Genomic DNA, 57652 nt, shown 5'->3' on the forward strand with positions numbered 1-57652 from the left:
ATCCATTTGAAGTACAAACATTAAGATTAGAAAGGTTCCAGTGCGAAATCAAGGAGACACTACATGTAAACATGTTATATTAATCCATAACCTGTGTACATGTGTGTGATGATAATTCCTAACTTTTGGAAGTTTTTTTTTTTTTTTTTTTTTTTGTATGATACCCTTTTAATATGAAAAGATACATGCATTGGACTTTTTTCAGGAGCCTCATCAGAAAAATGCCAAGTCTGCATGATACATTTTAGGTACATCCTACTGTACTTAAATGCTCAATAAGTTTTGTGAGTATTTACACCTCTCGGTAGCACATAATGAATTTTGTTGCCCAAACTCTGGTCATCTCTTCATAAAGTCTCCATGCTACAATTAACTTTGTCAATGTACCATGGCATAACTATTGCAGGTTCATTGCAATAATGATGGAGGCAGGAAGTAGCCATCTCTTTGAAGATTCTTAATGCTCTGGTGCAAGGTAACACCCTTGGCACCAAGGGTTGTTATCCAGGAGTCATAGTTATGGAGGTGGAGATCCTTCTGCAAAGTTTGAACGATCTCCTTCTCGACATAGGGGGGAAGTATGGCAAACACGCAGCCTCCCCCTCCAGCTCCTGTTAGCTTGACGTGCAAATCGTAGGCCGACGCCGATCGGCAGACATTGTTGATGGACGGGTGTGAGACCCCAATCACCTCGAGCAGTTGCTGGTTGATGTCCACAAGACTCTCAAGGCTCTGGAAGGCCACTTCAGAGTCCATCTCCCCGCGCCCCATTGCTTCCAAGGTTCGTTCGCACTCCTGTGATATCTGCTCTATCGACTCGAGGATCGGACCATAGATCTTGGGATATCTGTCATGGCGCTCCCTAACAGATGCCACCAGTACCTTTGTGCTACGAGGGACCTTGGTGTACACCAGAAGTACAGACAGCTGGGGTACATTCTCCAAAGGCGTGATGACTTTTGCCCTGTACTGAATAGCCCCACCGTAAACACTGACTGAGTTGTCAATGCCCGAAGGGTTACCATGTATGATTCTTTCACCCTCGTACGCCCACTTGTTGATGAGATCGAGGTCCGCCTTGTCCCAACAGAAATCATTGTCACACGCAGTGGGATTTGCACTCACTGCATTCACCATGGACAGCAGTCCAGCAGCCAGGCAGACCGAGAAAGCTGCCGACGATCCCAACCCTGCTCCTGGAGGCAGTGCGGAGGACACTGTCACCTCGAAGACTGGAAGCATCCCATTCTTACCGGCTATGCACATGTACAGGTACAGAAACGCTGCCATGGCCAGGCTCTTGGTGGTCTCGGCATCCCCAAGACCGAGGAACAACCGCAACCGCTCGGTCGTCTCTGGATCTGGAGGGGAAGGGCTGGTGACGTCGCTCCTGATCAAGTTTGGGAATTTGTCCTGCAGCTCATTAACATCCCACGCCCCATCGAGGTCGATGTCCGGGAGATGCAATTGGAGCTTTCCCCGAACTTTAGGTCGCAGATGGAAGTACGTCCGGAGATTCAGTCCCGCAGCGAGGGCCCGCTTCCCATACACCACTGCGTGTTCGCCGTGAAGGATTATCTTGCCGGGAGCAGAGATGAGAATGGCCGGTCCAGCAGCAGGCGACTCACATTGCTCCTTGGCAGCCATCTCGTTTCAGAGCGCAAAATGTTATACAGAATGCTGGGAAATGAATAGAAGAAAGAAAAATCCCCTTAATAGCTTGATCACTCTTGAAGTGAATTACACTCATACATTTAAATGTGTAAGTTCTACAAAACTGGCAGAAGTCTCTTCATAGAAAACTTGGACATCTAAAGAACATTTTACACACACGGAAAAGAAGTCTGCCATTAAAAAAAAAAAAAGAAATTCAGTTCAATTTTTTCTTTTAATAATTCTAAATTTGAATGTGATTTTCATCTCTCTATTAAGGGACAGATGACTATTTTATCTTTCCTGCCACTCAGAACCTTGTGTTCACTTATTGCCTGTCATTTAAATGTCGGCAACATGATTATAAAGAAATAATTTTGTTTCAGCGAAAACAAAAATCAGTTTTAAAATCATGCACACATACATTTTAGTTTATGTATGTATACAGGAACAGTAGTGTGCATGCTGCTAGTAATTTGCACTTTATGAACTCAATATTAACTCAAACTACAAGCTGCATAATTTGCTGGACTTCTTTCCTAGGTGTTTGTCTTTGTTGAGACTACAATTAATTTTCCCCCTCTCTTTCCTCTATATTTTCCCAGCATTCCCAACATCTTACCTCTGAGCTCTGGAGATGTTTTAATTTCTCATTCACGACACTCTTGACATTCAGTATTCACATTATCAAGTTCTGGTCTTTCATCCTATTAAATAGTACTATAATGAACTTAAAAACTGTTTTCCTCTATGATTTCTTTGAATGTAGGTGCTAGTTGTAATCAAAGTTAAATTTACCGAGACGTCTATAGTGTACCAAGAATAGAAAAAAGAAAACACTGTATAATTAAACACAGTGTAAAGTTTTGGTTTTATATTTCTCTTTACAAATCTTTGTAAAAAATGATGTCAGACTTCAGCTTCGTGGGGCTGATTCGTGCATGGAGAGGTGAGAGCCGTAGAAAAAAAGCACCAAAAATTTCGAGTCTGATCAGGCCGATAGGTGAGGCAGCCCTGCATTGAGCGAACCTGCTGGTGCCTGTGTTTCGATGGGTCACTGCACATCGATTGATTAAAAGAAGAATTAAAGAAGTGAACTGGGGACCTCATCAGCAGCTCACCCCAGGCCGGGGCCTCATGAGCATGGCCAGGGTGCGCATGAGGTGGGGGGATCCTTATGAGCGGGAGCACCACTCATAAGCGGGTTTCCCGGACTGACCAGGGTCCAGGAAGAATCACTTGAACAGAGCCAATGTCACAAGTTGAAAGGTAAACATTACCTTTTAAACTGTGCAAATCCTGTGACCTAGTAGTTACATGTAGTACTAGCAAGGGCCTAAATAGACTTCTCTATTATAAATAGATTTCTACAAGCTCTTCATCTTCTTTTCTTGACTTCCTCCACTCAAGTCCTACTGGAGAACTGCAGTTGATTCGCAAAAAGAAATGTAAGGATACGCTGCCGCGTCCAAGACAGCAAAGAATAGAAAAGATAAGGAAGACATACAACTGTACAAGTTAGCATCACAATCATGTTTATTGACCATAAGATCAGTCTGTATAGTGTAGACCCTATCTGGTCGTCAGGGATATGTTCCGCAGAGACTGTGTCTGGCTTCACAGATCCCCTCTTGGTGAGCACATTATATTCTAGGCAGAAAGATCTGTCTGTCCGGAGGAGTCTTTTATTTCATATACAGCCTGTAGTTTGTTTTGTTTTTTTTGACGTTATCGCTCTCCTCTGGAGACAGACAGAAGGTTGTAGTATACCTCGTTGTAGGGAAGCTCTTAACCACTGTCTGTATGGAGAATTGGGTGAGGTACAGTTCTACCTCACCCTTCTCGATTACGTCTAATTCAAAGCCCTAGATCGGCAAATTTAAACTTGCACAGTGGACTCCCGTTCCAACGAAATCCTCGGGATTGGGAGTTTTCTCTCGTTATATCGGAATTTCGTTATAACCAAACAAATAAACAATAGAAATACATAGAGTGGATGACATTGCAGCCCAAATTTTTACTTCGTTATAACCGGAATTTCGTTATAACCGTGTTCGTTATAATGGGAGTGCACTGTATAGCAAAATCAACATTTCAAGAATGCATTGCACTCATCAAATTAATGAATTGTCCAACGATCAACATTTTGGTAGTATTTTCATGAAAAAAGATGCAACTACCAGCCTGTCGGTACGATCATAACAGCTCTTCAACATATAAATCCATTAGCCAATCACATGCGAGGTAGATTTCTATGTGTTTGTGAATATTAAAACACGTACCTCGCGTGTGATTGGCTAATGGATTCAAAATGGCGACTTACTGCTAGCGAACGGCAATGTTGCGATATGGATACAAATTTCTGCGATCTAACCTAGTTAATACTGCGAGTATTTCGATTGCACAATGTGAGAAAGTTACCGGTACCCAAAATATTGCTGCATAATGTGTCATGTCATGTCAAACTTGTTTGAATGTAAAAAAGCTGTATGAAATTGGGCTTATCATAATGTTTGGTCTGTGTGCGACCGCTGGTAGAGCATCCCTACAGGACGTTACAAAACGTTAAAAGCTACGATTTACAGGTACAGTAAATCCTCACCTCGACCAGAACTGTACACACCCGTTAAGAAAAATTGAAAAAGCTCCCTACCGTGGGAGGGCGGACACCCCCCTCCCACTCCCTCCCCACCCTCGCTTAGTCGCTTTGCTCCCTCGCTCACGCACATGCGCTGGTGCCAAGATGCCGAGTCATGAAAATCTCACTCATAAATTTTTTTTTGAACTTGGCATATGCTGTAATAGGAGGGGATCCATGACCATGATGAAGCCAGACGCAGCAGTCTCCGCGGAGCATATCCCCGACGACCACATACAGACCGATCTTTCGATCAAATTGTATTCATGAAATGTTGATTTTACTCATTTATATCAGTTCGGGAAACCCACTCACAAGGGGGGCCCCTCCTTATAAGTAGCCCGTCCCCCTTATAAGTAACCCCGTCCCCCTTATAAGTAACCCCCTGGGCACCCCTTATAAGGAGTCTCCACTCTTTTTTGCAATGCAACGCGAAAATGAAAGGACTGCGGCAATTCGTTTGATTATGTCCATAAAGCTTCACAAGTTTCCTAGTTACTCACGAAATTTGAGCAAAATCGGTTTGAGGCATCATATCTAAAATCATGGATTTAAATGCGATGTCAAACGACCCATGCGAATGCTGAAATGCGAGCGATTACTGGCGCGAGTGTCGCCAGGCGCGGCGGCGCAGCAATGCTTGAGTGCAGACGTGGCGACTGAGTACGTACTCAGTACTCAGTCGCCACGTCTGCACTCAAGCATTGCCGCGCCGCCGCGCCTGGCGACACTCGCGCCAGTAATCGCTCGCATTTCAGCATTCGCATGGGTCGTTTGACATCGCATTTAAATCCATGATTTTAGATATGATGCCTCAAACCGATTTTGCTCAAATTTCGTGAGTAACTAGGAAACTTGTGAAGCTTTATGGACATAATCAAGCGAATTGCCGCAGTCCTTTCATTTTCGCGTTGCATTGCAAAAAAGCGTGGAGACTCCTTATAAGGGGTGCCCCGGGGGTTACTTATAAGGGGTGCCCCGGGGGGTTACTTATAAGGGGGACGGGGTTACTTATAAGGGGGACGGGTTACTTATAAGGAGGGGCCCCCCTTGTGAGTGGGTTTCCCGAACTGATATATGAGTTTAAATTTGCCGATCTAGGACTGTGAATTAGACGCAAATTGCGAAGAGTGAGATAGGCCTATGTATATAGTCAGGTCTAATTATTGGTACCGGTACCTCACCCACCCACCCACCACGGGACACGGCCCACCACTAACGTTAAACCCAGGCCCAATTCTCCATAGAAAAGTGTGTCTCACTCCAGCAGTATTATGGGACTCGATTCTGTCTGTCTACCGCACACGAAGTGAAGGAGAGCCGATAAAGTATAGATTTTTACCAAGTATTTTTTTCTTTAAATGATAAAAGACTCCTCCGGACTGACGGATTTTTCTGTCTATTAAGAATAGATTATCTACTAACGTTACACTGACTAGGCTACCTACCACTCAGTTGAGTTTGCTACTTGTTGTAGCTGTTATTCTGTTAAGTGTCTAATGTTAATGGTAGTTTTATTAAACGTCAGTATGACTATGAGTAGAATTAGGCTTACAGATTGTGTGTGACTGTAATTTAAATACAACGTTAACTCACTGCAGCGTGATCGAACTGGTAGCACTCCCTGATGTCTTGAAGGCTCTCTGCAGCCATCGGGATCAGGCGAGCGAATCGGAAAGGCGTGGAATACGATTACGAGATCAGAAGTCGGGCTCTCATTCCGTCGCTTACCACTACAAGTTCAGTGAGTCGACGTGCTTACACATCGTACGATGTGGTGGGACTATACATCAAAGATTCTACACGGTGGTACAATGTAGTATGGTACGATCAAGGCCGTACTAGGCCCATTAGCTGGCCCATCCCCTTTTGGCCCACAGCGAACGTTGAGGGCAGCAAAAGGACACGGACTCAACCCGCTCTGGACACGGATACCAGTGCCGTATATTAAGAGAGTCTGGCCAACTCATAAATTGAACGCCATGTCGTTACCCAGCGTACAGTGCGCTTATGGTTTTAGCGTGTGCGCTTTGGGGTTAGCGCAGGCGTCCCAAGGGCGCAAGGCACTGTGTTGCTTGACTTTTTTTTAGAGAGAGAGAGAGAGAGAGAGAGAGAGAGAGAGAGAAAGGGTGTAGGTTGGGGAAGGGACATTCATTCATTTCATCCATGTTGAACAAAGCCAACAATCAATCATTTTTACACATTCAAATAGACGTACACAAGCACACAGGTATATAAACAATAGGGAAGCTGTTTAAAGGACATGGCATGATTCCTGAATATAAATATGATAAATTATTGCTGTATAAATAAAAGAAGAATTCACAGTATGTCGTGTCGTAAACTTTCACTAGACTGTAGGCCCCTATGCTATATTATTGTATATTTAGCAAGTTGTCCAGGGAACAAGAATATTGTATAACAAAATGATTAATGATATTTACAATTCTAGCTGTACTGTGCACAGACGATAGACGAATTTCACAGTTTTACTGTTTCGCACATAAATAACCATCAATTACCATCCTATTTAGCACCATAAACTGACATGAAGGCCTACTAGTGTAAGTAGGCCCTAATTCAAGAGGAATACATCTATGTACAATGTATATACAACATGAAGCGTCATCGGCAAGTGCATATGATGGTATATGTAAAATGATCTCAAATTGTTTAAAAATGATTTCAAAAAAAGATCTGTAATTGAACAATTGAACAAGCACAAGTACCTGAATAACATAATAATCATGAGGGATATCGTCAATGACATCCGTACCAAATATAAACTATGATCAGGACCATTGAATGGATATGAAATGACTTTTAAAAAATGAAAATGTCCAAATGGCGACCGGTATACCTCCGATATATAAGTTGTTCTTAGCAGATGTAGCGTACGCCTTAACAATGTTACACGACAGTTTCACATATTATTACTGGCAGAAAAATATGTCACAAAATTTAATGCGTCGAGTGTTTACTTTCCTTGAACTAGGTGTAAATGGATGAGTTTTATTTAAAAGAGAAGTATTAAGGAATTTGAGCATTTTTTACTCGTAAGTTGACCAATCTATTTTCATGGCAATACTTTAAGCGGTTATTTTAAAAATCTGCGAAAATTACTGTCATTTTAGTATTTTCACTTGACCTTTGACCATCATGGTAAAAATCTTTCCCTATTCGTCATTGTGTAGTAATGGTGGCATGCAAGTTTTAAGTTTGTGTATTGGGTATAATCTCCAAGGTATGAATGAACTGGGTAATAATATTTAAACAATAGATAGTAGAATTTTAACATTTACCTGACATCGATCCTTGACCTTTGCCACCTCCCATGACCCCCAACCCCAAACCCCCCTCAAAAAAAAAAAAAAAAAAATCACAAGAGAATCACGGTCGTGCAGTAAGTTTCGTCTGGAAATACATGTATTATACTCACCTTCAGAAATTGTATACAGATATGAGGGAAATGGCAGTATTTTAAGATTTTAACCATTATGATTTTGACCGTTCACTTTGAGCATGTTTACTATATGCTAGAAAAAAACTTCGTCCACTCTCACATGCACACAATCATGTCAAGTTTCATGGCCAACAGTTTCAACAAAATTGATTACGAATGAAGGACAGACAAAATGCCTCAGGCGACACTTCGTACGTTATAGCGGTGACATACAATCTTAATGTGAATCAAAACTTGGATAGTCACCGCGAGGAATCCAAAGAAAAAAAAAATAATATAGTTTTCCCGTCACACTGTAATTTCCCACTTCTTTCCTTCGTTTTGGATCTATCGGAAAGCGGTGCATCATTACACTAAGTTGAGCCAGGTCGGTTAGCGCAACGCCATGCTGCGCAGGAAAAGCATGACGAATTTTCAGTTTATCGCAGTAAGATATCAAAATATCTTTCGTATACTTCAATAAAATAGACAACGGCAAGGACACTGCACCTCGACTGATATTGGGGATGTCCCAAGGGCAAGCAATATTAACGCGTAGCTGCGCATGCTCAACAATGGGCACTGCGTATGAACTCTGCTCACGCCCGCGTGATTGACTTTGGTAACGACATGGCGCCTGTAGATCACGGGACCAGCTTTTGACCAATCACAGGCTTCAAAACACAAAAGCCGAAAACCGAGTTGGCCAGACTCTCTTAATATACGGCACTGACGGATACCACGGATACTTTATAATCTAGTATAGTAGACACGGATATTGTGTATCCCTCATTCTTGTACGAATGATAAGTTGATATCATCTTAGAAAAAAAATCGTTTTGCATTCTTTCTAAATAAATAAGCAAACAAACAAACAAGCAGATTCACGGGAAATCAAATAATTTAGACCAAACCTAAGCAACATATTAAAGCCACTTTTATGCTGTCATTTGTAAGAGTGGATGGGGATGTACTAGGTGAAATACCTAAAATGTATGGATACTCATTAAAATTATTTTTGCACAAAATCTTTTTTTTTTTGGGGGGGGGGGGGGGTAGAATGCTTATTGGTATTTGTTATCATCATCACCATCATTACAATTTTGATTGTTACGTATATTGTCACTTGTTCGTACAACTATTAGTAGTAGGCCCTAGTAATTTGGTCTGTATCGATCCATTGATCATTTTAATCTATACACCCAACGGATCCTTTTTGATATAATATGAAACTATAATTAAATTTCGTCATTGTATGAGACCCAGTATCACTGGCTGGCTGCTTTCATGGGAAAGGTGTCTTCAGATCAATTCATCAAAACTATGGTTTGTGAGCTAATACATGTAGAGTCCAGAGACGTGGCAACTATTCTGAATACATTGTAGGCAATTTTTTATAGTCCTCTTTTGATAAATGCGTGATGGATGTCTTCTTGCGACCAACATCACTTTTAGTTCGGCGAAAACATGAAAGACAAAAAGCACAGGCCATCTATCCGCACTTTCGCATTACGATTTTGATAAAACTAGTTATTTGATTCACTGCTCATCTGACTTTCTATTAAAATAAATTGCCAATTCGATTTACATGACTGTGCATTGGCCTACACATGGTACTGTCACGGTTTTGGAACCATGCTATGCGGGCCCCTGGGGCCCGTTGCATAAAAGTTACAAGTATGGTAACTTTGCCATCCAATGGTAACTACCATGGCAACAATACTCAACAGCCAATCAAAATCAAGAATTCCATGGAAGTTACCATTGGATGGCAAAGTTACCGTAATAGTAACTTTTATGCTACGGGCCCCAGACCTCTCAGTGAAATCTGAAGCTGTTAAAACTTTTATGGTCTCGACGATTAGTTATACACCATTCAGCAATATGTGACGAGTTATAATTAATTTGGAAGGAGTTCTATATACTTAAATTGTAATTCCCATTCTTGAGAAATTACCATGCAAAACTTATAGCTGCTCCAAAGTTAAACTGTACAGAAGTCAATTTTGTAAAGATAAAATGCGCGTATGAAGGATACGATAACTTTTTTTTTTTAATTTACAGGGATTGCGCAATATTACGCTTTGATACCTGATACCAAACGGCAGGGGCTGCGGAACGTTTTTTTTTTTTTTTTTTTGGGGGGGGGGGTAACGTTGTCAAGGTCATTAAAACGGATTTGAAGTTTACGGTGATTATAGACTAGGTCATAACTATTATTTACCAAAACAAAGAGAAAGAGAACACACTTCATGTCATCTCCAAGATAGCATTTTGATGGTATTCCATTTTTTTTAAATTCATAAACGTAAAGCGTACATGATTTAACTTCCGAATACACGTATTTCTACCATATTCAGATCTATACGATGTCTGTGATGTGACCTTACTTGTAAGTTGTATTTTTCATCCTGCTAGTCAAGGGCGCGCAAGGATGACACAATTTTTCTTAAATGAAAAGTCAGTGTTTGGACTTGTGATTATTGAACTATGTTTAATGAACTAAACTATGTTTAGGGCAGGCCCATTTCCCCCTGCTTTCTAAAAGGAGGTAAGAGTCCGTGGTTGGTGCTCTCTCCTTCTCTCTCATTATGCATAAAAAGTGAAAATAATTCATGTTAAGTTTATTTATATAACCGTCATATCTCATCCAGCGAGGCGGCACTGAAACGGATATAGGCCTAATTGAGTTTCATTCTCCTTTGTTGTAATTTTGGTCCAAAATAAGACTGAATCATTTGTTTTCATTTTCCGATGGAAGAACATATTTGTGTAGATGACAGGAAACGAAAGGGGCTACTGTCAAAGGGAAACAAATTATATGACATTTTCAGGGCAACCAGTACCTAAAACAGCAAACGGAAACAAGTGCGAACAAAATCATTGATGTTAACTGATATGGCAAGCCATAGGAGAAAAAACAAAATATATTCGATGTTCACAAAAAATATATGCGCAATTAAAATATATTCGATGTTCACGAAAAATTTATGCGCAATACAAATATATTCGATGTTCACAAAAAATATATGCGCAATTAAAATATATTTGATGTTTACAAAAATACATATGGGCTGAAAAACAAAGAGCATCAATAAATGTATGCATTGTGAACAAAGAAATATATGCGTTGTGAAAAATATATGAGCATAGATAAATATATTCGTTGTGCAACAAATATGTGAGCATAGTATAATATACACGTAATATGTTAAAATATATGCGCAAAAAATTGTGAGCATAGATAAATATATGCTGTAAAAAAAAGGAATGAGCATAAATAAACATATGCACATTTGAAATATATGTGTAAAATATATATTATACAAGAAAGCGATATATGCATGTGTAATCTAACGTTTCCTTCATTTAAACTTCATTTTAACTAGAAATTAGCACTTTTTTGATTCTAGTATCGTTTGGCTTTGTGATATGTGCGCGGGGAGGTTTTGTTCGTACGAGAATTATGTTTGAACGTCTTACAAATCGTGTGCAAGAAAAAAAATTATTCGTTCCGGGCCTCCCCCCCCCCCCCCAAAAAAAAAAAAAAAAAAAAAAAAAAAAAAATATGTGCGCAAGGAAAAATATATGCGCTCCCTAGATATAGTCTTTAAATAGGCCTTATTCAGACCCTATAGATCAAGTCCGAGACAGAATCATGCCGCGACGTAAGTCAGATCAGAATGCATGCTGGCGCGGCAAGTGCAATCGAGCTCTGCAAGATCAGACTATAATAGACGTATTCGGGGGCGCTGATGAGAATATATTTTAATTGCGCATATATTTTTTGTGAACATCGAATATATTTTAATTGCTCATATATTTTTTTTGTGAACATCGAATATATTTTGTTTTTTCTCCTATGGCTTGCCATAATATGAGAAGCCAATAATTTGCAATATTCATAAAGAAATGTGAATAATATAAGGAAAGCAGCTCGTACCAAAATAAGTGTTATACATTGCCTAACTAGCAGTTCCTGTGCAAAACAGATTGTGTAAGATTTATGTAGGTCCTATATACGAGTATGTTTAAACCTATCTCAGCTATACATTATGCTTAATATTTGCTGGATCATTTCCCATTTTGCGTTCGACAAATCTACAGTGAAATTATATAATGATAATGATAATAATAATAATGATAATAATAATAAATACTCGGATCACCTAATGAAACATGATAGAGCGAATAATGTTGCAGCATGAATTTTTACTTCTCTGTAACTTGAATTTCGTTATAACTGCGTTCGTTATAACGGGAGTGCATTGTATCAGAAATACTGGTATAGCTACTTGTAGGCCCCCTTTTCATTCAGTTGGAAACATTTTTATTTGCCCATAGTAGGCCTATACATATGATTTTGATGTAATTAAGAAGACGAAGAAGAAGAAGAAGAAGAAGAAGAAGGAGGAGGAGAAGAATATTCAAATGGAAAGCCCATGTTGTATTATTACCGCAATTTTGGAGATCCTGAACAGACCTTATTGGCCGTTTCGAAGGTCAAAAGTCGAGGTCAAATTCATAAGATTTCACTATTTCCCCCATATTGAAAGGCTGAAGGTGTTTTTTGTTTTTTTTTGTTTTTTGGAAACTTATCATTATGCATGTAGGCCTACTAACAGACAAATATTGTCTCGGAAAAGTTTTGGCAACAGGGTCAAATGTCACATCAAAATGCTAAAACTTCACTGTTTTCACATCTTGAAAATGGCTAAAGATATTCTCATCAATTAGTATACAGAGTCGCCATGGAGGCATTTCTAGTTTATATTATTTTTCTAGCCATCAGCCCGGTTCGGTATCAGTGAATGGTCCCCTTTCAGCCTAGCCATGGGTAAATTCTGATGGAATTATGTTGGATATTGATGTCGACATTCACTATCCAAGATCATTCAAGTCTTTCACCCTGTAGCCTTGCGTATAAAGGTCTTTTGAAATTCACTAACTATACAGTATGTCCCCCCAAAAAATTACAATCGCATTTTTCCATTGATAACTTCCAATATGATTAAACTGTCTGAATGCTATTTCAGGGCCTAGAAATATAACATGTTAGCTAGGGCCGGCGGAGCGTTTTTTAAAGTGTGGGGGCCCACTTCCGGGTTTCATGAGCTAACAAGCAAGCAAAAAACCAAAAAAAAAAAAAAAAAAAAAAGAAGAAGAAAAAAAAAAGAAAGGTCTTCAGTGGAAAAACATAAGCTTACCGCGCTCACACTCAAGATCTCTATCTATTTCTTTTTAGTGTCACTTACGTACTTCCGGGTTAAAAAAAAAGTGTGGGGGCCCAAAATGATGACACTTTATGTATTCCTTTGTATGGTGCACAAAAAGTGTGGGGGCCCAAGCCCCCAACGGTTCCGCCGGCCATGTTATCTATATTCTGCAGAAAACCCCACTCAATTTGGTTACGTACATAATATGTAGTAAGTGGTCACAGAGAAATGTGAACGATTGTGAAACATGTAGTGGATGTGATTCTTCAAAGTTTAGCACTTGAATGCTCTTGGAACTGCATATTAATGTGTAAACACAATAGAAAGAACTTGGAGGGAAGAGATTCCTGACATCCTCTACAAAATTCCTCATATCTCTCTGACTACTGAAGCAAATCAAATGGGGCTTTCTGTAAGATGTGGGCAGTGAGTTATAGTTTCATACCCTGAAATTGTATTTGGATGATTCATTATCTTTAAAGGTATCATTGCGGAGGGTCCCGTTGTAATTTTTTTTTTTTTTGGGGGGGGGGGGGGGGGGGACATACGGTAGTAGACTCTTGGATGAGCTCTAGACACTGTGGGATCTTGGTTAGGAAACTATATTGACACAGGTAATATAATAATATGTAACAAAATTCTTTTCTTCTGTTCCAGAGGGGAAAATGTTTACTTGTTTTTGTCTTTGACAAACGATACAATATCCGACACGATATGGGAATAAAAAACCAGTGCACTCCCGTTGTAATGAACACACAGTTATAACGAAATTCTGGTGTACAGCGAAATAGAAATGCAGGCCTCAGCATTATAGACTCTATATTTGTTATTATTTCTTTGCTTGGTTATAACGAAATTTCGATATAACGAAAGAAAAGTGCTAGTCCCGAGGACTTTGTTAGAACGGGAGTCAACTGTATGTTTCCCCTCCAGAGGGTTGTGCACAAAACCGTCACTCCAGCAGTTCCGTCCTTTTACACCTCATGACACAAACACACACACAACATTGACACAGCAAGTTGATGAAAAGACGAGCAAGGGTTGCACACAACCTTTATTTTTGCAATCTCATGAAAAATATAAAACAAGCACCTGTTGTATATACTGTACTGAGGAACAAGGTGGTTATTTCTTTGGCAAGTACATTCTTATTACTTGGCAAGCATGGTTACAAACATAAATGATATATAAAAAACAGGAAGGATAATGTAATAACTGTTTCAAAAATTCAGTAATAATGACTTACGCCAAAAGTCATATCTCTGTATTTTTTGGCAAATCACACTTTTAAAGGCAGGGATTAATGGTATGCAACACAGTGGGATACACAAAGTTCATTGTACAAGTACAATGTAGTATGAAATAACACCATTGGTGTATACCCAAGAATTATCAAAATACATACAAAATAGTATCCTTTACAAGAATATGAAGGTCAATACAACCTTAGTATACACAAACAATTAATCATCTTTTTTTATCAAGTTCTTCGCACAGGGCACTGCTAGGTAAGATTAAGCACTTGAATAGATCCTAAATATGAAAGTCTCAGTTCTCAATAAACACTTTTCAAGGAGGTGTACTATCTTTCCATTATTCAGTGTTTAATAGGAAAGTCCTTTTGTACAGAGTTATTATGTCATTTTAAAGGGCCTTATGGCCTGCTCTTTCAGAATCTGCCCTCAACTAAAAATCTGTGTCTGGCCATTCTTTGGTGGTTTTGTGAGGCAAGGTCTCATAATATATACAGGCACAGTCCTTGGTAGTATGCAGAGATAAATATGCATGCTTCACATCAGAAATCATTGCCTTTCTTGAACAATGTATCATTCAACAAATCAAGAAGATACACTTCTATGAAACCAACAAGTCACATTGTCATCCAGAAAATCATACACATGCCATATTATCTCGGTGATAAAATCTTGACAGCAAATCGGGCAAATGTTTTAATTCATGTGAAAAACTGGCCTGCCAGTGTAAAGATCAAATTCAGCCCTCGAGCACAAGGCACAATCGAATGAGAATTCATTCCGATAATCTCAATTATTGGAAGGGAATCAACAGAATGAAATTAATTTTCATCAGAATTTGAAAGATTCAAGTGAAGAGATGTAAGTTTATTGATCTAGCCATGGAGGCTGCTAAGTTCATTGCGAGTCGTGCTCAGACAAGAACAAAATTCATCAACACACTACTGTAAAAGTTGACAGTTTAGCGCGAGTAATTTTTCATGCTCTGCCGAGTAGAATGAATTTCGCGTGTCTTTCAAGTTCAAGTTCATTTTATTTCATTTCAAACAAATTAATTCTGTGGTACCAAGACATTATATAGTAATGGTAGATTAAAGCAAAAGTATTTTGCATGCTTTCATTTTTGCTCTAGTTTCTGGTAGCGCGAAATGCATGAAAATTTCCACTTTTACAGTTCTTGCAAATAGATGACATAACTAGACACTCAAAATCTTTCATTATAATGAATTTCATGACATTATGTTTGTAAAGAAGAACCTACATGCGTGTGAACACAGCCTACTCTAAATTCTGTCATTTCTTCCATGGAAAGATGCAGTGTATAATCATGCACTGAATACATAACACACATCACATATCAAACTGTAAAATATATCCATAAGAATAGATATGTAATCAGTATGTACAAATTCTTTGGCTAAATCTAATCCTAATATAGTCAAGACTAGACAAAAAGGAGTGCTCAAAAAGTTTCCTATTACATCTAATCACTGAAAATAGATGCAAAAGTGAATGTAAATACAGGCATGGGAAACACAATCTAAGGGATTCCACATAATACATATCAATGTAAAGGGCATACTATAATGGGCCAGATGAGGTTACATATATTTTCACAATAGCACTGGATGGCAGTGATGGCTAAACAGACATCTCATACTGTCTGAATGTAGTCATTCTGATGATATGAAATGGTTTCTTGCCAAGGCGAGGAGCTGTGTGGAAAGAGAAAATGCGGAATAGTTCTGCTGGGAGCACACCATGTAGCATGCAACTATCATTATTGCCTAGATTCCGGAATCTTTTTAAGATATCTTTTATTTGAGCTGCTGAACTTGTATGCATCAAGTCAAAGGATGACACAATCCCAGTAACTGGAGTAAAAAAAAAAAGACCAGACAAACTGCTCTCTGCTGGCAACAGATGTCAGAAGTTCGCGCACTTGTAATTTACACATACACTCTCTCCAAAGTCCCAGGGAAAAACATTAGCATCTAAAGAGTAGTTGCTCTGGACTCTATTTTCTGTGGTTTCCAAGAGCGTGCCATCACTCAACTTGATGCTTACAGGTTTGACTAGCAGCTTGAATAATGAAACAATAGAAAAAAGTCCAGAATCTGGACTATTATCCTCACAAACATTGCCCAGGTACTTCAAGGCAAAGTGACTGCCAATATTTATGTCTGCATGCTACACCTGTTCTGGCAATGTATTGGCAATCAAAGGCCATTCCCTTGATGAACTTGTCAATGGCAAGGAACAGCATTTTCCAAGACATCTCATGTAATGGCAAGGGATACACTCCAGAAAAGGCTAAACTATAGATAGGATACACAGTTTTTCCATCTCTACCTCTCATATGTAATGTACAGAACATAAAACACGACAGAAATTGCCTGTTAATATCAGGTATTATCCATAGCTGGTACTTTGTGGTATTTTACTGATGGGCAATAGTACCTTCAATAATAGCCATACAATGTACATGATACATTGACTGATATCGAACAATATTAGCAGACATCAGTTTGCCCACTTTCTGCAGTACTGTCATGACTTGTGATACACATGAAATATCACGCTTTGTAAAAAGGGTTGGAATGAGAAATTATCAGACCTTCGAATCCCATAATATGCTGCCTGCTGGGACAATTTATTCTGATGTCTGCTGAGTGAACCAAAGCTGCCCAACTTCCCACAGGGGTTGGTCTGAATGTGGTATTTTGGCATTGGTGCAAGGTTTGCCGAATCTCTTCTGACGCTCATCAAGAGCATTAGCGTGGGGACATCATCATGCGATGGGAAGCCGAAACAGAAGCATCTGAATTTCTACGGCTGCTTCCTACATCAACTACGTTTTGCCTTGACCCTTGGTATCTGGTGTTCTATTCTTTTTTCCGCTGGCACATCAATTTTTTATGGACTGGCCAAAACAAAATATCAATGAACAGCGATTATTATAAGTACCACTGATATGCTGTTGTACCACACTGCAAGTCCTCATATGGCACCACGGCACACTGGCAACACATGAGTGGGGTTGTCTTTAATTCTAACTGTACAGAAAGGTGTTTCTGGTGAACAGTTACAGATTGATGATGAAGGAGTTTGGCAAGTCACAATAAAAGAGTGTATTACAACTTCACTGACAGAGATCTCATTCTGACCACGAATTGGCAATAAAAAATGAGTTTTTCCTCAAAAGATGAGCCAAACTACAGCAGATGCACAAGAAAGACAAAGAAAGGGTATATGAGGGAATAATACTCTGTACCAGTAATAAACATGAAATACAGTTAGAGAAGAGATTCTACCAATCTATTTTCATATCTTGACACATGTACTACAGACTAAACAGAACAACAATATAGCATTCACAGGATTAAGACTATTCATAAAGAGATTGATTTTCAGCTTTTTTTTTCTTAAGGTGATTTTCGAGTTGTCCTATTAAAACTGGCATATCACCTCAACTTTGGAAGCAGAGTAAACAAAGCAATGCTATACAAACAAAGAAAATGCATTGATGTTCATCGCAGTATGAATACTGGGGAACCTTCTTATAACACGAGACCTAACACCATGACAATTATCAAGTTAAACGAACAGGTTTCTCACCTTATCAAAGCACAATAACAAAGAAATATAAACAGTTGGGACCTGCAATGGGATTCATTATATCTGATTTAGGCATAACGAAGTTCCACTGTATCAGAATTACACAATACATGTATGTCAGGTCCGGAGTAAGATGGGTAAGCCTCATGTTCTGATATCTACACAACAAAGGTTCTAAAAAGAGGTCGGATTTAGCCACATCATCATAAGAGACGAACCATGAGCAAAGATGGTGGAATGGAATTTGCGGTGGAGGATACAACGGGCTTATCAGCGGAGATGTATCATACATTAGTAGCCAGTCTTTCTTTGGAGTCGTAGGACACCTCGGACAGCTTTTCCGAGTCACGGTCGTAACCATAGCGATCATCGTAGTCGTCGCTGCGCCTGGCTTCATAACGGTCGTACGGGTCTATGTTGCGGAACTTGCCGGCGTCCACGTAGTCGCCGTGGTCGCTGCGTCGGCTGGCTCGGCTGACCTGGCTGTGGATGCTGCGACCCCGGTAGATAGGTTCGGGGTCGTCCATGTCGTAATTGGAGTACCGCTCTCGCTTCCGGTACGGGTCGTTGTCATCCACATCTTCGTACGGCTCCTCGTGATCGCTGTATCCCGCATTCCACGGAGGAGAGGGGCGCTGCTAGATCAAAGAAAGATGGTAAGTACTACAAATTAGTGGCGTTTTCCTACAGTGGTCTTGCACGGATTCGATAACTGCAGAGAGTGACTGGTCAATAACCAATTAAAAAGATAAAACTCTTAAGATTTCCATTCAAAGAATTTGAAAAGAAATACCACAACAAATACAAAAAAAAAATCCCACAGCTCCAAATACAGTAAAACAATATGAGAAAATAACTGGAAGAGATACAGTTATCAGCCATATGCAATACAAAATAGTGAACACATACATTTTCCATCAACTGAAAAATTGGAACAGGAAGTGACAATGCTCCTTCATCATTCACTTCCAGTCCTTGACCCATAATATGCCAGGATTAAGAACTACAATGTAGATGTGACCCTGTATCACAAAACCTATAAAAAATCACGAGTTGATTTTCCAGACTGCCTATAATAGCATATCACATCAATTTGGCTGATTTGGGAATTTGGTCTTTTTTGACATGGTTACCTTTCTCTCTCAATAAATGTTGAAGTTTGGACCCACAAAAATATTTATTAGTGCTTTTTAACTGTTTTTGTGGAATGATTTTTGTGTATACATGTATGTAGATATCCCTACTTGCATACAAATGCCAACAGAAAGAATATATATTGTTTATTTCCTATATGGACAATAAAATGAAATCTGAATTTTAATCTGAATCTGAAATTTGAATGTATTTGAAACTGGTGGCATACGCACCCTATCAAAGTGATGCGGTTCCGAGTACTCGTTGGCCTGTCCTCTTCGGTAGTGGGGGTCGTCCCAAGAGTTGCGGCGAACAAACTCGTGGGGCATGGCGTAGCGATGACGGGAACTCGAGCTATGCGGAGATCCGTCTGGATCATCTGCGCCACCGCGAGGTGACTTCTTGCCTTTAGCGAGGGCATCCTTCAACGACATCACCTGGGGGATGATTTCTACCGGGATTGCCTCCTTGCCGACATTTTCGGTTTGTACTTTTTCTGGAATGTGAAAAAAAAGGCACTTTATACCAACTTGAGACGCTTGGCAATGAAAGAAAATGCTTGGAGTGCCTAAATTTTGTACTTCTTAATCTCAGGTTTAAAGGCTATATATATAAGACTTATACTGTATACGCTATATATTTCGCGTGGGTTTTATTTTCGCGAATTTCGCGAGTCGGGAGTCATTCGCGAAATTAACAACGCGCGAAAATATTACCTTCCAAAATGAATCCCTTGCCTTGATGATACGAACATTTCAGTACTAGTATACCATGTCAAGGCTTACCGAACAGACCATACTGGCTAAGCTTGTTTACGTACATATATTGCGCCACAACCTTACAAACGCGCGGCGTGTCACCCTTGGATTACATGTACCGTATTAGCACTAGCTCTTGCGTTTGCATGCCGCTACATTCACATGTCAACTTTAGGGGCCGGGGCTTCGTATGCTCCAGCTGGTTGCCGTTGAATTTTACTCGTACCCCTCGTACCACTCGTCAGAAATCTAGCGCGATGGACTTAACCACTTCAAAAATGTTGAATTCTAACTTACTAGTTCGCAGAGTTTGGTATGTTTTTTTCATGCAGTGTATAAGTAGTATCATTCTTATTTGCTAGTAAGTTGAAAATTCACACTTTCTTTGCCACTTCATATTTTCTCTGGTCCCCCAATCGCGAATTTAACCACTCGCGAAAATGTGTGACAGCAGCAATTCGCGAAAATTTATGTACGCGAAAATTATAGCATATACAGTAATCATGACAGCATAATAAACATGTTATTATGTAAAGCATCAATTTTGCAAGGGTTATTTGTTTAATTCTTCTAACCCTGAGCTCTCCTATGATGCAGATTTCACCCTGCTATGTTTCCAAAAATATTCATCAGAACCATTGAGAAAGATGTCAATGAAATACAGCTCTGAAAAAAAAAATGGCTTTGAAATAAATGCGCAGTCAAGAGCACAGGACAGCATGCATCAAATACAATACTGTAAAACATGATATATTCACAGCATGAAATTTTCGCGAATTGGAGCCGACGGCCTTTTTCCTGGCATGAAATTTTCACGAATACTGGTGTTCAATACATAGAGTATGGACAAGAACTTTCACATGCATTTTAATTTGGCAAAATTAACATGCACATTAACATTCCTCGTTTTACAGTAATACAAATTCAAAACACGATAGAAATATGCTTCAGGAAAGGCAAAAAACCTTAACCCTAAAAAGACTGGGGGGGGGGGGGGGCGCCTAAAAGGCCCCCCCCCCCCTCAACATTTCGCGAGATTACTCTGCAACACGCAATGCTCTCGCCGCGATGCTCTATGACTTTTTTCTTTCGAGTTTCCTGCACATTTTGACACCAAATTTGTGACGCCCGGGGTACGGTTCTGAAGTTACATAACTTTTTGTACATGCAAGTGAGACCGAAAATGGCTCAAAAATGTGATTTTGTGTACAAAGTCAATGCAAATTGAGTTTTTTCACATGGTTCACATGATATGCTTATTTTTACTCTCAATGGCTAAAATTAATTTGTTTTAGGAGTATTATGCTTCAAAAAGTGTCTGCCACAAATTTTGTTAAAAAAACAACAAAAACAAAAGGTAAAAAAAACAAAGAAATACATAAGAAATTCATAAAATAAAATAAATAAGAAATTAATTTCGATACGCAATTTTTTTTTAAGTACCGGTACATTTGCTAAGAATGCCACAAAGAATACTTAGACCAAAAATGAGCACTTTTGGAGCGTCAATTACTGATTTAGATCAAAGAGTCTGATTTCTCGCATAAATTAGCATAATTAATCAAAATAAAATAAAGAAACACTATTTTGGAAAATTTAAATATACAATCTTGTAGATCACATCGCACACTACCATTGTGCAAATTTCCGCGGCGATCGCGTGATCCACGACCGAGATCTTAAGGGGTGACCCTTTAGGCCCCCCCGAGCTACCAAAATAGCCCAGTCTTTTTCAATAGGGTTAAAAGTGATGTAGTCACAGATTATGAAATTTGGAAGGGGGTTCATTTACCAAATCAAACTCCAGATCCGCTCAGGAAATGTGAAATTTCTTGATATGCAGCCAACTCACTCTCACTTTACTTGGCAGTTTTCTTGTCTTTCATACATAAAATTTGCAAGTTAATTTGGGCAATGTGGTGACATATCATATTTGTGACCACCTACAGGCATGTAGCTCTAAACCAATAAAAAGTCACAGATTAGTTTGTCTCACTTGGGATAGCAATCTTTTCTGTATATTTGTATGACCGTGTACGCATACAGCACATATTTCAGTGATTCCATATGCACCACATTACAGTTGTATGTGAGTCAACTGATAGAGACATATTAACATTTTACCACCTCTCGTGCCAAAAAAAAAAATACGATGTATGCAGTCGTCAAGGTGCAAAGTTGCTCACTTCACTTCTTCAAATGGGAAAATACCTATCTCTAATATCCTCACTGTGGTTCTATGCTAAGAATCTAACCACTAACCAAACTGTCGTAGAATCTGCAAAATGTTTGCAAAAGATATACTGTATAAGCTGTTATTTTTGCATACAGATTTTTTTTTTTGTTACAATGAGGTCATGGACATTTTCGCGAGATGTTGTTTTTGCATATTGACACGGAAGATTTCGTAAGTGCACTATTTTAGCAGCGCAGTTATGAGTGACATTTTCATGTGTTGTTAAATTTGTGGTCCAACAGTGATTCGCAAAATTTGCGAAAATTAAACGCTCGCAAAAATAACAGCATATACAGTATATGTGTATAGAACACAAGGTATCTCTGACTCACTCTTTCTGCATCGGCGCCGGCAGTACACCAAGGTGACAATGGTCATGATGAACACGAAGAACGACGCAGCCACGACACCGATGATGATGTAGATGATGAGATCAAGTCCTAGAGGTCAGAGGTCAGAGAGATATTGATGAGAAATATGCCTTAACCTTTTGTCTCCATGACATTATAATCAGCAGGAGATTAATGTGAGTGTGCAACTACAGTAAGATGTCTGGCTCCAGAAAATAGCACATTTCTATTAACCCATTGAGGACAGACTGATTTTGCTACAACACGCATTTCCCATAGACACCTGCCCGAGTATACTCGGGACTCGTCCTCAATGGGTTAATAGTTATCAATGCGTTTCAATCATTTCATCGTTTCCCCGCCCCCATTCCTTGCTATCTGCCCATGATCTTGAAGCAGTATATATATCACAAATATTGCTTTGCTTGGTTTTTTTTTCCACCTAACCACCATATTTCGATCCTAACATACACATTGACACCATGCTGAAACTAAAGCACTTCGACTGTTGCACAGCTGCTTGGGATGCCTCCACCTTCCACACAACCACTTAATCTGTAAAAAGCACATGGCCCTTCATTTTCATTTTGCTGGAGTTAATTAATCTTGACTAATGACTAAGGGTTGACCTTTAACCTTTCCTGCTCAAAGGAGGCCTCTACTAATTTTTTTCTGTATTCAATGCATATGATAACTGGACCTATCAAGTGAAATTGATGGTTAGAAACTTGTATTCTAACTGAAGTTTGGTGACCTTTCATCTTGACCTTTGACCTCTCACCCCAGTCATTAAAGGCAATGCTTTTTCAGTTACTTCTATCCCTCTCACCAGATGAATATTGTACCACTGGATATTCCTTGCTGAAGTTCTAGCTAGAAAATTACCTTTAACCAAATTATAGTGACCTTTTACCGTTCACAATCATTATGCTCATGAATGCAAATAATTTTCAATAAAATTCTACCCTGTCTACCAAATTACATATATCTCTGGACACTCCTAGCTGCAGCAAAATCAGAGAAGGACTATTTTTCCTGCAAAAGTATGGTAACCTTTGAACTTTCACCCTAATCATTTCGTGGAAGTAATTGTTCATTCATCTTTTTCCTTTCCTACCAAATCATATTTACAATAAACAGACATTCCTAGATAAAGTAATGGGTGAAATATGTTTTTACCAAGTTATAGTTCAGTGACCATGACCTTTGACCTCCAGGAATTTTGCTCAAAATACAAGCCGTATACTACATCTACATTTCGTGTTGCAAACATGGCCTAAAGTACCACGAAAATTCATAGAGTGGTTTTGCTTGTATCACAATAATGAGATGTACCATTAGATTATCATTTACATTGTATCTCTTTGGAATCCTTTCTACATTTGATGAGCGACGACGACGATGACGACAACAACAACATCACCACCACCAACTACAACACAAACAAAAACAAATCCTCAAAGTCAAGATTCTAAAATATAATCTTGTTTTTCACTTTTATGCCCTCAAATATGCAGACATGTTGACATAATTCAATTCAATTCAATTCAAATTAATTTTGCCCCCCCCCCCCCCAACACACATGTTTATTGTTGATACAGATTCAAAGAAGACACATCAGTGCTTAGCCGCACCAATGGAGCCTAGAGTGGAGTGTGATTCTCTGGTGGGATGCTGGTTCAAGCCTCACCTTGCTGCTCCAGGACAATGACCACAGACTGGGTACCCATGCTGTTGGACATGGTGCAGTTGAACTCCCCAAAGTCCTCCTTCCGCACCTTCTCAATCCTCAGGTAGCTGGTGACGCCCCCCAGGTCGGTATCGCTGAGCTCTGCCCGGTATCGCCCCTCCGAGTTCCCTGGAGCATCACGTTCAAACAGTTTCAGAAAATGCGGGTCTCACAACATGGGATTTGTTTAATTGCTCAAAAAACATTGTCACATGCATGAAGGATTTGCTTGTTTAGATTATGTTTATAAGCACTAAAAACCTATCTGCATTTATTTACGCATGACTCTGATTTACAGAAATTTGTTATCAGAACTTTATGGCAAAAGTCACATCCAATCAGCAGAGCACAAAGCAAAGAATCTTTATCAAGCACGAAGAATTCACAATGATGGCCTATGGATAGACAAATCTAGTATTAAATTCCATTGGTCAAATGGACAAGCGTAATTATTTCAATTGGCTCAACTATTCAGTATCATAAAGAGTGGTGCCTCTGTTGAGCATTCTTCCTGCTCATAAACAACATAACCACATTTGCAGATCACCAAAGGCCCTTGAGGTATCGTGATCTGCTTCAGCAAACTTCGTAGCAAATGTCAGTGCACTAAAACAGCATGTAAATAGAAAAAGGCTAGTCCTGACCTGCACCTTTCACAAAAATAAATTCCATGACTTTTCCGGCAAAATTTTTGAAATTCAGGATCCTCTTTTGAACAGTAAATTCATGAACACCTACATAAGATGTATCAGGGGTTTGTGTCAAATAAATGGAAATTCCCACGAGATAAAATGGTGTCCATGTAAAAGTGTCAGTGTGCATACCACATCAACACTGTCTGTGGTGGATATGTTGGTCAGATTTTTTTATTTTCTTTGATATTTTTTTTATTAAGAAGATCACTTAAAGGCAAAAAATTATTATTCTTTTAAAATTTCCATGACTTTTCCTCTAACATGGTAAATTTATAATTTCTCATTTTCCACGACTTTTCAAAATTCCATGACTTTTCCAGATTTTCCATGATCGCAAGAACCCTACTGACCTGTCTCCAGTTCCATATCCTGCCAGCTCCAGACAACGGTGTCCGGGTCAGGCTTGCTGTCCGTCTGACATTCCAGCACCCCTGTACCTCCCTTCTTGGCCAGCTGCACCGGGGCACTGGTGATCACTGGAATGGCTACGGGTGAGACAGAGAGAATTGGAACTATCATAAAACACTTTATATCTGGATAACTCGACTGGTGTAAAAAAAGAATACTTTCATATGCTTTTTTACTCATGCATATACAACCTGTATATGAAGAGTTTAGATGCCAAAAACAGAGAAAACAAAAACAAAAACAATACATGCCATTTTCAATTTCTTTTTTTTTAAGCAAGATCATCATCAAACAGAGAAAAATAAAATCTTTTCATTGATTCCCCACTTCGTTACACATAGGAAGAGATATTTGAAGATATCGTTATGATTAATTATTACATAAATTTCAATTAACTCTTTGTTTTTAAGCAGATTCGAAATCTCAAATATCTCAAATTGATAAAAATTGATATATCGGCCTTTGCATCTAAAACTTCTCCTTACAATCTCAGTGGGAAAAGGCTGCACAATAAATTTATGATTCGGGTATAAAACTGCTGCCCTCATAGTTCAGGCAAGACAATGCCATACTCACAATTAAGGTCAAGTCTCCCAATTGTGGTGATAGACTCAAAACCTGGAACGGTGATAGTGCAGATGTAGACACCGGTATCCGACTCGCGCACGCTGTCAAACTGCAGCCGCTGCATGGTGCTGAGGGTGGCCCGCGAACCGAATCGAGTCCACTTGGTGGTAGGGGTGGGGTTGCCATCGCCTATGCACTGCATCTGGGCGGGCTCTCCCTCGTCGACGGAGACGCTAACTGGTGGTTCCACCAGTCTAGGACCATCTGTGGAACGGTTGGATCGGTTCAAGGTTTCTGTATTTGTAACCCCTTTTCAAAGTGATTTAACTATGAAAAAGTTGGCAATCCCTAGGCCCTACACAGTTAAATGGAGTCACATTTCAAAATTTGTTACGGAATTAAAGTTTCAGTTTCGTCATTTATATTGAGTGCTTTTTATCTGCTCATGGATCTTTCTAAAAATCAAATTGCATTTGGATGATTTTAAAGGCATTGCTTACCCTTTGCAGTGAAACAAAAACCACCCTTTGGTGCTTTAAAATAGTTCTGAAGTGTGATTTAGGGATAGAAACAACCAGTGTTAAAAATCAGTATAATCAATGTTAAGTATTGTTAAATACACAAAACGTGAACAACAGTTATAATAAAATTGTTTCTAGACTAAACCATCTACAGTTATGGTTTAGTGAGAAAAATAGTAATATCTCCTTACATTTCAGGCTTTATTGCAAAATTTTTATTTGGTAGGATGTTTTGTAATACAACAGACCTACACATATGCATCAAATGTGATATCTAGAACATTTTTTTTTAAATCCAATTCAATTCAACTCAAAGCCTGCATGGTAAAAGTTTTGATATAATTTGTTTTGCTTTGTTGAACCCGTTGAAGAAAGTTTGATTTTGCTACAACATGTATTTCCCATCTTGACAATTGACCAAGTATACTCGGGACTCGTCCTCAACAGGTTAATGCCCTTTTTAATTGGGGGGGGGGGGGGGTGGGGGGAGGGGGAATGGAGATAAGAACTTACAGAGGACATTGAGCTCCAAACTCCCCTCACCAGTCCCGATGGTATTAGTGACTGAACAGGAGATGGTTGCCCCGTGGTCTTCCTTGGTAACCAGCAATTCCATATCGTTGTTAATCTCACCTGAAAAAAAAAAAACAGTAAAAAAGAGTCACATGGTACAAAATGAAGACAGAAATCCATCCAAGAGACAGTGTAAGTTTGAATGGTTTCAGCAGGAGTATAAGATACATGTCATCGGAAATTTGAATAGAGTCAGACTTGAAGTATTTAGCAAAAAAGTATAGTGTAACTTGCCATTTTGACAATCATCATGCCATCTATTAAACCACAGCATCCTCGTGGACAGTTACATAGAAAAGAAAGAAAGAATAGTATGTAAATCTGTGATAGTCAACATCACCACAACAACTCTGGCATACAAACTGTATCTGTTCTTAATCCTGAGGATATCTGATTGTTAGGAGACATCTCACAAACATTCCAAAGTTCTAGAAAAAGCAAGAGGTCTGTCTATACCCGATCACTTCCAATCCTTGCCATCATATGCGACCCGCCACAACAAATGGATCCGAAAGTCGCTGACGGCTTAGACGAGAAAATCGTGTTTGAAGTCAGATCATCAAAATCGGTCAAAACCATTGAATTTCTGTTGTTGCCATAATGTTTTAATCTAATGTTTTGTCTATCTACCAATATTTTGCAGCTAAATGATCAAAGGAAAGGCAAGAAATTAGCGCTCTTCTGGGCCAGGATTTTCCGACTGTCAAAGGTACAGAGATGTGTCCGAAGATTTAGATTTAATGCTGCAGATAGACTCCGCCCCTAGCAACGAGGGAGTGATCTTATTGGTCAGTGCGTGGCACCCACGTTTCTACTGATTGGTCGTGTGTAGACCGCTGGTGCTGCGCTTGAATGAACACCGCGGAGGTTGCTATGAGCGGACCTTCTCTTGTCAAGAGGTGAAAAATGGAATACCTCTCCTCGATCACAACTGCTGCATCGGAAAGAAAACTTTGAAGGTGGTTTTCTCGAAACTGATTTCCTGGATCACTCAACATGGTCTTATAAAATCACCAATATCTCTGCAACCGAGTACTTTAATGAGTCATGTCAAATATGAAATTAAAGCGGAAGAGTAAAGAAATAATGTTGTGTCATTTTCAGAAAATTGACCTCCCTCGACTTTCAGATCCTTTTGTTGTAGCAGGTTACATACTGTATAACAACATCCAACAACGCATAAAGTCTGTCTGGAATTTTTTTCACTGTATGGAACTGAAGGCAAAGGCAGTAGATTTTATTCTTTATACCTGTAAGTGTTTCCCCATTTTTGCTCCAGACATAGCTCACGCTCCTCGGGTTGGCATCCACCACGCACCGACACAGTGCTGTCGTTTCCTCCCGAATCTCTGCCGGTATGGTTTCCATGGCAACGACCGGTGCATCTGCAGAGCAAATCACATTTCTCCTGTAGTGACTACCACGTAACACATTTTAAATCATGCCTCCTACCGTGTCCAGTCCCTTCCAATCATGTAGTTTTTTCCCCCCCTGAACTGCCAGTGACCAACCTCTCAAGGAAATCAGTGAACTGATTGTACAATAGTACACGGGAGATGGTGCCCCCATGCGTTGCTATGCATGATAATGTGTGCATTTCATTAACTGTTTTACATCATCCTTGATCTTTTCTACTCTGTACTCTGATCTCTTGATAATACTCAAGCTTTCAGTCTGTCTAAACCCATGCAAAAATACAGTAGATATCATTTACTTCTTCCTTCACAAAGCACAAGTTGACATTGCCAGACACCTGTACAGACTGGAGACTGAGGTGATAGAGGAGTACAGTGATCTTTTTCCATCATATGATGTCCAGTATAATCGGGTGGGCAGGGGGTAGTTTGCAGGCACACATCCTTGTTGATCGTAAAGGAGTCTGCTCCAAGACTACTATCATGCACCGCTGGCACTATCCCATTTAAGCCTTGTACTGTAGCCTCTCCAAACAAGGGAGCACCTACAATGGCGGGAATACAAAGAGATGCTTTGGTACAGACTCCTTTACAACCAACGTACAAAGGTAGCTAGGGTTTGTGCCTGCAAACTAGGCGGGGGGCGGGTGAGGGGTTTATATAGCCTCATAGATTAATTACGGTCCAAGTCGTAGACCCAGTTCAGGGCAGCATCACTTGGTTTGGCAACTTCTTCAAGCCCTTCTGGGAACTTCCACAGGTGGGAGTCCTCCATGACGAGAGATGCAGGGTTTGGTCAGCATGGCCGCAGTCACATGCTAGGCTATAGACTCTAAAGAACGCCCATTAATGTAGACGGTGGCCTAGCTATCCGTGCATGGAGGTATTGGATGCGGTTCAGGGTGAGCCAGTGTTTCCGAGGAAGGTTGAAGACCTCTGGTTTTGCTGTCCGGTCAGTGTTGGTGTCGCAAGTAACTTGAGTGGATATTACAAATGTATGCTAATCTACAGTACTACATTTAGGTTAGCATACACTGCTGCAAGACAGGTCTTCCTGTACAGAATAATACCATGCCTGGCACAGATAAATAGGACCCATGCAGGGAGTGTCTTTAACTTGTTGCTGAAATTTCCTTACAATGCAAATTCCCACAGACCCTGTAGCTTCCTTATCATATTCATAGGGTTATTAAACTACTGACATCTTCACATCTACTTAAGATTACATCTCCACTCAAAGAAAGAGCAGAAGAGAATAATTCACACTACAGTGACTACCAGGTAGGTAGCAATGTTCCATGGTCAAACATACAACAGTATTGTACAAATACTACAATGTATCTGCCAAATCTGCATAATTTTTTTCCACAAGAATCACCTAAGAGCACTTAAATGACCAGTAAATAAACTACATAAAGCTGAACACTGCACGGTAGTTACTTTGAAGTGCAGCAAACTACAACTGTACACTGTAGCTGTATATTAAAGCCATATTACAGTCACGCCATCATATTGTATCTTGTTGACAACCTATTGGTCAAAGTTCCTGCAATAGGATGGGGGAATCCACAGTCTGTGCACATGAAGAATCACCAGTTTGTTTCAGATTTATCGTCAGGAGCAACAGCTGCACATTACTCATGAATGTCTCCATCTTCATGTTGGCCTACACGTCAGTACGAATTGTACATTGACTATGTAGACATTGTCATTGATCTCTGTGTAACCACATTTTGATAACTGCTTACCCCCAGACATGTCATTCAAATTACAGTTTATCAATATCTGGGTGGCATTTCATGAAGCGTTTTGGTCAGATATTTTTTTCTGGCAAACTGTTACAAGCTACTGAAATCCTTGCATCTGATTGGCTTAGAGCAAATTGGTCCGACAACTTTGTTGGACAAAATGCTTCATGAAATGCCCCCCAGATGCTCTTACCAAATAACACAACTGTATTTCCTCTAGAATTTTGTAACTGAGGACCAGCCTACAGAAAAAAGATTAACAGCTTCTATTAAAGTGCATTGACCTTTGAGGCTTTCATTGCAAACTTCCACGGGTCAATACCATTGTCAGCAAGTATAGGACCTAACCTTTACTTCTGTTCTCACTTCTACCAAATGATCTACAATATATTACATTTGCATGGACTTTACAGTCATAGCTGGAAATTGACACATAAATGTAACCAAAGTTTAGTGACCTTTGACCTTGAGGAATTCTGTTCAAAACTCATTGAGAAATCTATGTGAACACATGCACTGGTACATTACATTTGCAGCATATTGTAATTGCATAATTTTCAGAGAAAACCAAGCAAAGCTTGATTCGTATTTTCATTTTATCTAATTCTTTTTTCTTCAAATCTAAAATCACACATATTCTAGCACACACCACTGAAAAAAAAAATGACTGCTTCATGAATTTATTTATTCATTTATTTATTTATTTTTTATTTTTTTATTTATTTATTCATTTATTTATTTATTTATCTATTTTTTTTTTTTTTTGGGGGGGGGTATAACAAAACAATCCAATAAATTAATATATTAGAACAACATCAAAGGAACTATCAAAATTGTGGTACATGCTGACAGACAAAAGGAGAACGAAAAGGATAATTTTTTTAAATGCTTGAGAGTGTATCACTACCTAAACAAGCCAAGCTAATAAACAGGTTTCGACGGGCTACTCTGCCACCTGATGGACAAAGCCCCCTTCACTTGCCCAATCTACAAGTGCAAAATTTTCCCACTAAAGTACTATATTCAATAAATCTACATTGGTACTCAGCTCATTATTGTCTGCACTCATGCTAATTCACTTGTTAAAAAAACAAAAAAAAACAAAAAAAAATAAAACAAAACACACACACACAAAAACCCCCCCCAAGAGATAGCTTTTATACACAAGAAATCTAATCCTATCTTAATAGTCCATGGCTTAACATTCTTCATCCCAAAGAATCACTTTACCTTTCAAATCTTGGAGAAATTTTGCTGCAGAAATTGTGATCTTGTCATATAAAACTGACACTTACTGAAAATTCTCTACATATTCCAACTTACAATCAAAATTGGTTCTGACAGATGAAAGTTGGGAAAAGTCATAAAATCTGCACAAAGTTTGATCTTGATTGCTTGTCAACATGCAGATGTTAGATTCAGCTTTAAATTCTGATAGCAATTAAGAAACTTTTGTCAATTCTGCATCCAAAATAAGCAAGCAAGCAAACAATCAAACAAACAAAAAAATCATGTGGATTGAGGGAATGCAGCAATATCAAAGCAGAAAACATTAGTGAAATTTGGGGAAAATCTGACAATCCATTCAAAAGTTATGACTTTTTGAAGTTTCAATGCAAATATCATTACAATATGTAGATGAGAAGACTAAGGTACTGCAGTTTTTTTTAATGTCACATGCATAACATTTAAAGAAAAATTACGTATATCAAGAGCATTCCATGCAATTTCTTTTTCTTTTTCATAGTACACAATCATTTTCTCGACTTTTACTAATCTACAAATTGTGTACAATGTACATATTAACCCATTCCATACTGAATCCTGATATCCCCATAGACTTAATAAATACACAGACCACCAAGTTCCTGTATGGAACAGGTTAAGGGTATCATTTCCCTGCCTCCTGAAAGAGGCAAGTGCTCTTTCAATAAGTGAAAAAAAAAGTGATAATATGTTGAATTTTCTTTCTATTTTGTAATTATCGTCCATACATTTGACAAAGTGTAGTAGTCTTCTCATCCAGCAATGGCAGCACAAAAACTTTCTAACTTCATAGAATTTGAAGTTTTGTAGGGATTGCCCGATTCACACCACCTGAAACTTTCAGTGAAATGTGTCCAACTACAATGTAATTCTGTTACATTCACTGAATTCGCACATACACTGTAGGCCTATATCACTTGAGGTGAACTTGCCCTTTAAATCCCCTCTGGGCAATTCCGCGGTTAGTAACGTTACATTTGAACAAATTTAGATATTTGTTTTTACTGCTAAATTACCATTTATTCATTTCAAGCCAAAATTATGTCAAAAACATGTTCATCATTCCCAGGTTTATGATACAGATAAGGATGAATACAATCCAAGAAATAATAGCATTGCTATGGCAACTTAAAGGACTGGTTAGTAACGTTACGAAAAAAGGACATGACAAAAAAATCAATGTCTTGTAACAAAAAGTGTGCAAAAATTCAAGTTACTTGAAACAAAGTGTTGCATTAATTTCAATTATTGCATCATGACAAATGTTCACACAATGTTTTTTAGCAGTTCGACCAATAATTTCTTAGCTAGACCCCCAAAAGCATGGTTAGTAACGTTACGGTTAGTAACGTTACATTTGTCCGGAGTAATTCCGCAGGTCATTTCACCCTTTTGTAATTGACAAAATGTCACATGACTTCTGGAGTATTTAAATGTATTTATCTTTTACCCTTTAGCAAAACTTTGAGGAAAAAATTTCAAAGGAACCCACTGTAATTTGCATTTAAGTGAATTTCAGCATCCCCAGTCCCACATGTACATTTTAAATGATGGTTTTAGATCTCGCGAAATCAATCAATATGAAAGATAAAATCTACTGAATTTGAAAGACCTTAATGATTGGTGAACATCCATGGCATTAGTTGATACCTAGATTAAAGAGTAAGATAAAGAGGCACATTTCTTTTATCCATGTCATGTCCACCTAACTGCGGAATTGCCCCTCTACTTTTTTGATGACGGACACTGTACCAGTCCTTGTAAGTGAGTTATAATCAAGATTGTTGTTGTTGTTGTTTTTTAATTTGCCTTTGATAGTGCAATTGACGATTATAATGAATTGAGATCAGTTTCACTTTACATGTACTTCTCATGGGGATGCACAATAAATTCCACTGCTTTATTCTCACAGTACAATGTGTGTATTGCTACTTTTATTTGAACTTTTCTGACAAATTCACAACCCCTTTAACCACACCTCAATAACATCTGCTAGATGAATCAGCTAACAATCAATGAGTGACCTCAGTCAAGTGACTTTTGACCTCTCGCCCTTCTTTTCCACTGACTGGCTCCCTCTAGAGTGATAAACAAGCTGCAGTCTGCCTCAAAAACACATACCCACAGCTTTTACATTCTCTCTCAAGCACTACAATTGAATCAATGCATTCAAGAGTAATAGTGTATGCCATGCTCATCCAGCTTTGTCTATGCCATGTTTGTACTAGATGTCCTCACAATCAAAACAAATTAAACATATGTTATTAGAAAACCTAAAAAGAATGTACATATGTAGCTATCCAATTGGTCGATTGCCCATCATGTGACACACAGCAAAAATGGATAGTGCATGGCTGACATCACCAATTTCCATTGACTCCCATGTTAATAATAGAATCACGACTGACTCGAAATTTCTGTTCCATTACAAGGCTCTGATGTCCAAATAAACAAACATTTGCCACCTGCCTTGACACTTATCATGTATTGGGTAAAGTGCGCTTACAAGTGCAAACTTTTGTCACTCATTTTTGCAAACAACATCGACCGATCGGTTTTGCGTACATATGTACACAACACTGACTATGACTGTGCAGCTACTCATTCCCCTTTCACAGAAAATGGTTGTCATTTCTGTGCTAAATTCAAGAATCTGTGCGGACCCTACATTGTATCTGTTGATGTTCAAGGTCTTGTATCAAACAAATAGTGAATGGTCTTTACTCGTGCAATGGAACAAGATTTCGCACTCGGTGAAAGATGATGGTGCTCTATTTAACGAGGCGAAAATCTTGTCCCATCCCATGCTTGACCATTCATTATTTGCATAACATTGTATACTGTTTTCAGTTGTTAGCTTGATTTGTGATTTACTTCCTAGCACCATGGATGGGGTGTTTCATTTCTCCTACATTGTACTTGTACATGGACAAGCTTGGAAGAGGTATATTATAATATTGTATTTTAAAGAGAAAAACTAACATCAGCTCCATTATGATATCATATCTCACTTGAAGACATGCTTTCTCAGCATTGCTGTGCACTCAAGATTTGCTTGCAAAAAGTCACATAAAGATACTTCTACAGAGACTTGGAGTGTTGCCATTCTTCTTTGTGCATATTTAACCCATTGAGAATGAGTCCCGAGTATACTTGGGCAGGTGTCTATGGGAAATGCGAGTTGTAGCAAAATCAAACCATCCTCAACGGGTCAACATACAGTATTTGTGTGTGTTTATCATATAATTCACAACATTTATATAGCGCGTTATTACATAAAATGTCTCTAAGCGCTATGGGAAAAAGAAAACAATAGAAAGGGAAGAAGAGGAAAGTAAAGAAAGAAAGAAAGAAGAAGAACAGTTTCAGTAACGGTATAAGACATGAGACACATTATGTGTGTGTGTGTCATTCTGTTTGCCTATCTGTCTGCTTTAATACAAATGCCTGCCTACCTGCCTCCACTGAATGAATCATTAAGGATCTATGCCAGGGAATTTACTGAAACTTTGCTCACAGAAACTGGTAGTGTTCACAGGGCTACAGCTAGACTTGTCTTAGCATTTCATGTGACAAAGTACTAATTTGTAGATGGACATTCTGATTTTGAAAAACAATACACACATTGTACAAAAAATGTACGAATGCAACTCAAAAAAATTAAACATTTTACCATCTCACATTTATTGTAACACAAAATTCTTGTATTCAAATAACCTTCACTTTTTGCCATTTCAAGTTGATCCGTGCTGGTCCCCTTGCATTCAATTTAATCATCATTCATTTGCCACGTATCACAATCTTTTTCTTCCAAACTGATGTCTGTTATCAGCCCAGATAGAACTATTGCACCTGTTGATCTACTGAGGCAAAGTTGCAAAACGAACTCTGCCTAATGGTAATACCGGCCAGCAAACTGGTCCCCGCCCAATGACTCATTAGTGAATGACTTTCACAGACTAGGTATGGGTAAAACAGAAAGGAGGGCATGAATGGAGGAATTGATTCTCAAATCTTTCACCTCCGAAGGACCTCAATAGAATAACAACTGATACCAATTTGACTTGTGACATACATGTACCTGCATCACACTACCACCAAGAAGTCGCCTAAAGTTGCTTATCTTGGTGTTTGAAGACAATGATTCAGACATTGATAAATATACTTTCTTAACTTAATTCCTTATGGTATCGCCTTAAGGAGACAAAGATCATAAAGCTATGAAAGTTGTTCTCACCATTCAAAAGCATCGCATCTTGCAAAGTAAATAACAATGAAGAAGACTGTCATTGATAAATCTCTGATCATTCCTCTACTCTACTAGATGAATGGATGATGTTGAGGGTAATACATGTATCTACACATCCCTCAACTGATATCAAAGTATTTAGTATAGTCAAAGTTTGAAAACCATCCAAAGGTAGGATTAGATTTCAAATAAATCATCTTTGTTGTTTTGCTAATAGTCATGTCTAATTCAGCCTACAAAAAAAAAAATAAAAAAAAAAATCCAAAAAGGGGGGGGGGGGGCATTCAGGTTTGATACAGAAATGAAATGAACTTACGCTGGACATCAAGAGTTAGACCAGCTGTAACTGGTTCGCTAATTGCAGCATTGGAGGCTCGACATTCATACAAGATGCCGTGGTCGAGGAGAGCTGCCGTGACAGTCAAGACACTGACTGCGTCCCACAGCCGTCCCGACGGGTCGTTGACGGCGGGCTTTGACTTGTAGAGTGCACCGTCTAGGGCGACATTGTCTCGAAACCATGTGATGCTCGCCGCGGGATTGGCACCTTTGGCGGTGCACGTCAGGTTGGCTGGAACCGATACTACAACAGAGAGTGTGGTGCCTTGTACGAGGGCAACTGAGCTGGGCGCTCCTAGAAGAAAGAGAGTTCAACTATAAAAACTGTGACTACAAAGGACATTAATTACATGTACATTGTGGTCTTTGACAGTGGAAGGCATGACCAAACAAAAGGAGGTACTATGCAGGTAATTGTACCTGTAGAGACAAATCCCTAGTGTCAAGAACTGTGTTGTCAAGAAGTGTGATAGAAAAGAACTAGAAATGTCGCTACAGCGACTGGTTATACCCCCGCCAAACAACATTTCATAAGCTTTGGTCAAAACAACATTTCATAAGCTTTGGTCAAAAAACTGAGGAAGTAGTTAAATCCGCAAGATCTTTCCTTGATCTTCTGCCATTAATATGCCGTTACCATGGCAACGTACTTTCGGGTACTGTCGAAAAATGCGTCTTGCACATCTACAACCAAAGGCACACATCTGTACCAAGTTTCATGGAAATTGGGCAAAAACTGAGGAAGTAGTTTGCAACACAAAATTTTCCATCATTTTGGCTCATAATATGTGAGCTGTTACCATGGCAACATACTTTTTGTCACTGTCAAGAAATGTGTCATGCTGACCTATATCCTAAGACAAACATTCAATATGAATTCCATGAGAATTGGAAGAACACTGATGAAGCAGTTTTGCCATGAAGCATTTTGCCCTATATTTTACCAATAACATGCCGTTACCATGGCAACGCACTTTTTGCCACTGCGGAAATATGTGTCTTGCACATTAACATATGCAGATGAACATCTGTACCTAATTTCATAAAAATTGATTAAAAACTGTGGGAGGAGTTCGCGACGCAAGATTTGTACCCATTTTTGCCCATAATATGCCGTTACCATGGCAACATACTTTTGGGTACTGTCAAAAAATACGTCTTGCACATCTACAACCCAAGGCACACATTGTGCCAAGTTTTATGGGAATCGGTTGAAAACTGAAGAAGTAGTTCGCGACGCAAGATTTGCAACGGACCGACCGCCCGACCGCCCGACCGACCGCCCGACCGACCGCCCGACCGTCCGCTGATTCCTATATACCCCCTTCAAACTTCGTTTGGCGGGGGTATAAAAGAAAAGCAGGTAAGGCAGCAGACCTATGGATGCATTGAGGCAGAGCTCTGTATACAAATTCAGTAAAAGATATATGGATCACCAAGAATTTCACAATATTCAAAGAGGTACAGTCATAAATAATTTTCATGTCCATGTCTGCACAAATGCTCAACTGCCCATGGAGTTTGTGACAGAGCCGTTTTACGGATTGTCATTTTGCGATGGTCCACAAAGGAGACTCACTTCAATAGGTGCGTTCACATTTACGGTAAAATACCCTGGTACAACTGTATTATATCACATGTTCATCCACAATGATGATTACTGCAGAATTCTTATGAAACATGTTTACTGTAGGGATGGGATATTGAGCGAGTTTTGTGAGAGTTTTGATTGTACTTGGAATCACTTTTTTTTTAAAAGTCTTCACTGATTGTAGGCAACTGGATATCAGAGAAGTCTGGATAAGAGATGGCCGGACAATCCGACATCAGACTGTGAAAATGCTTCAAAATGCACACGTGACAGCAACTAAAGTCCTTTTGTTGAAGTGTGAAGCCCTTTTGGGTCTCCACATGCATGCAAAACACTCACTTTGAACGGTAAGTCGAGCAGGGGCGGATATGAGTTGTGGCTCGTTGTTGGCGAGTGTCACCTGGCACTTATATTCCCCATCGTCGTCGAGGGCAACGTTTGTGATGCGCAAGTTGTATTCGCCCCGCGACGTATCGCCCACGATGGAGAAACGAGGCCGGCCCGGGATGGACGCCTGATAGTCCCAACCCAAAACGTGGTTGTTGACCGTCCAGAAGAGCTCCCCCGCCTTGTCGGCCACCAGGCAGTGGAGAATGACCGAGTCTGTACCCATGTTGACTGCCGTGTTGGCTGGCTGCTGGATGAAACTCTGGGTGCCATGAACTGCAGAGGTAGCGGGGTTGAAGAGAGAAAATGCATGAAAGACATAACCAGCTCATTTAATAGGACAAACTCTATTTTCCCCCTATTTTTTGTGCTAATAATTAGTGTGAATCAATATTATAAATGTTTCCCTTAGTATGAAAAGCTAGAAGGAGAAAGGGTGACCATTTCTCAACATATTTTCTCTGATGGTGCTATGGTGGCCTCAACAAGACTGATGCTTTTATTTTATTCAATTTTTTTTTCTAAATTAATATTGTTTTTCTTTATATTGGTCCTAATACGAGGATGGAAATAATCAATGACTGACTTGGTGCACTATCAGATGGGAACTTTTTACAATGCAGCTTGCACGATTATGCATTACAGAAAAGATGCTAACAGAGACTCCAACCCCAAGCACCTTTTGATCTGGAGATTCTCCCGCCCGAAACCCCTAGCAAACGAGAGACTCCAAGTTGATGTGTGCGAAGTGCGACGTTCCTAGGGTTCTAGATGTTCTCTGGTGCTATCTAAGGCTTATTTTCTCAACATACAATAGCAAAAAGTAAGAAATCCTTTCCACCGGGAGACACAGAGCCAGGGCGGGAGAAATCAAATCTCAAACGGGAGAACGGGAGATTTTGCAAAAATGGGCTTTCGACGGGAAATCTCCCGTTGAAAACGGGAGAGTTGGAGTCTCTGTGCTAATTCTGCTATTTCTTTTTCATAATGATTGACAAGTACTGCACAGATTTGTTGGAAATAGTAAAGACAATGATCATAGCCACTAGTTTGACAAACACTAGTTGGTACTTTGTAGTTGTATATCACAACAAGATACTGTCTATTGAAAATTACCTACACACCAGGGTAAAGAACTGGGCCTTCTGTATAATGCTATGGTTTATGAAACCTCCTAGACACGTGGGGTATTTTGGGTGTGTTTAGGAACCATTTAAATTGGTTTTTGATGAATTGTTTACAGCTGAAACAAGGCATTCCTTCCACAACCTGTGCCCATTCATACATTGTCTCCACATCAATCATTTCTGGGTCATCTCCTTCTTGACTCTCTTCTTTGTTACCATGGCAACACTGATAGCTATGGGGTACTAGCTGGTAACCTTGTTGCGACCCCAAGTCTGACAAGGCAAGTCACCTGCATGGTTACACTAATAGGGTGGGGGAGAACTGAAATGTAGTGCCCTGTGGATAGGGTCATACAAGTTGTAGGCCCTCTCACACACAAGAGTTTTAGGCTATTTGTATCGGTTTTTAAATCGTACTGTAAAAATCTGTTATATTTGCTACCATTCACATGTGGCCCAAAAATATAATTTAGCTGCAAGTGAATGTGGTTTAAATCTTCCATCCCAACAATGACTGGGGCATACGACTTTAAATAGGCCCTATGGCTCTGTTAATACTGAAAATAATACTATGCATCTTTATGAAGTTTTAGTATTCACATAGGAATATGATGTCTACTGCACAATACTATTGCTTACGCTTATCTATACGTGTAATGTTATCATTTTAAATCACTGCACTTGTAATTTGTTGCCTTTGTGCTTTTGAAATTTTTATTCAGTTTGTATTTGATTGAATGCAGAAATAGGGCCTAAATAAAATAAAATCAAATCAGTTTTGTAATGTGACAAATGCATGATGGGAAATCGTATACAAAATGAGATTTTGCATGCCATTCAAAGAGGCCCTTAACTGCCCACGGCATACTATTGTGAGGGTCACTGAACAAATCAAGATGGACCAATTTTCACATTGGGATTCAGTTCACAAGCGTTAAAAACCTCCTGTACACGTGTCGACACATAAGAATTAACAGTTTTTACATTAGGCCCTACATTGCAAAAGTCAATTTAAATTAAAGCAATTGTCTAGTATTTGGGTATGTATGAATGGGATTGATGTATAGTATACTGAATATAATGAGCAGACATGTCTGACAAAATGCTTTCATGTTAATTTTTCACTCATAAAATGGATAGATATGGACACTAACAATTGCACTAGGTATTCAATTCATAATCACTTCTTTCTTTTTTTTCGGGGTGGGGGGGGGGGGTCTGAGAAAAATCCCTTCATTTCCCACTTTGTTTTGTACTTTTTATGGATTCTTCCAAGCTTTATTTTAAGATACTTCTAGGGCGAGTTTGATCAAGCTTTATGATTGCTGAGGAAAATCTTTAGCTATGCGGTTGTGTATCAAAGTATAAGGTTTTGTATGGCACTCTCATTTCTTAACAGTTCTACATGTCAAAGAAAGAAAAAAAAAAACGTATGTAAAAAGTTACATCACAAAACAAAAACCCAACGAGTTTAAATAGACAAAGTATGAAACACAAACTATCCAGATATTTGCTGATCTTGCTTAAATAACACTGAAATGGAATGATCCGTCTGTGCTCTCCAAATGAGTCCAACTTCCACAAAGCACCAGGGCCCTGTTTTATGAAGAGTTAAAATTGATTATTTGATTTCAGCTATATAAGTCTATGGCAGCCTGTGTGGTAAAGAAAATTTAAAATCGATTTTATCTTTTGATAAAACGGGACCCTGATAGTGATACTGTAGATCTTTGTTGCATTCTTTTTTTTTTGGGGGGGGGGGGGGGGGAGGGCGGTTCCAAGTTCATGTACATTGACAGGACAACATGTGTAGCTAATCCAGATCACACTGAATAACTACCTGGCCCACACATTTAAAACAAAATATTATAAATCTCAATGCTCTCCCCCTTCTCCTTAATCGAAACCTGCTCCCATGTACAGACTGTCAGTTTGAGTGCTGCTTACAGTCCATGTCAATTATTTCTCGTCATGAATCAAACTCAGCAGGTTTACAAATAGGCACTTGTGCTCTCAGCAGGACTGGGACGCAACAGATTGGAAAAGAAAGAGGGGAGCGAGGGAAGGGGGGGGGGGGATGACAGAGACATGCACACGCACATTCACAAAGGAAAGCGCAGCAGAGATAAAACAGAGAATGGGGCAGAGGAAGGAGGGGGAGTAACCATCAGGGATGGGCAGAAGGGCTGAAAGATGAACAGGATACTGAGATACTGAAGGGACAGAAACATAATGCTCATGTTTTTGTTTTCTTGATTTTCCAATTGACAGGAGTAGTGAGAGGTACTGTGGCAAGGCTGATGTATCATGAGAAAAAAAAAGACAGAAGAACAGCAATATTCAAGAACCTGGTAGGATATACCTATAGAAGTATCAGATATAAAATAAACAATTGAATGTAGATCCAATGAATGCAGAATACTAGTGAGGCTAGCTCTCACTGAAACCCTAGAAAACATGAGTTATTCACAAGAGTTTTTGTTTTTGTTTTCATAATTTAATCAACTGTAGACTTCTCCCAGTAGATTCCAACCAACAAAGGAAAAATATATACAACAGAAAACAAAAGGCAAGAGCAGAGATAAGAATGGAACTATCAGGCCTTCATGAAAGAAAGTGTTAATTGCTTTTCATTAAATAGTGCATTCATTGTTTTGAAAATTCCTTTCCTGTGACCCAAGTGCCTTCACACGCCTCTCTCTGGATAAAAAGACAACAAACCTCACAAACAAGGAATATGAAGGGGTGAATGGGGTTAGCCATCTCTCACCAAAACATTGAGGTCTTATCAGCACCAGGAGTGGAATGTTGGCACCTGACTCCTCCCTTGCCCCGTGTCCATGGCAACGAGGGGGGCTCATGGGGGAGAGGGGAAAGCAGGGGTGGGGGAGACATCTGATTAGGAGCAGGTTGGGCAGGTCAAGGGGGTCAAATGTAGGGAGAGGTTGAGAAACGTGTCAACATGGCCCACCCTGTGTATTTTCCTTTCTGCTTGGCTGCGTCAAGGAGCTTCAAACACAAGCTCCTTAGCTGCATCATATCAGATTCATATGCTACAACAAGCATCAACACAATGTACTTGTGCTTGGGAATGACAGACCAGGCTTGAACAGTTTACTTGGAAACACAATGGTTGTGTGTAAACACCAGGAGAAAGTTAATCATGTGTACAGTAAATGATATGGCAACATGGGAAACGATACCAGCTTGTATTAAAAGTGCAAAAATTTTCTATACAGTCTGTGTTGAATCTGATGAAGATAATAACATGCTGAAATATCCTATCACTATTTTTACTGCTTAGACTAGAGATTCTTCTGAAATCCCACTTTTTATACACAATGACAATTTTCATCTGAAGATGACATTCAGTATTAAGATGTGTTAAAGTCGAGGTTTAACTAAAGTACACATGAAAAAGAAAAGAAAGGAAAGCTACTTCATTATTTGTTTTTTATTTTTATTTCCAGCAGTATAAAGATATGGACATGCACCATATCTTACATGTAGGCTAATATGTGACCGTGCACCTCAAAACGAACATAAAGTCGCACGCACTGATTTTGCGTGAGGACTGAAAATAAGTGAAATGGGTCAACCTTGCTGAACTTGACTTTTTCATATTTTCTGGAAGAGCGGGCCTTCTTTTACATTATGCTAAAATTTGGTATCATAAAACGGGCAGGAAAGTGTTTTTTTTAGCAGTTTGTCTCGAACATTTTTGGAAGAATAGTGTGATTAGGTGTGTCTTTAGAATCCCTTTTTCATTTCTGAAAAACCTTGACCACACTCTTCACTTTCAACTCTAATAACTTTTGAAAGGATAGTGCTACTGCTTTGAAAGTTGGCATAAATTATGGACAGAATGTGTTAATGAGGCATGCTTAATTTTAGTTTAATCTGATAATCCCTTCATTGTTGTTACTCTGGTGGTTTACTTCCTGTTTTTTGTCCCATTCATCGCACAGCCAGCACGGTTTGGTAAGATTAAGCGCTTGAATAGACACTGTACTTCAGAGCCTCTTTTCTCAGTTCACACTTTTCCTGAGTTTGTGCTTTCTTTCCAATATTTAGATAGGTTAGGAGAGTCCATTTGATTTGAGTAATACATCATTTCAAAGCTTAAAGTCTGCTCTTTCAGAATATGGTCTTAACTAAAAATTCATGTCTGGCGACTTTTTGTTTGTTTTGAGATGCAGGGTCACATATGTTAGTACCCAAGTTCCAAGTATCTAACTGTTTTGTTATTATGCATTTTTTCTCATAATATTCTGAAAGGACTTCATATAATAAAGTTCAAGTTTCGAGCTCCAGTTTCAAATTTCTTCTCTTTCCTTCATTGTACAAAACGGTAGTTTCGACCTCTCCTGAGTCTAGCATTTCTTCCTGTCCTTCTCTCCTTCTTGTATCCTCTCTCTTGCCCCTCTTCTTAATCTTATTCCTTCTTTCCCTTCCATCAAAGTGCAATTGATCCATCACAAAGTGGTGATAGTAAAATGATCTCTTTTCATCTTTCATTAGTAAACTGACCACATAGGCCCCTGCACTGTTATTTTACATTCAAGCTTTTATTTTTTAATACATAGGCCCACCGCAAACCTTTACATTGTAGATGGGAAGTAGAATGGGTATTTTCATGACCAACTGGCCATGGAATGATGATGTAGATTTTAATATAGTTCAATCTAATCACTAATTTCATTTGTCACAGCCACACTGTGCATGATTTCTGTCACAGCAAGAAAACACTGCTGAAGGTATTACATGACAAAAAGTGTCCCTTTTGTGTTAAAAGCAAGGTTTGCGAGCTGTCAGTATCAGTTCCATCAGGGGGCTTGTTCTTTGATTAGCGATGAAGCAGATTTGTTGTTTTCATTTATTTAATGCTACAGGCCTTCAGTCCGTGAAAAAGACTTTAGAAAGTGAGTGGTATCGAAACTTCACTGGCAAATTGGCAGCAGCGTGAGGCTAACCACCAAAGTAAACCTAGATCAGCGGGGTGTCAAACGTGATCCCTGAGGCAGAAGTGCACAGCACTCACTATGCATGCAGCAGCCAATTCCGATATGGGATCATCTCAGAAGTTGAACAAGAGCTCTGACTTGTCTTGGTCCCAATATTCATCTCTTCATACCCACTCCACATTCATTTATGAGTAGACATGGTGATGGTCTCCCTGCCTAAAATTCTACAGTTTACTTTGCACGCAAAATCATGACTAACTAGAAATGTCGCTACAGCGACTGGTTATACCCCCGCCAAACAACATTTCATAAGCTTTGGTCAAAACAACATTTCATAAGCTTTGGTCAAAAAACTGACGAAGTAGTTAAATCCGCTAGATCTTTCCTTGATCTTCTGCCATTAATATGCCGTTACCATGGCAACGTACTTTCGGATACTGTCGAAAAATGCGTCTTGCACATCTACAACCAAAGGCACACATCTGTACCAAGTTTCATGGAAATTGGGCAAAAACTGAGGAAGTAGTTTGCAACACAAAATTTTCCATCATTTTGGCTCATAATATGTGAGCTGTTACCATGGCAACATACTTTTTGTCACTGTCAAGAAATGTGTCACGCTGACCTATATCCTAAGACAAACATTCAATATAAATTCCATGAGAATTGGAAGAACACTGATGAAGCAGTTTTGCCATGAAGCATTTTGCCCTATATTTTACCAATAACATGCCGTTACCATGGCAACGCACTTTTTGCCACTGCGGAAATATGTGTCTTGCACATTAACATATTCAGATGAACATCTGTACCTAATTTCATAAAAATTGATCAAAAACTGTGGGAGGAGTTCGCGACGCAAGATTTATACCCATTTTTGCCCATAATATGCCGTTACCATGGCAACGTACTTTTGCGTACTGTCAAAAAATACGTCTTGCACATCTACAACCCAAGGCACACATCTGTGCCAAGTTTTATGGGAATCGGTTGAAAACTGAGGAAGTAGTTCGCGACGCAAGATTTGCAACGGACCGACCGCCCGACCGCCCGACCGACCGCCCGACCGTCCGTCCGCTGATTCCTATATACCCCCTTCAAACTTCGTTTGGCGGAGGTATAAAAAGCAAATAGGGCCTACACAGCATCCTTTTGGCCAATTCCATTAAAGTTAGCATTACTTACAACTCTTTTCCCTTAGAAGTACCATTGATGAGTTCTGACATTTCATCTGTCAGCCATTCCTTTATTTTATGAATAATGCTACTAACTTGTAATTCCTGTTTTACTTCGTTGTCAAATGAAAGGATAGATCCATTGTAGTGAAGAGAAAGTACATAGTTCAGTCGCTTAGAACACAGAATGGATTTCCTTGCTACGAATGCATTGCGCGCATTGCCTGGAAACCCCCCCCCCCAAAAAAAAAAAACAAAACAAAAAAAAAAAAACAAAAAAAAAAACAAACAAACAAACAAACAAACAAAAAAACAAAAAAACAAAAAAACAAACAAACCTGCTTTTTAAAGATATGTAAGGCCTACAAATTGTTAAATACTCTGTTATTGCCATTAAATAAATTTTATACAATCTATCACCACATTGTATTCATAACCAATCTTAACTTTCAAAGTAATAGATCTACTTAGTTAACATAAAATTTAATCACTCATCTTTTCAAAAGTTATTCAAGTTGAATAAAGTGGAGTGTGCATGTTTTTAGGAAATGAAATGGGGGGGGGGTCCAAGACATACCTACATTTTGTACATACACTAACTACAAAAATTGTTCCAGAAAAACTGCCAAAAAACCTAATTTCCCAATTTTTTTTTTGTGATACCAAATTTCATAATTGCTCTTTAAGAAAAAGAAAAAAAGAAAGAAAATAAAGACTAGGTTGACCTGTTTCACCTATTTTGAGTCCTCAAGTAAAATCAGCATAACATGCGACTCTTTGTCGGTTTTGGGATGCACAGTCACATTTCTACGTTGCATCAACTGTCAATGTTCAGTAGTCCTGCAGCTGTTATCAATCTGTACTGTACACTGCACTGGTGATTAATCAAAATCATTCATCAAACTTGAGTGTAGTAACATGTCAAGACTATTGCAATGTATGAGTAATTATCACATCCAATAAAAACTACCAAAACAAAAATAATTCTAACTTTATGAAAGTGAGTATTATATTAATCATGCTGACAATGATGACATGATGATGATAATAATGACAATAACATACCAGATGTTATCATCATCATCATCACAATGACAAGAGTCACACCTAGAGCAGAAAACAGTACCCACGGTATTGGTATACAAAAATAAGTGGCAGGGCCTGGGTCTGAATCCTGAAAAACATGTAGGACCCACAAAGTTTGCAAGGGTAAATACTACACTTAGAAATTAGAATATTCCACATCATCAAAATATTTGGGCAGGTCTGTTCCTTTGGATAATTTTATTCTTTTGAAGCAAAAAAAAAAACAAACAAACAAAACAACCCACAAACACAAAACAAAACAAAAACAAAACAAACAAGCCAGCATAGCAAAATAACACTCAACAAAATAAAGTTCACATACATGTAGGGCCTACCTACAGCACACTGATTAACATGATTTACGTACAATGCATACATGTACAAATCCTTTCCACAGGCCGACACATGAAAAAAAGAAGAAGAATGCAACAGTTAGATTCTAATGTTTAGGCCTATATTCCCACCTTCTCATTGATAACAAACACAACAATTCACACTTACTCTTCATTTGTTTGGAGCACAACATTTTGTAAAATTCCAACAAAGCATCACCATCAATGAGGCTTTGCACGACCACTAACAGTAACACTAAACAGATATTTTTACTTCAAAATTTAGCTCGCTAGCTCCCCCCATACACGCAAGATAAAGAGGAAAACAATAACAAAGAGTGAAAGAAACAATGCAGCAATCCCTCCATTGTGTTGGAAAATTTACCAAACATCGGCTGCGTCGAGTGTGGCGACAGCAAAGTGACAATGAACAGGAAAAACTTCACACACATCCATAGGAAAGACATCATGCTGATATCGGTCAACAGTAACACTCCAATTTGATGGTGATGCGTGGTTACTTCTTTCAGTCAGAGATCGCTTCACGAATGTCTATGTGTCGAAATTTAGAGCGTGACTCTGTGCCTGAAATACCGCACATCCAGTTTTGTAACAACGTAAATTTATCGCTACATTCACAAATATGAAAGTTTTTAAGTTAGCCTTTCTTCTGCACTTCAGTTGATGAGGCGAGCAGCGGGAGTGGTATTCCAGTAGGACTGGTCGCGTGTCGCATGGCAAACAAGAAAATTTACAAAACTGCTTCTCGTCCGAATCCCCCAAATCGCCACTGCTCCACTGTCTTTTGATCGTATCAGTGCAGCTCAAACGTTAGCAGCCCAAAAGCTTTATAATTTGCGTTATTGGAACGAAATACAGCGAGATAATTCCGCAAAATTAATCTTAGCTTAGTCTGCAGGAATCTTCAGCTGTTTTGGAGAAGAGATCAACCTCACTGCTGCGATGCCCACGTCAACAGCGGCAGGGATCGAGAGGAGCTGAGAGGGCGTAGGGCTACGGGCCGGGTCCCGTAGTGGCGGCGGGGGTCCGCACACGGTGCTCGTGTAGTGTACAAGCAAGGAGCAGCTCCTTGGTACAAGTGTACACGTTGTACGTGAACAGTGGTAGCAGGGAGGTGGGAAGAGAGTCTGTGGTGGTGGGTCCGCGAGCTGCGAGATGCGCAAGAAAGTGGAGGATATTCCTCACGGTTGATGCAGAACAGTAAAGGATCGGAAGCGAAGATTTGCAAGCTAGGGCACATCGTTAATCGCTTTCACGCAGTGCATGTAATCGTGGAGTTGATTTCACGCTGTCAATGATCCATTTAAAACTTTTGTTAGCTAAAGATGAAAAATGAAAGGAGATGGCGAGGTACACACAGCCACAGGTGTTGAGATGAAGATGCGCGCTACATACACGCAGGCGCCAGGCATCAGCAAAAGCACGCAAACACATCGATATGAAGCTATGAAAAGTAAACCAACAACAAAACGCTGTAATCGCATTAACACGCGCACGCGCGTGAAGTCACAAAACTAGAAGAGATCTTCCTCTCACCAAGAGGTCTAAACTCTCTTACTCTGGAGCTGTGGTCCTCTCAAACAACAATAGGAGCAATAGTTTACACTGGAGCGTATTTTTCCTAGCCAAACTTCTGGGCAGAAACTAGGTTTATGGTAATTTCATCGACGTTGCAGAAGGTAATCGAGACGAGGTTTTGTTACAGACGAGATGATAGTCGTGTAAAGTGACCAGAGCCTGTCGTTCGACCGTCATCGCCGGAGACCCACCCGCAAACAAGGTGCACTTTATATTTTTACGAGCGCGAGCTGAAGCTTGAATCCTCTCTCTGGTTGTGTGAGCGGTCTCTCGAAGTCTTTCCCCAAAGGCAAAACAGCAAACTTGTAAGTAATGTCGTTTTTGTCATTTAATTCTCCCCTTTTGTTGTCGGTCCCCTTTCTGTCACGAATCCTTGAATGAAACTTTTGATTGGCCTTGCGTGTCACACGTGGAAGACTGACATATAAACGCCTTTCTCTTTGATTTCAACTGCGCTGCTTGACTGAGTCCGGAGGTAGAAAGGCGCAACAATCACATCACACACTAGTAGTAACGACACAGATCGTGTCTGCACAGTCAGTGAGAGCTCTGAGATTGTGTTGATCATAAACAGTGGACGTTTTCAGAGGTTGAACCATGTTAACCATTCAAGAGCGATGTCCAACTCTTTCTGTTCTTTTCTCCAGGTTTGTTTCGCTGTGTACACGCGGAAAATGAATACATCCCATCCCTCATATTAATGTCAATTTGCCTCATCATTTAATAATCATCTGTTACACCGGCCCCCCTCCCCCGGAACAATGAATTCATGTTAGACAGTGGTAATAACTAGTATAGAAATCTAACATTGTTAGATAGGCTTGAGTAGCCTCTGATTCGCAAGGCTGTGTGTACCTGGCTGTGTAATGATTACTGTTGAAATTTCGTTTGAGAGAATGGAATCCAAATGGCGAAGGCAAATAAAATGGAGCCAGAGGCCAGAGGCAAGAATTGTGGTACATGTATGGTGAATATTGAAAGGTAAAATACCATGTACATGAGAAGATGATTTACTGTACTGAGCATTTGCCATTGTGTATTCAATACAAATTACTTATTTTGATGCATCTGATCCTAAATTTATTCCTATAGGCCTACTGTGTAAAGTGGATAACTCCCATCCCATTTATAAGAATCAAGAAAACTCTGACTCTGCATTCAATTTGATATGAATATCATGATTGCAAATTGTTCAAATATGCTGAATTTAATAATCAAACACTGATTAAAAATGCAAATATGCTGTAGAGTGTCTAGATATGTCATACCCTTTGAACAGTTTAAGATTGATGGGTAGCACCCTACTATTGTAGTACTAGGGTCCCTAGTGATAAAATCAGATCTTGTTATGATTAGTTTTCATATTGGAAATGGTATTGAATGAAATCTAACCTGCAATTTGATCAAAAACTAAACCCTTCATGAATGCTACAAGAAAATTTTACTTGCACATGTCCAGTCCTCTACACACACACACACACACACACACACAAACACATACGATGTACACACAATCTGCAAGAATCAAATCTTCAGGATTGAAGGAGACAGATAAAGAAGAAGAAGAACAAGAAGAAGGAGGAGAAGAACATTCAGCCAAAACCATATGATGGAATCCTACTGTACACTACATGCAAATCAATGTGCTTAAAGGGTGTGTACAGTTCTGATCGAGGTAAAGATTTAGCTTGTAACATTTTGTGAGATATTCAGAAACCACTCTCTGAGATGTCAAAGAGCATGCAGTTCTAAGGGGTATCAAAAGTTTATTCGATGAAAATTGGTTTTGAAATGGCCGAGATATCCAAAAACAAGGTGAAAAAAAGAGATACTAATAAAGTTGGGGCATGTCGCCTTTTATTATTAGCACTTTATCTCGGCCATTTGAAAACCAATTTTCATCAAATAAACGTTGAATCCTTCTTAAAATTACATGCTCTTTCATGTTTCATAAGAGGCTTTTCATTATCTCAGTTAGGAATGTTCAAAACATGAATCCCTACCTCTACCAGTACTGTACAATCCCTTTAAAGGACAAGTCCACCTTCATATACATGCGGATTGAGTGAAGGCAGCAATATTAGTACAACACATCAGTGAAAGTTTGGGGAAAATCGGACAATCCGTTCAAAAGTTATGATTTTTTAAAGTATCTGCATAGTCACTGCTGGATGAGAAGACTACTACAGTGTATGATGTCATATGCGTACAACCATATAAAGAAAATAAAAAGAGAATTTCACAAAACTTTACTTTTTTGAATAAAGTGCAAATTTCTTCGACTTGTTACTGACATATGTTAAGGGTTATATTATTCCCCCTGCCTTCTGAAAGAGAGAAGTCAAGTGTTCTTTTGTTATGCGAGAAAAGTGAAAATATGTTGAATTTTCTTTATTCTTTCTTTATATCGTTGTACTCATGTGACATCACAAGCTATAGTAGTCTTCTCATCCAGCCTGGACTGAGCAGAAACTTCACAAATTAATAACTTTTGAACGGATTGTCCGATTTTCCTCAAACTCTCAATGATGTGCTCTACTAATATTGCTGCATTCACTCAACCCACATGTCCATGAAGGTGAACTTGTCCTTTAATAGAGAAGACGTGCATAAAAATTTGTATTTCGTATGAAAAAGTTTGAAAATGAATTCAATTACTTCCTGTTGGCTGTGGCATTGATGATATTTCTTTGCTGTTTGCAAAAAAAAAAAGAAAAAAAAAGTTCATGAATATCCAGCTGTTTTGCTCCTTGAATTATGGATCTACACTGAGCAAAAAAGAAAGTAAACACTTTTTCAAGTTCACATTGGTCTACAAACTTGTAAAAGATTTTAGTGAAAATCAGTGTATGAAAGGTACCGGTAATTTAATTGGCTATCAAACTAGTAGGTCAATATAAAGGGATACTTTATGCATGAGTGAACTTATTTGTTTTTGTCCTCCGAGGCACAAAAGTAAAAATTGCCAAATTTGACACATGCTGTTTTTCCTTTGGAAATGCCCTTCAAGATAACAATTATAACAATAGACCACTTTAACACAGTGAAAGACATGAATGAAACAACGAAAATAAATTTTCGTTCTCACAAACAAAATCAAACTTACCTAAAGGGGGAAAATTTTCTGTGAACCCAAACTTCAAATGACATAGGGAGTGAGGGCACAAAGATTATTAACTTTAAGAATTAAATCATTTCTCCTGACTTGAGAAATCAATTCAAATTCCCACCATTTTTGTATTGCTTCTCATATTTCTTTTGAATTTGAATTTTACAGAAGATTCTTCATTTTCTTCCATTTATTTCCTTTATTGATCTTTTGGGCTTCAAAGATATCACGGAGGTCATGCTCTTTATTTTTGCCACTTAATTCATGTTTTGTATTATGTTAAAATTGTCCTTTGTTCTTTATATTGTTACATGGGCATTGGAAGAGCACTTATGAAGAGCAATTTTCACTTTTGTGCCTTTGAAGAGAAAAAATGAAGTTGTCCACTTAATATGAATGCATGAAGTGTACCTTTTTATTGACTTACTAGTATCAGGTTGATAGCCAATTAAATTACCTTAGTTGTACAACGTTACCTTTAATAGTAATTTCATATGGTTTATGGTTTCATCATCACCCTAATTAATTATCATTATTTGCTTGAAGCCAGTCTCCTCTATTTCAAAGCACCAACCATTTTGATGTAACAAATGGGACGTGCAATCCAGCTTGCCATTGTGTCGTATTTATACGATCTACACAATGGCGAGCTGGATTCCCTATATTCCATATAAAACTATGTTGTATGTGACCCTGCATCACAAAACCATCAAAGAGTCGCCAAACAAGGATTTTTATTTAACAGGGAATAATTTTCCTGGTATCGCATTGCAATTTGCTATGCATTTTTACACCACTGCTACACAAACTATCTTGTGTAGCAGTTTTCTTCCATATTAGAAGTGTACATACTGTAAAGGATATCATTTGAAATATTGTTCATCAGCTGAAATTGCTAATCAAATTTGAGTTGAAAAATTATTCCCTGTTTAAGAACAGATTAATTATGAAAGAGCAGACTTTAACCTTTAAAATGATGTACATTGTCATAACTCAATTCAGATTAACTCTGTATACCTAGTATTGGAAAGAAAGCGCACACTCCAGAAAGGTGTGAACAGAGAAAAGAGGTTCTGAAGTATACAATTGTAGGGTCTATTCGAGAGCTTTGATATTTACAAAGCTGTGCTAGCTGTGTGATGAATGGGACAAAAAAAGGATGTAAACCACAGGAGCACCAGCAATGAAAGGATTAACAGATTACAGTAAGCTGAAATTGTGTGTGCTTTATTAAGAGATTCTGTCCATGATTGATGCCAACTTTCCAAGCAGTAGCATCATCCTTTGTGAAGTTATCAGAGTTCAAAGTAAAGAGTACGTGTAAAGGGTTCTTAACCCCTTGAGAACGAGTCCTGAGTATGCTCAGGCAGGTGTCTATGGGAAATGTGTGCTGTAGCAAAATCAGTTTGTCCTCGATGGGTTTAGATATCAAAAGAAGACTCTAAGACACACTTTTACACCATGCTACAAAAAAAAAAGTGTTCAAGAAAAAAACAAACTGATAAAAACACAATCTCCTGCACAGTAAGCAAAATTAACCATAGTTTTTGCCATGCCTGTATATAAAGACATTTGCCCAAAATGTCCGATTCTGGCACATGTGGAAAAACTGTAGTATGTGCAGGGCATATTAAAGGGATGGTATAGTTTTGATTGAGATCTAACTTCAGGTTTCTATTAAACAGTCTTTGGGTGTGGTGATAATGAGAAACCTCTTAATATGAAATGTGAAAGAGCACGTAATTCCAAGAGGAATTCAATGTTTATTTGATGAAAATTGGTTTTGAAATGGCTGAGATATCCAAAATGGAGCGATCCTAATAAAAGGTGGGACCCACCTTTTATTATGATCGCTTTGTTTTACTTTGTTTTTGGATGTCTCAGCCATCCCAAAACAGATTTTCATCAAATAAACTTTAAATTCCTCGTAGAATGTTGTGCTCTGTACTATTTCTTGGTATCTTGCACAAAGTGAAAATCCTCATCTCAATCCTTATCTCCACCAATACTATATCATCCCTTCAATAACTTCATAGTGAAAATGGTGTAGAAGACAAAACATAATCCATTATGCCCTGTAAAAACAAGCAAATAAACAAATTTATCGAAATCATACAGTATATATTTATCCAAGCAAAACTGTAACGATGAAAACGAAAGGTTGGTTCATAATCTTAAGGGCTTTTTACACTTGTAAATTTTTGCTTAGCCCCGGACCAACGGTGGGGCTAAGGGGGGGTCTTAGCCCCACCGTTGGTACGGGACTATCCTTAGCCCACTTTCTGTTTACACTCGTTTTTGCCAAAGTGGGCTAGCCCCACCGATAGTACGGTACTATCTGGCCCTGCAAAATAGCAGGGGTTAGCACCGCAATTGCGGTGCCAAGCAAGTGAGTGTAAACAGAACGAAAAAATAATCCTGGGCTAAGCGACGGAGACGAAGTCCGACCCTCACTGACCAATCAGAAACGAGTGTAATCAAGTGCTGCCGGTGCGTGCGTGTACGTGTACAGTACACAGCGTAATTATGAATATTCATGTGGTTTGGAAAGTCCGGTGCTAAGAAATACAAGTGTAAAAAGGTCAGTTTTCTCCTTAGCCCCGGACAAGAGATAGTACGGGACTAATTCGCCAGTGTAAAAAGCTGAAAAAATTGGTACGGGACTTACGATAGTCCTGGGTCAGAGAAAGTCCGGGGTTAAGAAACACAAGTGTAAAAAGCCCTATACAAGTGTATGGGCCAGCTAGTGGAAAGGAAGCTCTGAGGACTGTCGATTGATGGGCATTGTCTAAACATGTGTGCTGGCAGACCAGACCTTGCACACAGTTTATGTGGACACCAATCACATCATGGGCTTGGGTTACTGTAAACATCCCGCTCCAACCGTAAACACTGCAGGGGAGAGTGGCTAGGGGATGCTTGATTGAAAGAATGGAGAAAGTGAGTGTGTGGTGTTGTGAGTTCATGCATAGATTGAAGTCAGAGCAGTGGATCGTGTGGATTGGTATTTGCAGTAATACAACTGTAGATGTGTGTGTATCTCATTTAGAATGCATCGCTAGAACCCTCTGAATGTGATTTCATGACTCTGTAGAACAGCATGCTTGGCACTAGACATGTTCTAATCTAATCTAATACATCTGGGCAGAGGGTAAAAAACAAACAAACAAACAGAAATAAAAACAACAGAATCTCCTGACAAGGATGCCATATGTACAGCATATTTGCTCTATTGTAGCTCTTCCCCTTTTACATTGTACAGCTGTACTTTCTTTTGCTCATGTTTACACCTGCACGAAATGTTTTGATTGTGACGTATTACAGCAACTTCCACACTGGTGATTTGGGATGAAAATTAGGAAAGAAACAGATACATATTTTTTAAAATTTTTTTTTTGAATCTCTACATTGACTTTGTATCTAATTCATGGTACTCACATGCATTCTGTGGTCACAACTTCAGTATCCATCATTTGTTCTTTTTAAAAACACAATTTTACACACACACACACACACAAACACACACACACACACACAAAAAGAGGCAGTCAGGAATGGGCCTACATGGTGCGCTGTAGCTGTATTTAGTACTTCTATGCATGCTGTTTTGGTGCCTTCTTCCATGAGAATAGAGAAAAGGGAGAATCGATAGATTCTTTTTTGGCTGGATGCTCTTCTAAAAGTCTGCTTCAAGAAAGGTACAGAGAAATTTTAATATTTTCCGGTACCACTTTTGTTGGAAAGCCTTCTGATGCAGGATTCCAATCTGAACCATGACATAACTAGAAAAGCACTCTGGGAGCGCAGACCTCCGCCAAGCAGCCACTTTCCACCGATGATCTTGCTCTTCCCAAAGAGATTTTTCTCCTCTCCACCACTGGGGAAAAGTTCTTTGGGCTCTTCTGTAGCGATCAGTTATCCGTTAACTACTTTTTAAGTTATTTTGCACGTACGGACAAACGAACGAACAAACAAACAAACTAACAAACAAACCAACGGTTAACAAAAACATAACCTCCCTTGGCGGAGGTACAATGTAATGAGAAGAAAATTAACTTTGGTGAGTGGCCTGCATGGATGCCCGTACAGCCTATAGGTTGTGGAGGCTCACAAGATGTACATATCACAATCTCTATTATGCTGCTTTTTCTCCCCTTTTCTATCTTACCAGGTGTTACCAAGGAAATTGTAATACATTCCCACAAGATGATTCAGAGGACTCTTTGTCATCGTTGGCTCATCTCTTTTCATCTGTTCATCACCCTCGTCCTTCGGCTACCTTCTGGTGAGACAAAGAATGAAAGACGTCCAGCAGATTATCCTACTCCTTTTCTTCCACCTGCTCTTCTGTCACTCCCATTTTACATTCATTCACCTTTCGTTTTCCTTTGCCAGCATCCTCTCTCACCATCTTTTAGTTTAAAAGGACTGTGCAGTACTGGTTGAAGTTAGGCCTACATTGTAGGATCCAGCTTGTAACATTTTGCGAGATATTTAGAAACCACTCTGAAATGTTAAAGACGATGCAATTCCAAGGGGAATCAAAAGTTTATTTGTTGAAAATCGTTTTGAAATGACTGAGATACTTATATCTAAAAACAATGTAAAACAAAGAGATCCTAATAAAAGTTTTGGCCTGTAGTGTCAATTTTATTAGGATTGCTTTATTGGATATCTCAGCCATTTCAAGGCCAATTTTCATCAAAGAAATGTTGAATCCTTCTTAAGATTATTCTTTCATATGTCATAAGAGGTTTCTCATTATCTCACACAAAAGAAAAATGTTACAAACCTGCATCCTCATCTCAACCAGTACTGTACAGTCCCTTTAAATCCTTCTATCACATATTTTACCAGATGTGAATACGGGAGTTCCCAGGATCTCCTTTCATTTTTCCTTCATTGGAACCACAGACTGTCAATTAGGTCTTCATCACTCCATACCATCACTCTTCTCATGGATTTTCTTTTTCTCTGTAGGCCTATCTCCCCCATTTTCTTTCATTTTATGAATTTTAATTTTCTTTATTAAAAGGTGCCATTTATGTGAATTGAATGAAAATGAGCAAAATAAAAAGTGATTTGAGCCAACCTGAACTGGCAAGATAAAAACTGCTTAAAAGTTGCATAGAGATATATTAATATTCATGATGATTCATGTATGTTCAGCTGAGGTGATCATACAATTGTATCTTCATTGGAGCCTTTTAAAGGGACTGTATAGTACTGGTTGAGGTGAGGATTCATGTTTTGAACATTCCTATTAACCAAAGTGAGATAATGAGAAACCTTTTATGAAATATGAAAGAGCATGTAATTTTAAGAAGGATTCAACGTTTATTTGACGAAAATTGGTTTTCAAATGGCTATTTAAAGATATCAAAAAAAGTGATTATAATGAAAGGTGACAGGCCACGCCTTTTATTAGGATCTCTTTGTTTCACCTTGTTTTTGGATATCTATACTGCAAGCCATTTCAAAACTGATTTTCATCAAATAAACTTGAATTGATACCCCTTAGAACTGCATGCTCTTTGACATCTCACAGAGTGGTTTCTGAATATCTCGCAAAACGTTGAAAGCTCAATCCTCAGCTCAATCCGAATTGTACACACCCTTTAACCTGTGAAAGAGTCATTGCTAATACATGACAATCCCTGTCCCAAAATCCTGTGAAGGTTTTCTCTTCATGGTACTCTTCATGGTATGTGCCATGTTATGCACGTCTGATAAGCAGGAATGTGATATCTGGTTGGGCAGCTCCTTGAGATGTACATGTTGTAGAGTGTACACACATGTGCAGCAGCAGGTGGATCAAACTTCAGGGATCATCTAAGAAAAGTGTGCTCAGTGGATGCCATGTTGGGTACTAGGTAGGCCCTACTACTTGTGCAATTTGCCTGCTACAGGTAGCTGTAAAAGTCTAAAGTCGTGTTTTTTATGAGTGGTCGAAGATAATCCGGATGTTTGGAAATAAGTCATATAGGGCCTATGTAGAACACATGAATCATGCAGTAGGCCTACATTGTAATGTCTCATAGCAGTTTATTAGACTAGTAATTTTCACATTTTACATTCTCACTCTTTCTTCTCTTTTCTGTTTCTCTCTCTCTCTCTCTCTGTGTGTCTCTCTCTCCCTCTATCTCTCTGTCTAATGCTTTTTGTGGTTACTTTTGAAGTTTGACATAAATACCAGCATTTTTTCTAGTTCTTTGTTTATTTTTTTGACCTTGAGAGAAATGTACAATGTAGGCCTACTTGCATGCCACTTTCATGTTTGCATCAGAGCTGATATTTGTGCTTGTTTTTAAATTTGCAAATGGCACCTGACTCACGAAATTCGTTAAAATATTTAAAAAGCCTTGCAACACATTCGGTGTAGTAAATGGGCCTACAGGCTACACTGTAGCCTACAGTTTGGTATTCTTTGCATGCCCCCCCCCCCCCTTCTGTGTTCATCACATTATTATCTGG

At 39.0% G+C, this 57652-nt stretch overlaps 2 protein-coding genes across 2 annotated transcripts; both read right to left on the minus strand.

Annotated features, from left to right (window-relative positions):
- Positions 1–201: 201 nt before the first annotated feature.
- Positions 202–1647, minus strand: LOC139744980 (mevalonate kinase-like). Its single transcript, XM_071655422.1, has one exon. The coding sequence runs from the start codon at positions 1645–1647 to the stop codon at positions 409–411; it is 1239 nt and encodes a 412-aa protein (XP_071511523.1). The 3' UTR covers positions 202–408.
- A 16120-nt stretch (positions 1648–17767) lies between these two features.
- LOC139709860 (kin of IRRE-like protein 1) lies at positions 17768–46947 on the minus strand. Its single transcript, XM_071621850.1, has 11 exons — positions 46856–46947; positions 37739–38062; positions 35786–36103; positions 28042–28176; positions 26732–26851; positions 25707–25961; positions 25073–25207; positions 23989–24156; positions 22281–22388; positions 19188–19450; positions 17768–18455 (listed from the first exon to the last, which is right to left on the minus strand). Exons 1-11 carry the CDS (start codon positions 46938–46940, stop codon positions 18105–18107), a joined length of 2262 nt encoding a protein of 753 aa, XP_071477951.1. The 5' UTR covers positions 46941–46947; the 3' UTR covers positions 17768–18104.
- Between the last annotated feature and the right edge of the window lie 10705 nt (positions 46948–57652).

This window comes from Diadema antillarum, unplaced genomic scaffold, assembly GCF_040938485.1.
Source record: "Diadema antillarum isolate AM-2024a unplaced genomic scaffold, OU_Dant_1.0 scf00000004, whole genome shotgun sequence".
In the NCBI taxonomy this organism is placed as follows: domain Eukaryota; kingdom Metazoa; phylum Echinodermata; class Echinoidea; order Diadematoida; family Diadematidae; genus Diadema; species Diadema antillarum.

Coding starts and splice junctions, on each gene's coding strand:
- LOC139744980 (XM_071655422.1), bottom strand. CDS start 1,647: ATGGCTGCCAAGGAGCAATGTGAGTCGCCTGCTGCTGGACCGGCCATT.
- LOC139709860 (XM_071621850.1), bottom strand. CDS start 46,940: ATGATGTCTTTCCTATGGATGTGTGTGAAGTTTTTCCTGTTCATTGTC. Junction 38,063..46,855: donor CTCGACGCAGCCGATGTTTG/GTAAATTTTCCA, acceptor CTACCTCTGCAG/TTCATGGCACCCAGAGTTTC. Junction 18,456..19,187: donor AACCGCATCACTTTGATAGG/GTGCGTATGCCA, acceptor TTGATCTAGCAG/CGCCCCTCTCCTCCGTGGAA.